The sequence below is a fragment of the Felis catus genome, chromosome D2, assembly GCF_018350175.1.
Source record: "Felis catus isolate Fca126 chromosome D2, F.catus_Fca126_mat1.0, whole genome shotgun sequence".
In the NCBI taxonomy this organism is placed as follows: Eukaryota; Metazoa; Chordata; class Mammalia; order Carnivora; family Felidae; genus Felis; species Felis catus.
In genome coordinates, this window is record NC_058378.1 from 87,693,812 (window position 1) to 87,763,286 (window position 69,475).

The 69,475-nt window shown below is 50.2% G+C and overlaps 4 protein-coding genes and 1 pseudogene across 6 annotated transcripts; 2 read left to right on the forward strand and 3 right to left on the reverse strand.

The window, feature by feature from the left end:
• Window positions 1-5,343: 5,343 nt before the first annotated feature.
• Window positions 5,344-6,580, reverse strand: LOC101090648 (olfactory receptor 6B1-like). Its single transcript, XM_003994551.6, has one exon. It carries the CDS (start codon window positions 6,578-6,580, stop codon window positions 5,384-5,386), a length of 1,197 nt encoding a protein of 398 aa, XP_003994600.4. The 3' UTR covers window positions 5,344-5,383.
• Window positions 6,581-17,557: 10,977 nt separating this feature from the next.
• On the forward strand, window positions 17,558-21,093 carry LOC111556939 (scavenger receptor cysteine-rich domain-containing protein SCART1-like; the record flags this gene model as incomplete). The annotated part of the gene is made up of 2 exons (XM_023240308.2): window positions 17,558-18,534; window positions 20,744-21,093. Coding segments are annotated over exons 1-2 (417 nt in total), but the record flags the coding sequence as incomplete, so codon positions are not given.
• A 688-nt stretch (window positions 21,094-21,781) lies between these two features.
• Window positions 21,782-31,328, forward strand: LOC101090899 (scavenger receptor cysteine-rich domain-containing protein SCART1-like). Of its 3 annotated transcripts, XM_023241174.2 has the most exons (12): window positions 21,782-22,592; window positions 23,483-23,791; window positions 24,178-24,483; window positions 24,599-24,916; window positions 24,985-25,299; window positions 28,239-28,553; window positions 28,701-28,766; window positions 28,842-29,156; window positions 29,414-29,461; window positions 29,958-30,095; window positions 30,488-30,670; window positions 31,140-31,328. In XM_023241174.2, the coding sequence occupies exons 1-12, from the start codon at window positions 22,199-22,201 to the stop codon at window positions 31,208-31,210; spliced, it is 2,778 nt and encodes a 925-aa protein (XP_023096942.2). In that variant the 5' UTR covers window positions 21,782-22,198; the 3' UTR covers window positions 31,211-31,328. The 3 variants fall into 3 exon arrangements, with proteins under 3 accessions (XP_023096942.2, XP_023096941.2, XP_023096943.2); XM_023241173.2 differs by lacking the exon at window positions 31,140-31,328 and having other exon boundaries at window positions 30,488-30,785; XM_023241175.2 differs by lacking the exon at window positions 31,140-31,328 and having other exon boundaries at window positions 29,958-30,099; window positions 30,488-30,664.
• A 5,121-nt stretch (window positions 31,329-36,449) lies between these two features.
• Window positions 36,450-37,540, reverse strand: LOC101091153 (annotated as a pseudogene).
• Window positions 37,541-50,326: 12,786 nt separating this feature from the next.
• On the reverse strand, window positions 50,327-51,238 carry LOC101091405 (olfactory receptor 13G1-like). The gene has a single exon (XM_003994554.4). It carries the CDS (start codon window positions 51,233-51,235, stop codon window positions 50,327-50,329), a length of 909 nt encoding a protein of 302 aa, XP_003994603.1. The 5' UTR covers window positions 51,236-51,238.
• Window positions 51,239-69,475: the final 18,237 nt, after the last annotated feature.

Sequence of the window (69,475 nt, forward strand, 5' to 3'; positions counted from 1 at the left end):
CTTTGGTTTGCTTTTATGTCTAAGAAATTTTTGCCCAACCCAAGGTAAAAAAGATTTCCTCAAATGTTTTCTTCTAGGAGGTTTAGGTTATATTTAGGTCTATGAGTTTATTAGTATATATGGTGTGAGGTATGGATCAAAGCCTGCTTTGGGGAATAAGAGATACCTGAATTTTCCAGTATTATTTGTTGAAAAGACTATTATTTTTCCGCTGAATTGCCTTTGCATCTTTGTCAAAAATAAGTTGTCTTTCTCCCTGTTTTTATATTATTTTTGTTTCCCTTCCCTTATGTTCATCTGTTTTGTCTCTTAAAGTCCTCATATAAGTGAAGTCATATGATTTTTGTCTTTCTCTGACTAATTTTGCTTAGCATAAGACCCTCTAGTTCCATCCACATAGTTGCAAATGGCAAGATTTCATTCTTTTTGATTGCTGAATAATACTCCATTGTATATATAAACCACATCTTCTTTATCCATTTATCCATCAATGGACATTTGGGTTCTTTCCATACTTTGGCTATTGTTGATAGTGTGGCTATAAACATGGCGGGGTGGGGGGACAAAACAGAAGAGACTCATAAATATGGAGAACTAACTGAGGGTTATGGGAGGGGTTGTGGGAGGGGGGATGGGCTAAATGGGTAAGGGACACTAAGGAATCTACTCCCGAAATCATTGTTGCACTCTATGCTAACTAATTTGGATGCAAATTTAAAAAAATAAGAAGTAAAACAAGTTAAAAAAATAAGTTGTCTTTGTATGTGTGGCTCCATTTCTTAGTCTCTCTACTCTGATCTACTGATCCATTTGTCTCTCTTGATGGCAATACTACACCGTCTTACCACTGTAGCTTTATAATAAAACTTGAAATCAGATAGTATTAGTTCTCCAAATCTGTGGCTCTTTTTCAACTTGTTTTGAAAATTCTAGGTCCTTTGCTTCCTATATAAACTTTAGAATCAGTTTGGTAATCTCTAAGAGAAACCTGCTTAGCTTCTGATTGAGAGTGCATTGAATCTATAGATCAATTTGGGGAGGATTGTCACCCTAACATTTTTGAGTGTTTCAACCAGTTAACATCGTTTACATCTCCATTTCTTTAGGTCTTCTTTAATGTTCTAAGCGATATTTTGTAGTTTTGAGAGTACAGTTCTTGCACATTTTTGTAAGATCTACACTTAGCTATTTTATGTTTTTTTGATACTAGTGGAAATGGTATCTGAAAGATATTTTAATTTCCTATTGTTTGTCACTGGTATATAGAAATACAATTGATTTTTGAATAATAAGCTTTATTGTAGATTCCATGAGTTTCCTCTTTGTCCATCATGTCGGCCACGAATAAAGACCACGTCAGAGGTACTGGGTGGTAAACTCGCTGCTCCTGGGCTTTGCACTTGAGTCCTCTCTGCTCTGCCAAGCCCACTCCATGTATCCAGTTTCTGGAGTTTTGTTGCTGCTGTCCTCTCTGTCATTGTCCTTAGTCTATGGGTTCCTTTCTCATCACTCTGGTGGGATTTAAGGCGGGAGGATGTGATGCTCAATCCACTATCTTTAACTGAAAACTGTGTCCTCACTGGGGCTGGGGGAGGAGACAGAGGAGGCCCTGGAGATGGCCTGTGGCGGGGGGAATGGCCGTCAACGGGACCACTGGTGGTGAGGCATTCCAGCCCACAGAGTTCTGTCTCCTCATCTGCTAATGGGTCATCCTGTTTCTTGTGGCTCTGGGGAATGGGGCAGGTCTGGCTCCACACTGCTGCTCAGACAGGAGTAGGGCCTCCTCCTTGTCTGCTGCAATAGCCCCCAAATTCACAGTGAGCAGAGAGAGGGGTAGGAATATCCGTCTTCCAGAGTCTGAGGAAACAGAACAAATGGAGCATCAGATCAGGCAGTTCTGGCCCCGATGAGGAAGGAGCCAGCTGGATGCTCCCAGTGGATGCCAGGGGCCTCTCTCATGGCCTCCAGTCCTACAGCTGCCTTTCTCCTGGTGCTTGGTCCCTGCACCAGGGCACATGTGGACAGAGCGGCTGGGCCTGCAGGATGCTTCTGTCCACCTGAGGGTGGGGTGCCTGGAACACGTGTATATAGTAGATGGACAGACACAGGTGGATACCCGGGGAGCTGGGGAAGTTTAGGGGATGTCTTTCTGTGTGAGCCCCACTTGGAGTCAAGCTTGTGAGAGGGGTCAGGGCAAAGGGGACTGTCCTCCTCAGTGTCCTCAGGTAGGGGCTGGTGAGACCTGGATCACAGGGTCTCAGTAAGGATTTGGGAATTTAACCTGTGGACAACAGGAGTCTGATGGCAGGGTCAAGTGAATGGGTGAGGGGTAGGAGACCAGGGTGGTCCCAGCAGGGGTTCTGCTTGGGAATGGTGTGGAGGGGGACAGAGGCACAGCTCTGCAGGGCTGGCAATGTGGGGTGAGCACAGGTGGATGCCAGTATTACAGTGTGAGGTCTCTCTGTCCCCTTGGAAGGGAAGTCATCTGAATTTGGTGGGAGGGGCCCCTGTGGAGTCGGGGCTGTTGAGAGGCCTGGAGCCCAGGACAGGGTGTGGGGTAGGGGTAGGTGGAGCTTAGGATGAGAATCGTCCCAGACCGGGTATGGCCTGGAGAGCAGGGGCCAGCTCAGAGAAGGGTGCCCTTTGCGGCTCTGGGGAGTCTGGTAGGGAGATTCCTCCTGCAGTCCTCGCTCAGAACGGGGAGAGCTGAGGGCTGGGCTCCCTCCCAGCTGAGGCCCTGGCCTGTTCCTGCCCAGATGGGCTACATCCCTTTGCCTCAACCCCTCCCTCCTCAAGCTCTTCCCATCAGCTTGCTCGGCAACAAGGAACCCCCTCCCCCCAACAGCCGCCTCCTCTAGCAGCCCCCTCCTCCACCAGTGTTCCTTCAATGCCCTTTCTCCAGCTGACCCGGCAGGTGTGCCCCTTCCAGCACCCCCTCTCCCTCTCCCACCTGACGAGCCACCTGCTGATAAACCCAGTGGAACAGGTCTGTCCTCACTTGGTGCCTTACGGGGACCTCCCCCCTGGCCACCTCTCCCGCCTCAGGGCTTCCTTGCTGAGGGTGCTTCTCTGCTTCATCCCCGGCTGGTGACCTTCTCGTACTCCTGACGGCGCACCCTCTGTAAGCTGACGACTCTCCAAGTTCTGTTTCTGGTCACTTTTCCCTGGAGCTCCAGAGCCAGGAACCGGGCAACCTCTTGGGCTTTCCAGGGTCCTCCTTCTCAGACCTGCCTGTCTGGGTGGATGGACAGCTGACCACCCAGCCTCAGGTGGCCCAGAGCTCAGGCTCCTCCCTTGGGCGGCTCTGTAGCCTCACAGTCCTGCCCACGGCACCCGTGCCCCCCCGGACCAGGTCCTGCCCATGGCACCTGTGCCCCCCCCCGGACCAGGTCCTGCCCACGGCACCTGTGCCCCTCCCAGACCAGGTCCTGCCCACAGCACCTGTGCCCCCCCCAGACCAGGTCCTGCCCACGGAACGCGTGCCCCCCCTGGACCAGGTCCTGCCCATGGCACCTGTGCCCCCCCGGACCAGGTCCTGCCCACAGCACCTGTGCCCCCCCCCCGACCAGGTCCTGCCCACAGCACCAATGCCCGGCCTGGACCAGTTCCTGTGTCTCTGGCGCCTTGGAGGCCCTGCTGTGTGCTGGGCCCGGACCCGAGCGGTGTCTGTTGCTTCCGGGTGTCTAAGCCAGGCTGTGAATTCCCTGACCCATCTGGTCTCTGCAGGGCCACACAGCACCCAGTGAGAGGCTGGCACTCAATGCTTGCTTTATGAATTGACAAACCAGTGAGCACAATAGTATTTTCACCCCATGTTTTAAAGCAATCATTTTACAGTAGTTTGATTTGGAAGCACATCCACATGAAAGAGGGAGGTGCCTGAAATTGTGGACTTATAGGCACCTTGCATGGGACATTCGCTAACCCTAGTGGCCGCCACGGCAGTGGGGTCTGTGCCAAGACCCTTGGAAAGGACTCAGCGACGGGTTGGTCAGTGCTGGTCTGTCCAGCAGCAGCTCCCTGCTCAGCTCCGCCCATAGCCCTGGCCCCCGCTCCTTGCAGTGTCCTCCCTGGGACAACAGAGAGCCCCTCGCCGCCTAGCACCACCTCCTAACGCAATGACGGTCCGCTGCTACCTCGCTGCCCTGCGCTCCGTGAGCCCTTGCCCTCGGTAACACTGTGCTCGAGGTGGGGCCTGGTCTCACAGGCTTCGGGTCACGTTCAGCACAAGGCCCATCACACCCATTGAGCCCAGTGTGTGCTGAATGAGTGGTCTGAACCCTCAGTCTGTAGTGTGTTTCTGGGGTGGCCCTGAGAGTGAAGCTCAAAGCCCCCATCGTCCATTGCACAAGACGAACATTCTAGGTTTCCCAACCTTGCCAGCACAGTTGACAGCTATTACCTGAAATCCTGCACAGGCACCACGAGATTTCTGACCAACTCTCAGGCGGCACAGGCTGGGGCCAGGCCTTGTGACTCTAGAAGCCGCCGTGGAAAGTTCACGGCACCATCACAGTCATCCGCTGGCTCGGATAGAGCGCCTTTTGAAGCCAGGCGCCAAGGAGAGCAGGAGAGCAGGTGAGGGCTCCTCTGGGGAGACCCAGGTCCTGCCCTCCCGGGTCAGCCAGGCGTGCAGCGGGCGTGGACGCCACCCTATTGCCCCTTGGTGACAATGCGTGTGTGGGGGCTGTGGCTGGGGCAGGCATCAGGGCCCACATACACTTTCAAGCCTGGCCTCGCTTACTCTACCTACTCCCAACAGAGAGGGAGGCTGGTCACAGGGACACTGGTCAGGGGACGCTGGTTTCAGTGGCCGGTTCTGGTTTTCATTTGGGAATATCCACCACTCAGAGTCTTATTTGCTCTGCTGGGTTGTCAACACACCTGCCCTGGGCATCACCCTGCACGGCCCAAGACCTCCCATAACTGCAGGGGGTCGTGGTGCTGCGGCTGACCGGGTCTCCAGGGGCCTGGTTAGAGGAGGGAGCGCCCAGCTGCCTGGGGCCTCAGCAAGGACGTGGGGCCAGCCTGCAACCTGGCCCCCCACTCTTGCATGATGTGGGGGACGGGGGTGTCCCCACCTGGAGCGGGGGTAACTGGTACTCTGCAGCAGTTGTAAAGTGTCCCAGGATGATACCTTGTGTGGCACCCGGAGAGGGTCAGGGTTGGGGGCTCCACACGAGGCATCTGTTCCAGGCATTGGGAAGGGGTGAGCCAGGTTGGGGTGGTCACCAAACCTGTGTCCTGGGCAGGCACCACTCAGATGAGGGACAGGAAGGACTCTGCCTTCAGCCCCTCACCCCACCGGAGCCACTCAGGAGATAAACCGGAGACACAGAGGTCTGGAGCAGGTCTGAGGGTGCACGAGGTCCCAGGGAGGCCCCTAGGATGGGGCACCCAGGGCCTGGGCCACCCTCTGCACTGCCTTGCGTAGGGCCTCCTTGACCTCCTGGTTCCGCAGGCAGTAGATGATGGGGTTGAGCAGGGGCGTGAGCACCGTGTAGACCACGGACACCACCTTGTTGAAGTCAAAGGAGTAGATGGCGCGTGGCCGGGCGTAGATGAAGAGGGAGGCGGAGTAGAAGATGACCACCACGGCCAGGTGCGAGGCACAGGTGGAGAAGGCCTTGCGCCGGCCGGCGGCGGACGGGATGCGCAGCACGGTGCCGAGGATGGCGGCGTACGAGAAGATGGTGAGCTGCAGCGGCCCCAGCAGGATGAGCAGAGCCAGGAGGAAGTCGACCAGCTCCGCCACGGACACGTCGGAGCACGCGAGGCTCAGCAGGGGGGACACGTCGCAGAAGAAGTGGTTCATGACGTTGGGGCCACAGTAGCCCAGGCGCGAGATGAAGAAGACCTTTCCCAAGGAGACGGTGAAGCCCGAGAGCCAGGAGCTGGCGGCCAGGAAGCTGCAGAGGCTGGGGCTCATGATGGCCGGGTAGCGCAGGGGGCTGCAGATGGCCACGTAGCGGTCGTAGGCCATGACGCCCAGGAGCGTGCACTCGGTGCAGGCCAGCGCCAGGAAGAAATACAGCTGCGTCATGCAGCCCGTGAAGGAGATGTGTCGGAACTGGGGCTCCGCCAGGCTGAGCAGCATCTTGGGCACGGTGACGGAGACGTACCACACCTCCAGGAAGGACAGGTTGCTGAGGAAGACATACATGGGCTTGTGCAGCTGGGGGCTGACCCGGATCACGGCGACGACGACCACGTTCTCTGTGACGGTCAGCATGTAGGCCAGCGTGAACAGCACCACCAGGCACACTTGGAGGCCCAGCGAGCCCGAGAAGCCCACCAGGATGAACTCTGTCACCTCCGAGCGATTGTCCCCGAAGGGCATGGTGTGCACCTGGTGGCAGAGACAATGGGTCAGATGCTGGCTGGTGGGTGGGGTGCTGGAGGCCACGGCCCCCGCTCTGCTGCCCACGGGTGGGCCTCCCCTCAGGCACTGGGTGGGATCTGGGCAGATGTGGGCTCTGCCCTGGGGCCACCGGCCCTGCCTGGCCGCAGACTGGATGAAGGCTGTGGTGTGCTGGGTGCCTGAGAACGTCTCAGGGGCCCGGCCTGGGGACCGGCTCATGGGTGTGGATGGGGCCCCACAGGATGGTGGGGGAGGCCTTGGCCAAGGTCACCCAGGTTAGGAGAATGGTTGCTGTGGGGAGGGGGCAAGGGGTTGGCCTGGGGTGGACAGGGACCTCCTGGGCTCCCGCCGTCTTCTTGGGTCGGGCGGGGGGGAGGGTATCTGCGGCCATGAGATGGGGCTTCCTCATCTGTACGCACGATGACAGCCAGAACTTGCCCTGCAGGTTGGATGCAGACCTATCGCACCTCCAGGGGGGTGGGATGCTGAGGAGGACGTCCGTGGGCTTGTGCCACAGGGGCTGATGGGGAACACGGCCACTCCTGGGGTGCCAGTTCCCTAGGAGAATTCAGGGTCCCAGGGAATTGGGAGGATGCAGGAGGCCGAGTTTCCCACCCTGGGCCCCCTTGTCGCCCTGTCCTGGCCAGGTGAGCCGTGCTCCCTGCCATGGGCCCTGGGGATCCAGCCCTCCACCGCCCGACTCCATGTGTGGCTCGCCTGGTTCTGTCCAAGCCGCACTGGTATGGCCACAGGTGTGCAGGGGGCCCTCAGGGCCATGACTTCCTGTGCCCCCCGATTCCAGCCCCTGCAGGGATGGCTAGGGGATCAAAGGGGCAGGACTGGCAGGTGGCTTCCTTGCCTCCACAAGGACCTGTTTCACAACAGTGAAAGGGCCAGACCCTAAAAACAGAAGTCAGCTTCCTTCACCCCGGGCGTTCCCCTCCTGCCCGCCCACGGGTTTCCTGGCTCAGGAGCCCCCTGAAATGCTCCCCTGCACCCCACCCCCCATCAGCCAGGGCCTCTGTCCTAGGAACATCCCTGCAGGCCACAGGCGTGCTTCCTGACCTCCAAAACCTGTGTCGGGACCAATCCTGTCATTTGTAGAACGGTTGGGGTTTTGGCTTCTTACCTGTACCCTGAGTGCATCCGTACACTTGACGTGGAAGTGAGTTTGCTAAAACAAGCTGGCTGATACGGAGAATGGGCTTGGAGGACAAAAACCAGCCTCCTTTCTGCATCTTGCTGCCTTGAACCCTCAAGTTTAGTATATGTGCTGCCGAAGTGAGTGCTGCTGTGAGCCCTCAGAGGGCATCTCCCACACCAGGCCTTACCCACGGGGGCCTCAGACCTGAGCTTGGGGCCGAGCGGGGTGTGGAGGGCGGTCCTCCTGCCCTGATGGAGTAGATGCCCCTTCTGGGGAGGCCCTTGAGCCCAGCACCTGGTAGGGTGGGCTGCCCCCAGCCCAGGTGTCAGCTCTTCTCGGCTTCCTGCCTCTTCCCGGAACCCCAGAACTCCCCAGGGCTCCTCCTGGCCTGTGCCCTTGAGTGACCACAGGCCCTTTGCCTCTCTCCCCTGCATGCTGCCCCAGATCCCAGGCAGCAGATCCCAGAGCTCTAAGGTGTGGCTCTGGGATGGGTGGCTCCAGTTTAAACCCCACCCTCCCGGAGACACCTGTGCCTAGGATGGGATAGCCACCCTCTCTACCTCGGTTGTCCCATGGGGTCAGAGCAAGACCCTTGCTGGGCTGTTCTGGCCCCAGAACGCCACGAGGGGGTGGGGATACACCAGCTCTGAGGACCACAGAAAGCCTGCACATCTGCTGCGTTCACTCGGGTGGGCTTGGTGGCCCAGGTGGGCAGCGATGCCTATGCAGCAGGAGGCGGCCTGGCCAGATCTCAGTGGGCCTGGTCAGCTCCCCCGTGCTGGGGGTCTATCTCTCCCCCACTGTGGCCCCTGGTGACTCCAGGAGTGTCTGCTCAGACCTGCCACTGATCAGCTGTTGGACTTGGAATCAATGTCTCTCTCATCCAGAGCCTGTTTGTCTGTGTGAAAGAGGGAGCAAAGCCATCAGCTTAGCCGACGGGATGGGAGACTGGTGCTTCATTAGGGGCCCCAAGTTCTCATCACACAGACAGGAGAGGACACACGGTGAGTCCCCGGGCTCCGCCGTGATGCTCCATGTGTGCTCCCCAAACTTCACATGGGTGCGGAATCACACATGTCCTCCCCCAAACAGATTCGCTCAGGCACCCAGCCTCCCTGAGTCAAAGTCCTGCACGCCCCACGAGAGGTCCCTGACGCAGGTGTTCATGGAGACACCAGGGTCCTGCCAGCTGGACCCCCTGCAGACGCCCCCCAGCAGATCCAGATCCGGCACACAGACCTCGGTGCCCATGCCTTAGACACACAGATGCCCCTATAGACCCGGTCCTGCCCAGGAGACAGGTGCTGGCCCCCACCCCCCACGGCCTAAGCCTCAGGAGCCATACGCTGTGCCACAGAAACACACACGGACACAGGGATAAACCCCCAGACCACAGACACCTGGGCCTCAGAGACACTGGTTCGAGACAGACTGCTCAGCTTGTTGCCTTCATCGCATGCCTGGGCACACACAAACTCACGAGCAGGGGCTCACACAGGAGCACACACAGACACAGGTGCACATGCCTGTGCACATTCAGGGATGCACTGCACACAGACATGTGCACCTTTCAGCTCTCACCTGTGTGGAGACTGCTGGTTTTAGGTGGGAGATCGGGTCTGGAATCCCAGCCCCGCCCGCCCTCTGCTCTCAACCCCCAGCCCCAGCTCCTCACGGGTGGAGGGGAGGGTCTCTCAGTTCTCTGGCTTTCCTCAGGACTCGGTGCTGTTCCAGCCAGGGACTCAGCAAAAGCAGGTCCCTACCTGGTCCTTGAGTGCTGAGAGGGGGCTCGGCATGAGAGGTGACAGAGGGCTCTGACAGGGCCGTGTCCTGCTCTCAGCTGAATGTGGCACTGGGTGCCGGCCCCATGCGTCTCCCCCTCCCAGGGATGTCACATACCCCGTGAGCATGTAGGTCCAGGAGAGAGCTTGGAAGACACGAAACGAGATGAGCCGCTGCAAAGACCCCTCCTCACAATGAAAAAGACAAAGAGACCTCAAGTGCGAGGCGGCCACTGGTGCCTCCCCTGCTGTCTGCATTTCACAGGACCGAGAGTCAGGTGTGGGGGGAAAGTATGGGGGACCCCCGGTTCGTGGCCGTTGGGAACATCCCCTCTGCATGGGGAGAGGCTGGGCAGCCCAGGAGCCGAGCACCCCCAGGCCCCCCAGACCACGAACGAGTGTGTTTCTAAAGCCTAACCGAGCGGCAGACGGAAAGCTTACCTCAGCCCTCGCTCACCATCTGCTCCCCGGAGAAGGTCTCACAGGAGAGACAGGCAGAGCAGGCACTGGGCAGAGTGGCAAGGCTCCGTCCCTCCCCGCCGTCCCAGGGGCTGGTGCCCAAGACACCAACGGCTCCTCTTGGGAAACCCTTGAGCCTCTGCTCAGGGACCCACACCCCCTGGGAGCAGCTTTGTCAGCCAAAGTGGCCAGAATCAGAGGCCAGATGGCCTCCCTGCTTTCCTTGTGGGCACAGGGCAGCTGTGACCTGATGGGGGTGGGGTGTGGGTATGGGGGTCACTCTCGTCCGACCAGCAACAGCTCAGTGCGGCAGAGGGGCCCGGAAGTCTCTGCCCCCACCCCGCCGGAACTGTGGGTGACGAGCAGGCCCAGGCTGGTCCCGGACCCCGCTCCCCTGAATGGGCTCCATGCTGCCTCTTGGTCACCCACCTCCCTGCCCTCCAGCTGGTCACTGTGAGGGTCACATGATGTGGTCAGAGATGCCCCTTTGTCAGCTGTGACACAGCTGTGGGGCCGAGGTGTGTCCTTCTCTCCCACAGAGGTGGAGGTGAGAGGAAGGTGTCCAGGTCCCCGCACTGGGCTACAGCCCTTCCCTGCCACATGGGGTCCAAGGTCTGCCCACACTGTCCTGTCAGTCTCTGTACTCAGTCAGAGAAGGGTCCCCACAGGCCACAGGGGACGGCAGACCGGCCCCTTAGAGGTGGGCAAGGGACCTGCTGTCTGCTAGGTCTGGGGTCCGTGCCTCAGTGGAACCCAGATCTCTGGAGCTGCCTCTCTGGTGGCCCAGGGCGGCATGGGTTGGCCTTGTGTCCCTGGGCCCCTAAGTCATTTTAAAGAAGTCACGTGTTCTCAGCAAAGTCTGCCGGCTCCTACAGCGTCTCAGCCGGGCCCTGGACTCCAGATACGACACTGAGCAGACAAGCTCCTGTGTGTGGCGCTCTGGTGCTGCAGGGAACCCACAAGCGGGATTGGGGAAGAGCGCTCCCGCCAGCGGGGTCACAGACGAGGTCTGGGGTGCAGTTATAGCTTGTCCAGAATGCTGCGGACCGCGGGGGTGGCGTGGGCTGCCGGGTGGGGAATGGGGTGATTTCTGTGTGCTGGGTGTGGCGGGACAAGCCTGGACTCAGAGCTGGGGAGGGCTCGGCGGCCCAGCTCCCCGGTGGGTGCGGCCTGGCGGCGCCCCGGAGACGGGCCAGGTTCTGGGCAGAGCAGGGCTGCCGGGGAGGGGGGGCAGACTGGCGGGGTCCAGATGGGGTGCAGGCTGCAGTCCGAGCTCGCGATCACCGTGGTGGCGCAGGGCGTCGCTGGGTTTGCTGATGGATCCGGCATGGGGTGCAGGAGCGAGGGCCCAAGGATGTGGGATCGGTGGCTTTTGGAGTCTTCGGGGGGGGGGGGGGGCGGGAGGAAGTTTTCCGCGTGTAGATTTAGGATGAGGGGAAGTTAGGTGGGGCGTGGACATGTGAGTCCGGAACCTCGCGGAACCTCCTGGAGGTGGGCGCTTGGGGTCCACCAGGGTGCCGGCGGAGGGCCAAGGAGGGTGCGGGAGCAGGGCTGGCTGGCTGCTCTTCCGTTGCTGTAGGCTAACTCTCACTCGCGCTGGACGAGGCTCTTCAGGTGCAGTGTGATGCGACAAGAGCGTGGCCAGCGCGAGTGGCCAAGAGAGGACGCTCGGATACTGGTCCACGTGTCCACACTCTCGGCCCCTATGCCATCTTCCCTGCTGGGCCTTGAGGCAGGGCTGACCATGGCGCCCTGGGCTCCACCTGTGCCAACCAGGCAGCTTTGCAGAGAGGTGGCTGGAGCCTTCCAGAGCAGGAAGCTCTGTGACCCGTGTGAGTGTCCTCGCCCTCGCCCTGGCCTGCTTGGGGCTTCCTGCCCTGGTGCAAATCCCAGCACCCCTGCACCCTCCCGGGAGCCTGGCCTGTCTCCGGCAGTGGGGTCGGGGGTCTCTCCGCGGGTGTGTCCTGGGCTGTAGGGCTGCTGGCTTCTTGCTGGTTTGTTGCAGACTCTGGTGGCTGGGTGGAGTTTTCTTCTGAGGACCCCAGCATCCACAGACAGCCCTCCCCACTCACAGCTCCCGGCCTCCTGTTTCCCTGTGCCCGCTCAGCCCCTTCCCACAGACACCCCTGGCTTCCCATGGCCCAGAACCTCACCTCTGGATCTGAGCCGTGTAGATGAAGGTCCTGCCTGTTTCTCACATCACTGCCCCAGCACCTTAGTCCCACCTCGGGCCCACCACCCCCTCCCCAAACTCAGTGCTCACCCCTGCCCCCTGCAGCAAGATCTCTGGCAGCCTCCCCCCCGCCCCCCCCCCCCGCCCCCCCCGTCCCTGCCTTCCCCAAGCAGGTGTCCTAAACTCTGGCCCCCACCCCACCCCTTCTCAGAAAACAAGCCAAGGGGCAGGGACTCTGACATCCTGCTTCAGACACCTTATCTTTACGCACACACATCCTGGGGGCTTTCCTGCTCCTGGCTGTGCTGAGCTCTGCACCTGGCCCCCAACCCCTAAAGGCCCTCCCCTGGCTTTTGCTGCTGGGTCTGCCTTCTAACGTCAGCATGGACACAGGCTCCAGCCTCCTGTCTGAGAAGCGAAAGGGAAGGAAGCCCCAGCCCTCAGACTACACCCTCTGCCCCTTGGTAGCAGCACCCGCCTGTCCTCATCTACCTTCTCCTCGGCTCTAGTGTCCCTGTCAGCTGGGCAGCAGGCCGCCCCTCCTGTCACTGGCCTTCAAGAAGCAGAGAATCCCCTCCTAACCCTGCTGTCTGCTTCCGTCCACACTGGCTGGGCAACAAGCATTGGAGACCCCACAACTGCGTTACTGCTAATCCAAACGGGGCTGCACAATTCTGCTGCTGGTGGGTTTGACAGCTATGCCCGCCCATTCGGGATTCCATGTCAATTCTAGAATCATTTTGTTAGGTCCAGGATCCCTCCTTCAGCAGTTAATTTGGGGGATTTTTTTTTCTGTCTTTGCAAGATTGAGTCTTCTGGGCGCCTGGGTGGTTCAGTTGGTTAAGCTTCTGACTCTTGGTTTCGGCTCAGGTCATGATCTTGGCTCATGGGATCGAGTCTCATGAAGGGCTCTGTGATGATAGTGTGGAGTCTGCTTGGGATTCTCTCTCTCTGTCTCTGCCCTTCCCCTGCTCATTCTCTCTCTCTCTCTCTCTCTCTCTCTCTCTCTCTCTCTCTCTCTCAAAATAAAGAAATAAACATTAAATATGAAGATAAACTTTTCTGACTCATAAACTTGGCGTATTTCCATTCTTACTTAAACTTTGCTGTGATGTCTCAGTTGTCTGTGTAAAGGTTTTCCACATCTTTCATTAGAGTAATTCCTAGATATTTAATATTTTTGTTGCTTTTATAAGTGGTAGCTACTTAAAAGAATTCATTTTCTGTTTGCTGCTTTTATGTAGAAAGATAACGGCTTTTTGTTTATGAACTGTGTCCAGTGAGCTTGCTAAGTAACCTTTGTCACGGATTCTAACTTCTCTGCAGATTCTTCTGGATTCCCTCTATTCCCGGTGGCATTGTATGTGGGTAAGAGGGCTTCACCCTCCCATCCTGTCTTACAACTTCCTTCTCCTAACTGACTGCACCGTGAGAGCCCCCAGGGCAGAGCAGAGGCGGACAAGGTGGGGAGGGACAAGATGGGGAGGGCTGTCCTGTGGTGTCTCCGGCCTCAGAGAGCCGGACACTTGCTGTGGCGTGTTTCCATGATCCTTGTTATCAGATTAAGGGAGTTCCGTGCTATTTCTAGTTTGCAAAGTATTTATTTATTGTAGTAAATGTTTTTTTTAATATAAAACTTTTTGCCTCTTTTAAGATGATAATATGATTTTTCTCCCTTAGTATTTCAGTGTGACAAGTGACAGTGATGGATTTCCTAATGCCAGACCGACTTGGCACTCCTGGAAGAAGGCCATCGTGGGCACCGCTGCTATGCTTTGTACGCATCGCTGATTTTATTGGTTCTGGGCCCAGGGTTTTCTTTGTGGGAGGATAATCTTTCCTTGAGAACAGGACTATTGAGGGACAATTGACATACATTAAATAGCACATATTTGAAGTGAATAATTTGATTAGCTTCGACATATACATATCTATATCTCCATGAAACCATTCCCACAACCAACAGAATGTGCATTTTCATCACCCCCAAAACTTTCCCCCTTCCTGCCCCTCCCCGTACCTACCTCTCCAGGCGACCACTGACCTGCTTTCTGTCACCGCAGGTTAGTTTGCATTTCCTGGAAATTTATGTAGTGCAGAGGATGTGGAGGACCTGAAGCCCCAAAGAGCACAACCACTTTGGAAACAGTTCCGGCCTTTCATGGTGACTTACACACGTTCCTGCCGTCCGACCCCCCACTGTGCTCCTCAGTATTTACTTAAGAGAAATCAGAATATACATCCACCAAAAGGCTTGTACAAGAATGTTCTTAACCGTTTTATTTATAATAGTCCCAAACTGTACACAATCCAGGAAATACACTTGGGAACAATCCAGGGAGCTTTCTCAAGTTTTGCCGGTTGTGCATGTGCTCATTCGTGCGTCCGTGGAACTCACAATTTTGCCACACGTGTAGCTTCAGGTGACCGCCACAGCAATGACGTGAACTCCCTGGGGCTGCCGCCTTACATTCACACCCCTCCACCCTGACATACCTAACCCTGCTAACCTGTTCTTCGTGTCTACTGTTATTTCAGAAATATCGTATACGTGGGATCATGCGATATGCGTCCCTTTCAGATTGCTGTTTTCATTCAGCATAATTTCCTTCAGGTTCACCCGAGTCGTCGTGTGTATCAATACCTTGGTCCTTCTCACTGCCGAGCAATGTTCCATGTATGAATGCACCACGATTTGTTAACCGTTGAGCCACGGAAAGGCACCTAAGGAATTTCCAGTTTCTGGCTACCATGAATAAAGCCACTGTAAGCGCCAGAGTAAACGTTTCTGCACGGAGGGAAGTTTTCACTGCTCTGGGGTCAATGCCCAACTGTGCGGTCGCTGAGTCGTGCGGGCAAGTCTAGTCTGAGGGTTAAAAAGAACTGCTGAATTATTCCACAGGGCGGCCGTGGCTGCACTGTTCACATCCCCACCAGCGATGCATGAGTGATTTAGTTTCTTGACTTCTTGCCAGCATTTGGTATTATCACTAATTTTTTAAAAAGCCTTTCTGGTAGTTCTGTAGTGATACCTTATTGTGCTTTTTTGTCTGCAGTCACCTGATGGCTAATGGAGGTGAGCATCCTTTCATGTCCTCGTATGACACATCTGTGTGTCCTCTTTGCTGAAATGCCTGCACACACCCATTTTCTTTTCTTTTCTTTAAAAATTTTTTTAAAACATTTTTATTTATTTTTGAGAGACAGAGAGAGACAGAGCGTGAGCAGTGGAGGGGCAGAGAAAGAGTGAGAGAGAGAGAGAGGGAGAGAGAGAATCTCGAGCAGGCTCCACATTGTCAGCACAGAGCCTGGCATTGGGCTCAATCTCATGAATGGTAAGATCACGACCTGAGCCAAAGTCAAGAGTCAGATGCTCGACCGACTGAGCTACCCAGGCACCCTGGGTTATCACCTTTTCTATTCCAGGTATTGATTTGGGTCTTTTTTGGTCTTTGTCAAACTTGTTAGAAGTGTGTTAATTTTATTTTTATTTTTTTCAAAAACCCAGCTTTTTGTTTCACTAATGTTTTGCTATTATTTTCCTCTTTTTAACTTCATTGATTTCTGGTTTTATCTTTATTGTTTCCCTCCTTACTCCTTCCTTTATTCCTTTCCTTCCTTTCACTTTTTCTCTAGATTTTTGAGATAGCAATTTAGATGATGGATTTGAGATCTTTCCTCTCACGTATCAAACACTATAAATTTCCCTCTCACCATTACTTTAGCAGCATCCCATGAATTCTGATATGTTATTTTCATTTTTTATTCACTTTTTAGTATTTTCAAAATTTCATTTGAGACTTCATCATTAAGCCATGGCTTTTTTAGAAGTGTGTTTAATTTTCAAGTGTTTGCAGATTTTTTCATTGTCTCTCTGTTATTGAGTTCTTGTTTTTTTCTATTAGGATACAGTCAGTTTTGGTGAATGTACCATGTGTGCATGAAACAAATGTGTATTCGACTTTGTTGTAGGAAGTGCTCTGTGATCCTGTTGGTTGCTGTTCCATTCTTCCAGACCTTGTTGAGTTTCTGTTGATTGCTGTGAATGGCATCTTGAAGTGCCCAAGAATTGTGGATTTGTCTTTTTTCATTATGTAATGTCCCCCATTCTTCCTAGTAATTTCCTTTTATCTGAAAATTTTGTCTGATATCAATATAGCCACTTCTGCTTTTTTTTGGTTTAATGTTCACATGAAATGCTTTTTTCTTGAATCAGCACACATTTGGATAATTTTTAAAAATTCACTCTGCCAACATCTGTCTTTTAATTTGTGTGGTTAGAACCTTTACATTTAAATTATTACTGATGTGTCGGGGCTTATATCTGCCACTTGCTTTTTATTTTCTATTTGTTCCCTTGTTTCTCATGTACATGTTTCTTTTTCTCTTGTCTCCTTGTGAGTTAGGTGAACATTTTTTAGACTTCTATTTTGATGTATTTATAATATTTTTGTATTTTGTATAATTTTATTATTGGTTGCCTTGTACGGGACTTATAACAGCCTCCTGGTGTTGACATTTTACCACTTCAGGTGAAATATGGAAACCTTACTTAAATTTTGGTTTTTACCCTCTCAATTTAAACACATAATTGAGCTAAGTATTTCCTCTGTATTCCCTGAGCACTACTTCTGGTAGTGTCATAACGTAAAATGTGATTGAAGAAACTCACAAAGTGAAGGACAGTCTATTATAGTCACTTCTACTTTTATCCATTTCATTGTTCTTCTTTCCTTTCTGAAAGCCCCATCTTTTTGTTATCATTTTCTTTCTGTTTGGAGAGTTTTCTTTAACTATCATGTAATAATATGTCTGCTAGCAAGAAGTTCTTTTAGTTTTCCTTCACTTGAGCATGACTTTACTTCCTCTTAATTTCTGCAGGATAGTTTCACACACGTAGAATTCAGGCTTGACACATCCTCTGTTTCAGCACTTAAAAACTGGTCCACTCCCTACTGGTCTCCATTTCAGAGGAGAAATTTGCTGTCATTCTAATTGGTTTTTCTCTGTAGATGATGTATCATTTTTCTTTGGCTGGTTTTAGGATTGTTTTAATCTTTAGTTTTCAAAATGTTAATTATGATGTGTTTTGGTGTGAATTTCTTTGGATTTATCCTGTTTGGAGTTTAGTCAGCTTCCTGAATCTGTAAGTTTATGTGTTGGGAAGTTTTCAGCCATTGTTTCTTCATATTCTTTCCTCTCTCCCCTACTTCTCAGATCTCCATTGATAGAAATAATGGATCTTTTGTTATTGTCCCAGAGGTCTCTGAGGCTGTATTATTGTTGTCTGTTTTCTCTCTTTTGTTTACGTTAGGTAAATTCTATTTGTCTTCAGGTTGACTGATGCTGTCCTCTGTCATTTCCATTCTACTCTTGCGATCATTTGGTGATTTTTTAAAGCAACTTCAGTTACTGTATTTTCAGTTCTATAATCTCCACTTGGTTCTTTAAAAAGTAACAACTTTAGGGGTGCCTGGGTGGCTAAGTCAGTTGAGAGTTCAACTTTGGCTCAGGTCATGATTTCACGGTTCGTGAGTTCGAGCCCTGCATCAGGCTCTGTGTTGACAGCTTGGAGCCTGGAGCCTGCTTCAGATTCTGTGTCTCCCTCTCTCTCTGCCCCTACCCTTTACTCTGTCATTCTCTCTCTCTCTCTCAAAAATAAATAAGCATTACAAAATTTTAGAAATAAGTGTATAATCCAGTAGTTTCTAGCATACTCAGAATTATACAGCAATCACCACTAGTTGATTTCAGAGCATCTTCATCTCCCCCAAGGAAACCCCATATATACATCAGCAGTCATTTCCATTTTCTCCTCCTTCCAGCCCCTGGCAGCCACCCAGCCACTGTCTCTGTCTGTGGATTTGCCTCGTCAGGACGTTTCATATCACTGGAGTCATACAGGTGGTGTTTGTGTCTGACAACTTTCACTGAGTGTGATGTTTTCAAATGATGAGTGATTTTCACTTGTGTTTTGGACAATTTTGGTTGTGATGTTAGGAGACTTTTCCAGGTTGGCAGGTAGCCACCTGTTTGAGCTCAGGGTGTAGGTTCTGGCCTTTTGTGGCTTTGGTTCCAATGACAGTTCAGTTTTTAGGGGCTTTGTGAGGCTATCCTGGCCTGTCTCATTCTCCTGGTGCTGTGGGGCTCCCACTCAGTCCTTGCTGGTCCCCAGAAGTTGGTTGTCACTGTGTCACTATCTGTGGTGGGGAGCCAGAGCCACTGGGCTTGGGTGGAAGGCAGAGGCACACAGAGCTTTGTGGCTGCAGTTGTGGGCAGATTGGACTACCTGCTTGACTTTGGGTCTGAGTGAACCTGGTCTGTCAGCAGTTATCAGGGTGAGAGGAAACCCGCAGCCTGGGGCCCTTGCTCATGTGCTCAGGGCTTCTGAGGCCCCTGATATGCTCTGGAAAGGCCCTTGCTGTCTCCACTGGTTCCTGGAGGCCATTGGTGACTCCTATTTCTGCATATTTCACTCTGGACTGAAATCTCTGCTCTTGTCCTAGTTGAACAGCAGGAACTGGTTGAGCCCTGGGGGGTTACAGTGCCATGAAGGCAGCTCTCTGGGCCTTGGGACTGGGGACCCTTCTCCTCACTCTCAGTGCAGTCCCTGTTGGTAAGTTTCTCCTTCCTTCATCTATGGAGGCTTCTGGAGGTGGTGGTTCTGTAGAAGCTGAGACCCTGGGGTATGGGGATCTCCTGCTGTGACCAGATGTCTTTCTGGCTCTTGCTCAGCCTGGACGTGGATGGGTCATCCACAGGAGGGCAGGAGGGCATGTGGGCTCCAAAGTGTGTACCCCCAGAGACTCTTGTTCCAACACTGACTGAGCCTAACTCCAGGGTGAACCCAGGGTGCGGAGCTGGGTCAGAGCCTGGATGGAATGAAGGGGCATGGCTAGCGTCTGGTCCCAGTGACCCCGATGGACATGAGGTGCTGATAGGTCCAGCAGAGGGGCTGCTCCACTCCTGTCCCTGGGGCTGGGGTGCTGGTGGGGGAGTGTGAAAGCTGGCTGCATCTGGCATTGAGGGTGATCCCCAGCTCACTCACTGTTCCAGGGAGTGGCAACAACCTGGGGAGGGGGCCCAGGGGTGTGAGGGCTGCCGGGTCTAGAAGACAAGAGGCAGAATCATGGGCAGGAGCCTGTAGAGAGGGGTTCTGTCAGGTGGAACAGCATAGAGAGGCTGGACGTGACAGAATGACCCCTGGGGGTACTGCATACAGTAACACAGAGCCTCTGGGTGAGTGTGTGATAGTACGTGTCAGAGAGGGTGTGAGAGCATGCGTGTGTGTGTTTGTGTGTGTGTGTGTGTGTGTGGTAGGGAGTGTGTGAGAGCGTGCATGTGTGTGATAGCGATAGTATCATAGAGTGTGTGATAGCATGCATGTGTGTGTGAGTGTCAGAGTGAGTGCATGCATGCATATGTGTGATAGTGTGTCAGAGAGTATATGAGAGCATGCACATGTGTGAGTGCATGCATGCGTGTGTGATAGTATCAGAGTGTGTGAGTGTGCATGTGTGTGATAGTGATAGTGTCAGAGAGTGTGTGAGTGCGTGCATGCGTATGTGATAGTGTCAGAGAGTGTGAGAGTGTGCATGTGTGTGTGAGTACGTGCACGCATGTGAGTTGGGCAGAGAGACAGGAGAGGGTAGCAGTCGGTGTCCAGTGCTCTGGAAGCTGATGGAAGAACACTCTGTTGGGCAGGCCGGTCCAAGGTCCAGCAAGGGGGTGACCTCAGGGCTGGACAGTAGGGCCTTCCCGGGTGCTGGTGGCAGGAATCTGTGGGCAGTGATGCTGGCTGGCGGGAGCGGTGTGGGAACCCTGGAGGGGATCCCGTTTTGTGTTAAAGATGCAGATATGTGTGCACGTTTACGTCTGCAGAAGAACAGGCCGGCAGGGTGTGAGGAAGCTGTGGGGGAGGATGCCAGCGGTGAATGACGACCATCAGGGGGCGGTGAGAGGGGCAGTGAGAGGGGCATGCCTTTCTCTGGACCTATATGTGGGAGTCTGCGCTCGGTCCCCTCCTCACATGGGTTCAGGGTGGGCACTGGAGGTGGTCTGGGGTGGCCCAGGCTGGGACCGTGTGCAAGACTTCTTCATGGCTGCTGTTGTGTTTCTTCTGCACCAGCTGTGGATGGGATTGTGAGGACCGAGGGGCTGTGATGGGGAGAGGCTGTGCAGAGAGAACCAGGGCACAGGGCCTAGAAGGGGCATGGTTGAGGAAGTGCATCTGTGGCCCTGGTGGGGAGGTCCTGTTGGTCCAAGTTCAGGTCCAGGGAGCTGCCGAGACCCTGAGACCTGAGGAGGCCGGCCTAGAGATTGTAACTGGAAGGGCAGGTGGCCGGCCGGTGAGTCAGGAAACAGAGAGTCAGGGGCCCCGGTGCCTCTACTGCACTGGAGAAACGATTGGGGGTGGGGAAGGGTGGCCTGGCAGAGCCACCCCGCTTCCAGGCAGCGGAACACAGGGGCACTTCCTTGCCAAGAGGGTGAGGGTCACCCACATCGTGGGGGCCTCAGAGGGCTTGGGAGGGGAGCAGAGGCCGTGGTCCTGGCGGGAGGGAAGGGGGTCTGTGGAGGTGAGGATGCAGGGCTGCGTGGGGGCAGTGGGAGGGTTTCCATGTGACTCCACCCCATCACCTTTCTGGACTGTGAGTATTGGGGGTGGGGGTAGGGGGACCTGGCTTTGTGCTGAGGCCTCGCAGCAAGGCCTTGGAAGTGGCCCCAGGCAAACGTAGGAGTCTTCCTACCTCCCAGCGGGTGCTGGCTCACCCTCCACCCCGCGAACTGGTTCCGGGCCCCTCTGAGGCTGGCCTGTTCTTCTGTAGGTGGACCAAGAGACCTGAGGCTGGCGTACAGACACAGTCCCTGCGACGGAGTCGTGCTAGTCCTACACGATGGGCAGTGGGGACACGTGTGCAACCAGGAGTGGACGTTGGCAGAGGCATCCGTGGTCTGCAGGCAGCTGGGCTGTGGACATGCTGTGGGAGCCCCCAAGTACGTCCCACTGCCCGGGGAGATGGTGCGGCCCTGGCTCCACAACGTGTCCTGCAGGGGTGACGAGCCCTCCCTCTGGGAGTGCAGCCTCGGGGCCTGGACACAGACCGAGTGTCCCCATGAGTGGGTGGTGGTCGCTCTGTGTGCGAGTAAGTCTGAACAGGAGGGGGAAGAGGAGGAGGAGGGTGAGTCTGGGGGAGGAGGGGGAGGAGGGCTTGGTGGAGAGGGGGAGAGAGGGTCTAGTGCAGGGGGAGGAGGAGCCGGGTCTGGGGGAAGAGGGGGAGAAGCAGGAGGTGGGCGGCCCTGGGGGAGGGGCAGAGAGAGGGTCTAATGCAGGGGGAGGAGGAGCACAGGTCTGGGGGGGAGGGGGAGGAGGAGGAGGTTGGTAGGCCTGGGGGAGGGGCAGAGAGAGGGTCTGGTGCAGGGGGACGAGGAGCGCGGGTCTGGGGGAGGAGGGGGAGGAGGAGGAGGTGGGCGGGCCTGGGGGAGGGGTGGAGAGAGGGTCTGGCGGCTCTGTGGCGGAGGTGGGGGGCTCCTCCCAGGGCACCGGACCATGCTGACCTGTCATGGTTCCAGTCTCTCATGAGTCGGTCACTCCTGTAAGGGGCCCTTCGTCTTTCACCCAACAGATGCTTATTCGCAAGGCTCTATTCTAGGTGCTTGGCCATATGCAGCTGTGAATAAACCAGACAAAAGTCCTGCTGCATGGAGCCTGTACTGTCCCGGGAGAAACAGTGAACAACTAAGTAAAACAGCAATGCGGGAACGTGGAGACGCAGAAAACAGACGGGGGTGGGGGGGAGGTCAGAGACACCTTGTCTTCTAGATGCCTGAGGGCCTGACACCCCTGTCCCTGCCCCACCCCCACCCCCCACCGTAGGTATTTAACATTAGGTATCTCAACATGATTTCAAAAGTGACCAGGAGGCAAACGCTTTCCCTGTGAGGTCTGTCGTGAGGGTCTTCTGCTGTCTCTGGGCACTTATGTGACAGGGAGCTCCTGAGGCCCCCTTACAGCATCCTGTCTCTGAAGCTGACCCATGACATGGTTTATGGGCCCAGGATGAAGGGAAAATGCAGGGATCCTCGTTCAACAACAAGATTTTCAAGACAATGACGGCAGAATGTTAAACCAGGCATAGATCCCTCTGAGCGAGGGGTCCTCTGTGACCTCCCACCCAGAAAGGGCCCTCTCAGCCAGCGATGACCCTCTTGAAGGAGAAGGGTTGGTCTCAGGCTGTAACCCAGGCCCAGGGCGGAGGCCCAGGTAGGGGCTGCTTGCCCAGATGGCAACGTCTGGTCGCTGGGGCAGGCCATGGGTTCCAAGGGACCACGGGGCCCGCGGAGTCCGCGCCTTCGGTAATGTGGGCCTGTGCTTCTCAGATGGCACTTTTCGGGAGATCCGGTTGGTAAAGGGCCGCAGCCCCTGCTCCGGACTCCCCGAGATCAGGAATGTGAACGGGGTGGATCGCCTCTGTGGCCTCCATGAAGAGGAGGCCACGGTGTTCTGCCGGGAGCTGGGGTGTGGGCCTGCACTTCAGGCTCCCCGCCAGGATGTGGGCGTCGTTGGGAAGTATATGACTTGCCGAGGCACCGAGCCGACCATCCGGAACTGTAGACTCAACAACCGCCTGCGCAGGGGCTGTGACTTCCAGCACGATGCCGAGGTGGTCTGCTCAGGTGAGGCCCGCCGGGCACAGCCAGGCTTGGGGGGGGGGCGGTGCAGACCCTTGGGGGATGCTCTGTCCTCACATCTCACAGTGTGTCCCCCTCTTGATGCCTGTGCAGCCTGCTGTTCCAGAGGGACTAAGAGCGGGCTGGGCAGGCGAGGGAAGGCAGGGAGGAAGGCACTGTGCTGGGAAGATCCTATGCTCTCTAGCTCAGGGTTGTTGCAGACAGAGGCCTAGAGGAGAGGGCACAGGAAGTGCTGGTGGATGGTTTGCCGGTGGGTGTGTGGTGGGCTCGGGTCTGTGCCTACGTCCCAGCAGAGGTGTGCTGGCTCAGAAACCCGGGCCTGGGGGTGGGGGTGGGGGTGGGGTCCTGGCTGTCCTGCAGCATCTGTGCTCTGATTATTGTGTGTCCAGTAGAAGTCAAGGTGGCTGGTGGTCACCCACTCCCAGTCCTGTCTCAAAGGGGCAAGCGAATTGACCCTCAGATTCTGGCTGTGTTCTGGGAATTAGGGCAGGCTAACGTGAGATGGACAGGCCAGCCTCCTTGGTGCCCCTAAGAAGGCAGCGTTCTGTGGCCAGAGAGGTGCCTTGACCTGGCCTCCAAGACTATACAGGACCTTGATGCCACTGCCTTGGGCAGGCAGAGGCTATGTCACACATGTGGGCACCTGTAGGAGGTGACTCTGACCTCTGACCTCAGGGAAGTGACCAGGGACCCCTTCTCTGTTCTGGGTGCAGGGTGTATGGGTCTCTGGCTATCAGTTTCTGCCCAGGACTTGCAGACCCACTGCCTGGTCCTGGATGGTCTACCCTAGCCAGAGTCTCCTGTGGTCCAGGGAGGTGGCTGAACTGCTCACCTGAGAACACTTATCCCTAACTGAGAGTTTGTGTCTCCCCCAGGACACATGGAAGCCCGGCTGGAGGGCGGTGAGCACCCCTGTGCTGGGCGTCTGGAAGTGAGGCACGGCCTGACCTGGGGCACTGTCTGTGATGCTGACCTGGACCGGGCGACGGCCCATGTGGTGTGCCGGGAGCTGCATTGTGGTTCTGCTGTGTCCACTCCTGGGGGCGCCCACTTCGGCCAGGGCTCTGGGCTCGTGTGGACAGAGGCCTTCCATTGTGCAGGCAATGAGTCTCTGCTGTTCCACTGCCCTCGGGGGCCTGGGCGCCAGTGTGGGCACCACCAGGACGCCGGGCTCAGGTGCTCAGGTGAGGCTGGGAGGGTGGGATCTGAGGCTCAGCCTTGCCCCCTTCCCTGCCAGCCTCCCTCAATGACTCCGCCTGGGGGCTCTAAGCTAGGCTCATGAAGGCCCCTCTGGCCAGTTGGGGGTGTGCGTGTCCTTGGCTAGGAAGTGTTGCTTCTGGGGGTTGAGGGGGGAGGGAAGAGAGGACTGTGTTCCCCGCTAAGGCTGTACCACAGACTGTAGGCCCATCTGCAGAGACGCATGATCTGGATGCGGGGGGCTGAGGTGGGTAGGGGGCTGGTGAGGCAAGGGCCTGGCTCTGTGGTCACCACACTGGGTGCAACCGGAAGAAACTGCCCCAAGCTGGGTCTGCTGGTGAGGGAGGCGCTGACCCCTAGCCCCCCTCTTTAGAGTTCCAGCTGGTTAACGGCAGCAGCAGCTGTGAGGGACGCGTGGAGCTCCAGGTGCAGGGGGCCTGGGCACCCCTCTGTGCTGCCCACTGGGACTTAGCGGATGCCACCGTCCTCTGCCACCAGCTCAACTGTGGCAGCGCGGTGGCCACACCCCGAGGAGGCCACTTTGGGGTCGGGGACGCTCCCATCTGGCCTGATGTGTTCCACTGTGTGGGGACAGAGCCCTACTTATGGAATTGCCCAGTAACCACCCTGGGGGCCCGGGCCTGTGCCCCGGGAAACGCAGCCACCGCCGTCTGCTCAGGTGGGTGCTGGAGGCTGGGAGTGGGAGGGGTCCTGCGGGGAGGGGTGGTCCTCTCCCCTTTGCAGGCGCAGGGCCCCTCCCCCCCGACACCCTGTCTCGTCGCCGGTCTCCCCAGGTCTCCCCCACGCCCTGAGGCTGAGGGACGGACAGAGCCGCTGCGATGGCCGCGTGGAGGTCTCCCTGGACGGGGTGTGGGGCCGCGTCCTGGACGACGCGTGGGACCTGCGTGGCTCCCGCGTGGTGTGCAGGCAGCTGGGGTGCGGACAGGCCGATCGGGCGTACGACGCTCCGGCGCCCGGGAGCAGGGCGCTCCCCGTGGGGCTGAGCCGCGCGCGCTGTCTGGGCACTGAGACCCGCCTGACCCAGTGCAACGTGTCCGCGTCCCCGCTGGTGCCCGCGGGGGCCTCGCGGGACGCGGGCGTCGTGTGTTCGGGTGAGTGAGGCCCGGGCCGCCCGCCCCTCGGACCCTGGGCCCGCCGCCCTGACGCGGTGTCTCCGCAGGGAGCCGGCGGGTGCGACTGGCCGCGGGGCCCCACCGCTGCGCGGGGCGCGTGGAGGTGCTGCACGGGGGCGACTGGGGCACCGTGTGTGACGACGGCTGGGACCTGCGGGACGCCCAGGTGGTCTGCCGGCAGCTGGGCTGCGGCCGCGCCCTCCGCGCCCTGGGCGCCGCGCCCTTCGGTGCCGGGGCGGGGCGCATCTGGATGGCCGAGCTGGGCTGCAGGGGCCACGAGTCTGCGCTGTGGCGGTGCCCGTCAGGGGGCCAGGGCCCGCGGGACTGCGGGCACAAGGAGGACGCCGGTGTCGTCTGCTCAGGTCGGTGAGGGTAGTTGGGCGTCTTCTCGGGGCGGCTGGGTATCGAGTGGTGCACTGTCTGTGCGCCCAGGCCTTCCGTGGGCTTCCACGGGACTTCCGCGGGGCTTCCCTGGGCCTTCCGCAGACCCCACTGACCCCTTCCCGAATGGGGCCCCCACCGTGTACTGCACCGTCCTCTTGCTGCCACGCTGCTGCGGGCCGGGCCGGGCACAGCCGGGTCTCTCCCCGCTGCTCACAGGCTCGTCTCACATTTGTGCGGGAGGGTTCTCCCCCCAGCTCCTGGCCCGTGTTTCCGTGAGCTGCAGGAAAGGTGGTGTTTGGAGGGTCTTTGCTTTTCAGCTTGTGCATATCCGAGGTTCCTTACGTTGGTCTTGTCTGGGTGTGACCATTCTTGAGGGACAGGGTTCTGTGGTCACTGGGGAGCCTGGGAAGGGTGTGTACAGGGCAGCTTCTGGGGCGTCTTCAGGCTCCCCTCCAGGGCGGGGGTGAGCATTCAGGTGTGGTTTCTTAGTGATTTCAGCCGTTCCCTCAACTGTGTCTCAGATGATTGCATTCATTTCAATCGTCCTGTTTCTTTTAAAGTAACACTTGGGCTCATCCTTTTACCTCTTCCCCTTTTTATTCATTATTTTTTGGGGAGTCTGCTCTTTCTCATGAATTCTGGGAGAGTTTCCAGGTACTGTGCACATCACTGATTGGCTTAGCGTCTACACTGGTCCTACGTGCTCGGATGTACATTCCAAGTGGCCTTTGTGCCTGCAGTTCTCCACCTTGTCTCATGGGCTCCCTCAGGCTGCTGGTCACTTGCCGACTGATAGGACTCTGCTGCTGGGGACTGGCTGCGGGCAGGGGTGGGGGACGCTCTGTTTCTGTCACAATTCAACATGGAAGCAGTGTTCCCAAATCGAGAGCAGAAGCAGACGAGGTGCATGGGAAGCCCAGGCCTGGAAGGAGTGAGGGTCGCTCTTACACCATGTGGTCAGTCGGCTGAAGTCCCAGGGCAGCCCAGAGTCAGGGGGGTGGGGACACAGACTCCTTTCTAGGGCTGTGGGTATAGGCAGGAGACCTTTGTGGCCATGTTGGTAATCTGTCATGGATGTACTTCCTTCAAGTGTTTTTGTTTTTTAAAGGTTATTTAAATTTTAATTGGTTATGACTCTGTCACATGCAATTCATCTTACTGTCTCCATTTATCCTGTGGAGGTATTTTTGACGTATCAGACATTCAAAACATAATTTTAAAGGGCTATCAAATACTTTATTATTGGTGATATTATAGTCTCCTTGCTTCGTCACACTGTTGTGGAGATTACTCTGCTTGAGGGCTTGGGCTCTGACCAGCTGGGGCTGCTGCTGTCTCCAAACATGGAACTCTGCACTCGTTACTTTTTTTTTTTTTTTTGCTTTTATTTTATTTATTTTTTATTTTTTAAAATTTGCATCCAATTAGTTAGCATAGAGTGCAACAATGATTTCCAGAGGAGATTCCTTAGTGGCCCTTACCCATGTAGCCCATCCCCCTCCCACAACCCCTCCCGTAACCCTCAGTTTGTTCTCCATATTTATGAGTCTCTTACGTTTTGTCCCCCTCCCTGTTTTTATATTACTTTTGTTTCCCTTCCTTTACGTTCATCGGTTTTGTCTCTTAAAGTCCTCATATGAGTGAAGTCATATGATTTTTGTCTTTCTCTAATTTCACTTAGCATAATACCCTCCAGTTCCACCCACGTAGTTGCAAATGGCAAGATTTCATTCTTTTTGATTGCCGAGGAATACTCCATTGTATATGTATACACCACACCTTTTTTTAAATGTTTATTTATTTTTGAGACAGAGACAGAGTGTGAACAGGGGAGGGGCGGAGAGAGAGGGAGATACAGAATCTGAAACAGGCTCCAGTCTCTGAGCTGTCAGCACAGAGCCCGACGTGGGGCTCGAACTCACGGACCGTAAGATCATGACCTGAGCTGAAGTTGGGACGCTTAACCGACTGAGCCACCCAGGCACCCCTAAACCACATCTTCTTTATCTGTTCATCCATTGATGGACATTTGGGCTCTTTCCATACTTTGGCTATTGTTAATAGCACTGCTATAAACATGGGGGTGCATGTGTCCCTTCAAACAGCACACCTGTATCCCGTGGATAAATGCCTCGTTAGTGCAATTGCTGGGTGGTAGCATAGTTCTATTTTTAGTTTTTTGAGGAACCTCCATACTGTTTTCCAGAGTGGCTGCAACAGCTTGCATTGCCACCAACAATGCAAAAGAGATCCTCTTTGTCCGCATCCTCGCCAACACGTGTTGTTGCCTGAGATGTTAGTCATTCTGACAGCTGTGAGGTGGTATCTCATTGTGGTTTTAATTTGTATTTCCCTGATGACGGGTGACGTTGAACATTTTTTCATGTGTCAGTTGGCCATCTGGATGTCTTCTTTGGAGAAGTGTCTATTCATGTCTTTTGCCCATTTCTTCACTGGATTACTTGTTTTTTGGGTGTTGAGTTTGATAAGTTCTTTATAGATTTTGGATACTAACCCTTTATCCGATATGTCATTTGCAAATATCTTCTCCCATCTGTCAGCTGCCTTTTAGTTTTGCTGATTTTTAAAAAAACTTTTTATAATCACTGCTAAATTGATCATCTCGTGCAAAAGATTATTCTTTTTTGAATGATTTCCAAGGGTGGATTTCTGGACAGTCAGGTGACACCTGCTAAGATGTTACAGCTGGCAGTTAAATCTGATCACCTGAGATTAACCGCTACCTGCATCCTTGGGGTGGGAGGTTGCCACGGGGACACATGACTGATTTAAGGTTCTTGCTAGGGGCTCACTGGGTTCGATGCCCCTGAGCAGCATTGATCTTAGTGCTGGGACCCTCTCATTTTGGGGTCCTCCTTTGGAGATTTCTCCTGGCCCGACTGCTTTTGTCTTCCAGGGTCAGTGGCCCTGAGGCTGCGAGGTGGCACCCACCAGTGTGCTGGGTGGCTAGATGTGTTCTACAATGGGACATGGGGCGCCGTGTGCAGTAATGCCCTGAAAGACATCTCCTTGTCCATCATCTGCAAGCAGCTGGGCTGTGGGGAGCAGGGCTGGCTAGAGAACAGGCCTGTCCACACTGGCTTGGGCACCTCCTGGGTGGACAACATCGAGTGTCGCAAGCTGAGAAACTCCACACTGTGGCAATGCCCCTCGGCACCATGGCACCCACGCTCCTGTGCCCACGGAGAGGAGGCTTGGGTCACCTGTGCAGGTGGGTCTCTTGGCGGTTTCTGACAAGTCACCTGCAAGGCTGCCATTGATCCGTGACTTAGGGCCTGGAGGTCACTCAGACTCCACACACTTCATTCTGAAGCTTTCAGGGCGTTTACAGAGGGATGGTCGCTGTTTAATCCCATAGGATTGTCAGAGAAAATGACGCAGGATTCTGGGGAGACCAACTGCTCATCCGCCCACAGCTGCCCAGGTACCCTTCTGTCCGCCTCCCTGTGCACTCTTCACCTCGGTCCTGCCCTGCAGTGACCACAGCCCCCTCTTCCAGGGGAGGGCATGCTGCGTGTGCGTGGAGGCAAGGACAGCTGCTCGGGCCGCGTGGAGCTCTGGCACGCTGGCTCCTGGGGCACCGTGTGTGACGATTCCTGGGACCTGGCAGACGCGGAGGTGGTATGCCGCCAGCTGGGCTGTGGCCCAGCTGTGGGTGCCCTTGCCGGGGCCGCCTTTGGCCCAGGCTCAGGGCCCGTGTGGCTGGACGAGGTGGGGTGCCGGGGCAGCGAGGCGTCTCTGTGGAACTGCCCCGCAGAGCCGTGGGGACTCGGAGACTGCGGGCACAAGGAGGACGCGGGCGTGCGCTGCTCCCGTGAGTGGGAAGGGGAGGGGGCACAGGCGGGTGGGAGGGTTTGCCTGGGGCTGGGGAGGGGGTCTCCCCACCCAGAACATGGCCCTGAGGCCGTCCCTGTGCTGGGTCCCTCTGGCTGCCTCTGAGGCTGTCCCATGCCATGCTGGGCTCAGGCTGAGTGGGGCTGGGACACTTCCTGAGGGTCTGGGTGGAGGGTCTGGGCTGCCCAGGGCTGCGGCTGCCTCTCTTCCTGGGAGTCCTTCCCATTTCTCCTGCAGGTGACAGGGGGACCACGGCTCGGCCACCAGCACTGGGATGGGCATCAGGTAGGTGTGCTCTCCCTCAGGGCTCAGGTCACGCCCTCTTGTCTGGCCCCGACCCAGAGGGGCCCTGCCGTGGGCTCTGCACAGAGAGGCAGTCTCCGGTGGGTGCCAGGGCTGCAGCCAGCCACTCTTTAGGCTGATCAGGCCAGGGTCAGGAGGGTCAGGAGGGTCAGGACTGCCCACTTCTGTCCTCCTGTGCTAGCCTGGGCAGAGAACCATGGGGAGGGACAGCAGGCCCAGCCACTGCTCCGGGGTCTTTCTTTTACCCACTGGAGGCATTTGACCCTGGAACACTGTGGCGTCCCCCCTCCCTCCTGACCCTGGTCCTGTGACCTCAGCCCTGTGACCTCTGGGCCATCTCTGGGGGAGGAGCACCAGGGCCATCTCCTTTGGGTGCCCTCCCCCTCCCTGAAAGGTTCAGGTGGCCCAGGCCCAAGGTCACAATACCCCAGGCAGCACAGACACACAGGGGAGACCCCGCCTCTCACTGTCCTCACAGGCGCCCCCCTCACCCCTCCAACTGCCCTCAAGGCTGGGAACCTGCCCATGACCTTTTGCCTTGTCCTGGGCACCCTCCTGGTCATCGTCTCCCTGGTCCTGGGGATGCAGTGGTTCCGTGGAAGGAGAGTCTGCCAGGGTAGGTGGGTGTGGCCGGGGCGGGTGACACAGGACTGTGGGGGAGGGAGGTTGGGGGCATACTTGGAGACCCCAGCCCATCACAGGCCCTTTCTGCCAGGTCCCACCTGGAACCCTGCTGCATGGCAACTTCTCAGTGACACTCATGGGCCTAGGAGTAGTTGGGTCAGGGGACCCTTGGCCCTGCTCCGCTTCTGAGGCGTGCCTGGGTGTGAGGACAGGGCCCCAGGGGTATCCTGATTCCCCATGTCGTCTGCGTAGTAGGGCTAATTGCCCCGGCTGTCTGGGATGTGGCTCTGGGTGGGCACGCGTGAGACACTCCACGGGGCCAGCAGCGGGTGGGCCCCGACTGTGAGAGCGCCTGTCCTAGAAGCAGTGGCATGCCCTTTGCAGGTTCCAGAATGTTGGGGAGTCTGCCCTCGGAGGGTGTTTATGAGGACATCGGAGTTGTTCCCACGGGGGAGAAAGATGAGGGGCCCAGAGTGTCCCTGAACCTGGCCCTGGAGGAGGAGTATGATGACGCTGGGGAACCGGAACAGGGCCCTGAGGAGGAAGACGCGCCCCTGAACCCCGCCGGTGTGCACCTCTGCGCCTTGGCCCCTGCGCTGCTGTTCCTGCTGTACTCTTATGCCCAGGGCTCTGCTCTGGCCAGCACCTACATTTAAAGGCCCTGAGAGCCACCTCTCCATGAGTCTGTGACCCTCACTCCTGTGTCCAGGCTTGGACATTAGGGGATTCAGCTGTCCCTTCAAAGTTGCTCCTTAGACTGGAATCTTCTCGTGGGTGGACGTGGAGTCCAGGGAGGGTCCTGGAGTTTTATTTGGGTTTCTTTTTGTAGCTGCCCGCAGGGTCCTTCTAGCACCTTGTCTCAGTCGGGTGCAGGGGGCCTGAGCAGAAAGGGTGGGAGGGTGGCCCCGGCTCATGCCGTCCTGTTCTTGTCTGACGTTCTGGCTTCAGGGTGTAGTGACACAGCAGGGCCCAGAGACCGTGGGGGCTCTGAGGGGTTTCCAGAGGGCCCAACGTGCGTCTCTCTCCTTCAACACAGGTGGGGTTCCTTGCAGCCTGGGCCCCCAAGCTCCTGCTGAGACAGAAGATGCGGCGTGCCCTAGGACCTGATGACAGTGTGCTGGCCATGGGACGTCAGCGAGACCAGAGTGGGGAGAGAACCCAGGCCCCAGGGTCTTTCATTATCTTCATTTCTAAGAGAGATGTCATTAAACTCCCTTTGAAGTTCCTCATTCACCCATTAATTCATCTCAGAAGCATCCCTCAGGCCCCGCCACAGCCCGGGTTGTGTTTCCTCCCCGCTTCACCCTGGTCGGATACGGGCCAAGTGTGTCCGACTTCCTCACTTCTGCACGCACCGGGGTGGGGTAGCCAGTGAACCAGCTCCTTGCCACCCCTCCTCACATCTGCAGTGGTGTTCCGGCGTTCCCTTGTGCCAGAGTCCCCAGTACTCCAGGAGGGACCCAGCCCTTTTCAACCACACCCTCCCTACCCCCACCGTCACACCTTCCTCTGACCACACCCTCCCTCCATGACCACACCCTACCCCACCGTCACACCTTCCTCTGACCACACCCTCCCTCCATGACCACACCCCACCCCACCGTCACACCTTCCTCTGACCACACCCGCCACGACCACACCCCGACCACACCCTCCCCACGCTAACCCTCACATCTTCATTCCTGATCGCATCCTCCCCTCTCAACCCTTTCTGACCACATTCACCGTGACCTCACCCTGACCATACCTGCCCTGCCCTCCCCTCCCACCCCACTCACACTGGATATCCTTGGGGCCTGGGGGTTAGGGGAAGATGTGCAGCAGGAGGGCGTCCCTGGGGTCAGGAGGGAGAGAAATGAGCAGGCAGGCAGTGGTGTGGGGGTCTGAGTATGGGACAGGAGACCTGGAAGATATATGGGGAGCAGAGTAAGGATGTCAGCTGAGCAGCCCGAGTAGGTTGGGACTTAGAGGAAGGATGCAGGGCTCCTCCATCTGTGCTGCCCTACCCCAGTGCGGACTGCTCCCTGTCCCTTCCCCAGTGCGGACTGCTCCCCATCCCTTCCCCAGTGCGGACTGCTCCCTGTCCCTTCCCCAGTGCGGACTGCTCCCCATCCTTTCCCCAGTGCGGACTGCTCCCCGTCCCATCCCCAGTGCAGAATGCGCCCCGTCCCTTCCCCAGTGCGGACTGCTCCCTGTCCCTTCCCCAGTGCAGACTGTTCCCCGTCCCTTCCCCAGTGCGGACTGCTCCCCATCCCTTACCCAGTGCGGAATGCTCCCTGTCCCTTCCCCAGTGCAGAGTGCTCCCCGTCCCTTCACCAGTAAGGAGTGCTCCCCGTCCTTCCCCAGTGTGGAGTGCTCCCCATCCTTCCCCAATGCAGAGTGCTCCCTGCCCTTCCCCCGTGCAGAGTGCTCCTTGTCCCTGCCCAGTGCAGAGTGCTCCCCGTCCCTTCCCCAGTGCGGAGTGCTCCCTGTCCCTTCCCCAGTGCGGACTGCTCCCTGTCCCTTCCCCAGTGCGGAGTGCTCCCTGTCCCTTCCCCAGTGCGGACTGCTCCCTGTCCCTTCCCCCGTGCAGAGTGCTCCCTGTCCCTTCCCCAGTGCAGAGTGCTCCCCGTCCCTTCACCAGTAAGGAGTGCTCCCCGTCCTTCCCCAGTGTGGAGTGCTCCCCATCATTCCCCAGTGTGGAGTGCTCCCCGTCCTTCCCCAATGCGGAGTGCTCCCTGCCCTTCCCCCGTGCAGAGTGCTCCCTGTCCCTGCCCAGTGCAGAGGGCTGTGCCTGTTTTTGTAGTTTTTCTGGTAGGAAACTAATAGTTGCTGATCTGTTTGCTGCTTTTAAGGTTACATGTAAGTGCCCTGGGGCTGTCTAGAGTAGTCTTTATTCTGCAGCTAAGTTGGCCTTGCATCTGACCTACAGCCCTTCTGCATCCTCCACGGAGTATGTGAAGTCTCTATGAATCATGACGGTGTGCAAACACATGTCACAGAGGAGGAACAATGAGTGCAGATTACATCAATGACGAAATCAAATTTCACTTTCAGATTGAAAATTTTGGTGAAGAGAAGGGGAAATTAATACATGTGTACATTGTTCATATTTTGTGAACAAATAAAATTTGTCAGTGTTCATAAATATCCCTTCCAAGATTCATCCCCCTTCCCAGACTGTGTTCTGCATAAATACCCAGTGCTCAAATATTTATGAAAATACCAAGTGTAGCATTTTTATAACAAAAATGAAGTAATCAAATTTCCATCAATAAATGCCTGGCTAGGGGTGCCTGGGTGGCTCGGTCGGTTAAGCCTCTGACTCTCGGTTATGGCTCAGGTCATGATCTCACAGTCTCTGAGATCAAGCCCCATGTTGGGCTCTGTGCTGACAGCATAGATCCTGCTTAGAATTCACTCTCTCTCTCTCTGCCTCTCCCCTGTTTGTGCTCTCTCGCTCGCTCGCTCTCTCAAAATAAATAAACATTAAGAAAATTGGGAGATGAATTCTAAGTGACTAAAGTGGCCCGGAGGGGCCGGTTGAAACCGTTTTGATCCTGCTGACTCACAAGCTGCCAGTGCTGTGTAACATTCTGTAGCCGGTTCATTTATCTTTTGGAGTCAGGCAAGCTGAGAATGATAGAAATGCAGATGGCTGGATGGTGGTTGGAAACATTCCTGTGATTTATATTTTGATAGAATTTGGAAGAAATCTTTTCCCTGTAATACTATCTTCAGAGCTCAAGTACTGTGTTACCATCCGAAGCAGTGTGTGGTCCTCTACAGCCTTCCCACAGCGTGACCGTGCTGCCAGTGGTATATCAGGACCTGGTCACAGAGGGACTCATGTGCCGTGTGGTGACCCTCCCACAGCAGTGAAACATAACCTTCATGGAGCCTCTGGGAGCTGCCTGTGGCTGGGCCTTGCAGTGGGGAGATGACCCATGGCCTGCAGGCCATTGAGAGGAAACGGGGTGTTCTGGGGGACACGATGCAGTTGCCAACCAGCTGAGCTGCCTACACTTACTAAGAGGGGTACCTCTGAAACCTCACATTATGAGACTGGCAACTTCTCTTTAAACAAACAGTATATGAGTATTTCTGCTGAGTGAAAATTAAAAATTATCTGCTAAATGGAGGAATTTAGTTGAGGGATTCAGCTTTCTCCGGGTTGAGGGAGAGTATCAGATCCATGACAATACAGGAAAGTCGTGCTTTTACCCTGGATCAGGAGTACTCACACCTTGGTTTACACAGGCATCACCCAGGGAGCCTGTTAAAATGCAGACTCTGATTCATTACGTTTTAATGAGCTTTCCAAGTGATTCCTTTTTTAGTAGTAAAAATTAACAGTAAAATTAAAACTATTTTTAATCATGTGAAATTTCAAATGTATACGTGTAACAAGATGCTGACTTCTTGCCACATTTGCTTTATATCTCTGTGTAAGAAAACATCACAGAGCAACTCAAGTTTCCCATTTAATCTCTCTCTCTCCTTGCACCCCAGATGTGACTGCTATTCTGAAGACTGAACATCATTTCATATGTTTTTGCATATATTTATTTTAGTAAACAATACGATGTATTATTTCAATATTTTTATAAATACGGCAATGCTTGCCACCTGTCTGCCGTCACTTTCTACTTGCTTTCCTTACTTGACATTATGCTTTTGCTGTGTGTCCCTGTGGAAAAGGCACATCCAACATGACAGTCCACGTGTGATGTGTGTTCACATTAATATGTATGGATTTGGGATGATCATCAATGTGTGATGAATCCATGGCTTGCTAATTTATCTTCCCATGGGCGGGTGGTTAGGTAGTTTCCACTTTTTTGCTCCTGCACAAAGTGATGGAATAAACAACTGTGACCCTGTGTTGTACACACAGGAGTGAAATTGTTGTATAGTAGATATGTGCATCTTCACCTTGAATAGATGTGCAAAGTAAGACAGTCCTGTGGATCACGTGTCATTTAGTTATTACCTATTGTGTTCCAGGTCCTGTTTTCTTGCTGAGGATACAATGGTGAGCACAAACTATAGCCCCTCTCTTAATGAAACCCAGTATGAGAGATATTAATTAAATAATCAACTGAATGAGTAGCTCTAAGGGAAATAAGAAGGCACTAGGAGGGCAGATGGTGGAGGGAGCTGACTCAGTCTGGTTAGGGGGAAATCAGGGATTTAACATGCAGCTAGGATGTGAAAAGAGCATAAGCTAACCAGGCAAATAGCATTTCGTGCAGGAATAATGTGTCCACAAGACTCAAGGAGGCATGTTGCCTTGGGTCATGAGGTTCTTATCCTATCCTTGGACCAGAGATTCCAGGGCCATCATTAGATGGGAAGGGAGATGTCTTAGGGTTCTCCAGAGAAACAGAACCAGTGGGAGATATACATACTTCTGGGCTTATGATGATTTATACACACACACACACACACATATAATATGCACATACACACATATGTATAACATAGTATAACTAATGTATGTGTAATTACATGAACGGCATTATACAATATAGTGTGCAATACACATATACATACATATGGAGGCTCATTATTGAATTGGCTCATGCAGTTATGGAAGTCCTCACTACCAGCCATCTGTAAACTGGGGACCTAGAAGAACTGATGGAATAATTCAGTCCAAGTCTGAAGGCCTGTAAGTTGGGGGGCAACATGTAAGTCCGATTCTGGGTCTGAAAGCCAAAGAAGCAAGTATACTCTTCCTTCCCTTTTTTGCTCCATTCTGGCCGTCACTGGACTGAATGACTCCCATCCCCGCTGGTGAGGACAGTCTTCTTTATCCAGTTTTCCCGTTCAAATGTTCATCTCTTCCAGAGACACCCTCACAAGCACACCCAGAAATAATGTTTGACCAGCTGTGTGGTGTGCTGCAGCCCAGTCAGGTTGGCACACAAAAGCAACTATCGTAGGAGAGACATCCTCGGCAGTTCAGGACTGAGACCCACGTGGCCTAAGCAGAACTCTGGGCAGCTATACAGGGGCACTTTTAATGGAACTGAGCCAGCTCCCACTTCCTGAAGGTCAATAAGACATAGGCAGAGACTCTGGGTTGGTGAGAAAACCCAGGGATCTCAGAAGGAACCAATGCATCCGTTGTGTGTTAATGTGTGTCATATTCTGGGAACTGCAAACTTTCAGTAACAGGAGGCTGAAAGCCACATCTCACTAGGATGCTGTGGAGAATCCACAGAGGAATATTTCCTCAACAAAGCTGTTTTGAAGGTGTCAATGGCAACTCACATAGAAAGAGGGTGTTTATAACAGGTAGGACACATAAGAGTCAGGGGTCAGAGAGCAACAAAGAACGCAAACTTTAGAAACTGCCCATTTACAGATTTTTGGCCATGTGCATCAAGACCTTCCTGAGAGCTGCCTTGATATCCTTGTTCCTCAGGCTGTAGATGAGAGGGTTCAAGGTGGGGCTCACAGTGGAGTAAAGCACAGCCACCACCTTGCCTGTCCCTGGGGAGTGGCTGGAGCCAGGGCTCAAGTAGGTGTAGATGATGGTGAAGTAGTACAAGGTGGCTGCAATGAGATGGGAGGAACAGGTGGAGAAGGCCCGCTGCTTCCCCTCGGCTGTTCGAACCCTCAGGATGGCGGACATGATGAACCCGTAGGACACCATGGTGAGCAGGAAGTTCAACATGGCAAAGAAGACGTCAGCTATAATTGCCATGATGTTGTTCACATATGTGGGGGAGCAGGAGAGCGGCAGCAGAGGAGGGATCCCACAGAAGACGTGGCCAATCACGTTGGGCCCACGGAAGGTCCGCCGTGACATCAGGCAGGCATTGACTCCAGCGCCAAGCATGCCGATGCCCACACAGCTCCAGCCCCCGCTGCACACACCCTGGGGGTCATCATGGAGCCGTAACGCAGTGGTTGACAGATGGCCACGTAGCGGTCATAGGCCATGGCAGTGAAGAGCAGCACCTCCCCTGCCACCGCCCACAACCATGCAGGGCCATGCAGCCCCAGTAGGAGATGCTGCTCTTCTCCTCCACCAGGATCCCTTGGGCACCATGGTGCATGTGCAGACAAGATCCAGCACAGACAGGTTGGCCAGGAAGAAGTACATGGGGGTGTGGAGCCTGGAGCTGAGGGTGATGGCCACCACGAGGAGGGAGTTGCCACAGAGTGCCACGGCATAGAGGCAGAGGAAGAGAATGAAGAGGAGAGCCTGGAACGGCAGCACTTCTGAGAAGCCCTGCAGTGGGAATTGTGTCACCAGCATCCGATTACTCATGGGCTTTGGTCTGTCCAGACTCTTTCTGGTCAAGATACCTTCATATGTCAGACTCTCCCGGAATTTACCAAATTTCTTATTTCATTAGACTCAGGCATCACCAGCTAACAAGCTCCTCTCAGGGAAACGGGTAGGAACACTTACCCTTCCACCTCCTGCACTCAGGACTACCTCCCCACCCCCCATGTCCCTACACTCAGGACTACCTCCCCGCCCCCTACACCCCTGTGCTCAGGACTACCCACGCCCCTACCTGGTGCAGTGGTCTCCCGCAGTGATTGTCTGACCTCACCCTGTCCCTGCTAGAACCCTTCAGGAGCATGATGTACAGCGTCCACAGTGGGACTTAAAGTGTCCCCATGTCCCATCCTGGCCAGGGAGTGTCCAGCCTCACCCCTGCTCTTCTCCCCTCTCCCTCAAAGTGTCCTATTCTGCTCCCTCTGCACATCCCCTGATGAGCTGCCCCAGATGGGAGCTTCCACCTAAGTGAACGTCAGACCCCAACATGGAGCCTGGGCTCTGCTTAAGGGACAGGGGCTGCTGCCGGGGGAAGCAGGAGCCCAGGTTCAGGGAAGGGCGGTCTGCAGTCAGGTGGGAGAGTAAGTCACCAATGGGGACAGACACGAGGTCCAGGCTGGTGGGCAGAGTCAAGACCAGAAGAGGAAGGCCAGTGGTGGTTCAGGCAGTCCTGGAAGCAAGGAGGAGGTCCCAGGCTGAGGGGTCCAGGGCAGACACACAAAGAAGGAGCAGATCAAGGGGTTTCCCAGAGCCCAGTGTTGCTGATTCTGCCCTGATGACTGCCCAGTCCTGGGAATGATACACCCAAGGCCAGGTCAGGGCAGCATCAACTGATTCTGTAGGGGTGACCTTGTCCGTAGCCCTTGTCCATGCTGATTCCATGCTGGCCCTTTGGAACTTAGCACAACTGCAGATGTATTTCATATTCCTTAATAACATTTGTTGTATGAAAACAGACACAAGAGATATTTCAAGGATGAGCCTATAAATGACAAGTGCATAAATGTCAGGCTTATGGAGAAGGCTGGACACTTCAGAAAGACACAGTTGCTCCAGTGGATGGGGTCACACAGTGTCCTGTTAACCGGACCCAGTATCAGGACCACACCCCCCACAAGCATACTTCACACGTGCAGACACAGGGGACCTTTTCAGACAAGCAACCCTATTGCAGATCAGATGACAGTATTACCTACTGCTGAGTGGGAGAGTCTCTTTCTTCCATCCCGAGCCCAGACCTGCCTGAACGGAAGGACACTGTGAACCAGTTAAGTCTGTCAGTAAAGCACTTCTTAAAGGGTTTCCTATGACAAACAGGTGACATGTTGTATTGTCACTGTTCTAATGATGACTTTGTCCAGCAAATGTACAAACCTTCCCCAAGTTCACAGGGGCAACCCAGTCTTAAGAAAAATATTTCTGCTTAAAATATCAGGTGTGAATGGGTCCCAGCATCCTCATTTTTACAACCCAAGGGATTTTCATGTTGGAAAGACCAGCAAGCATGGGGTAGCCACTCTATCTTCTGAAGGAAGATACTGCTCCTGCTCTGTGCAGTAATGTGGTATTAATAGGGACATTCTTGGAAGTGTCATTAAATACATCATTCTGGCAACTGGACCTGAAGTCAGACCCTTTCAGGCTTTTCCCATTGCAGAAAAGAGAATAGTGCACAGAATGAGCTATTCATGATCTGCTGCCCTTGGGTTGGGCTGTGCTGTGAACACGAGGGGCCCAAGAAGAGCAGAGGCTGAAGTCTGAGGGTCAGAGGAGAGCAGTGGGAACATAGAAGCACCGTAGGGCAAACCCTCCGCTCTTGTGAAGACACAGAAAACTCCCACCCTGCTCTCCTTTCCGGCCACGGAAGAACTGACCCTGGACAGTGTGTGGTCAGTTGTTGGTTTATGAAATTGCAACTTATCATAACAACATATTCCCTCAAAAAGCAGAAGCTGGTAGCTTTCAAACTCTCCCTAATGTCCAGGACAGACTTGCACACGACCCCCTCCCAGGGCACAGCCAGGGTACGTGACCCAGACAGACAGAAATGGCAGAACTTAAGAGCACTGGGCTCTGGGGGGCAGCAGGCCACCACGGACGTGACCACACGCAAACCCAGGACAGAAGGTGCATCAGCCAGAGGGAGATGGGAGCAACTGGGGGCCTGTCTCACTTCCTTGGGGTCAGGAGAGGTGACAAGTGTGGCAGCACCCACCTCAGAGGAGAGCCGTGCTGTCCTCTGCCTTCCTGGCAGGTATTTGGAGGCGTCTGCTGGTGGTCCAGAGAGGACGGGGCACATCTCTGCCCTTGCACCTGCCCTGAGCTGCAGAACTCATGTACGTGGACTTCAGCCACAGAGTCCTAGCCCCTACTCCCTTCCCTACCCTGCTCTCTCTGTGAACACTGGAGCTGATTAAACCCCTTAAAATTCAAAACTGCTCAATAACTTTTGACCTAGCAAATAAAAAACTTTCATGATCTAAGTCATTGTATTCCACTAATTTTGTAAAGTGAATCTCTCCAACTATAGCAAGAGATTCACAATCAAGAATAAATACATAGTACCACTTAAACAATTTTTTTGGCAGATTGAAGCTTCTTCTCAAGTCCTGGAAACATTGCAGATGGTCCTTAAACTGCCGAGGGAGTCCCCTCAGGACTGATTCAGAAGAAACAAACCACATCCCCTTGTGCAGGCACAGTCTGGGTCCTCCTGTGCTCAGGATGGGGGACAGTAGCTGGAGCCGAGGGTGGCCTGGTTTTAAAGAGCCAGGCTGCTGTGTGACGCAGCGAGTGAGGGCGTAAACCCACTGGGACCCAGCTCCAGATCCTGTCACTTAGAGGAACTCAGAAGTCCTGGGGGCCTCTGAACCTGAGGGCGGTGGCCGCAGCACAGAGTGGGTAGCACTATGGACAGAGACAAGAGGTGTTGACGTTAGCTGTCCCTCCTCGAGGTTCAGCAGACAAGAACTTACTTCCCTACGGGGCTGTGGTGGGGAATGTCTGCCAGACAATGAAATGCCAAGTGCACACTCCGAGTGCTGGTTCCTTGTGGAAACACAGCACTGGAAGTCTCCTTAGAGGTGATGGTGCTGACCCTCATGTACTGAGGAGAAAGCAGGTGCAGCGAGGGGGGGATCGCCCCACATCATGGGCCTGTGGATGGCAGAGCAGAGCTGGACTTGGCCCCACGCATAGCCTCCAGGCTGGGAAGGTTGTCCCAGCAGTGATTCTGGGCCTCCAGCTTGGAGCCTGCTTCGGATTCTGGGTCTCCTTCTCTCTCTGCCCTTCCCCGCTGGTGCTCTGTCTCTCTTTCCCAAAAATAAATAAACATTAAAAAATTAAAACAAAAACAGAACAAAGAATTTGCAAATAAAAGTTGTATCTATTCAAGGGTATGTGACTTAATATTCTCCCACAGCATTTCTACGTTTCCTTATTGTGGTAAAATACCCATAACATAAAGTTTACTATTTTAACCATTTTACATTTTTTTTAAAGTAGGATTCTTCCCCAGCACAGATCCCGGTGTGGGGCTTGAACTCAAGACCCTGAGATCAAGACCTGAGCTGAGATCTAGAGTCAGATGCTTAACCAACTGAGCCACCCACATGTCCCTATTTTAACCATTTTATTTTATTTTTATTTTGTAAAAAGTTTTTTAATGTTTATTTATTTTTGAGAGAGACAGAGCGCAAGCAGAGGAGGGCAGAGAAAGGGACACACAGAATCTGAAGCAGGCCCCAGGCTCTGAGCTGTCAGCACAGAGCCTGACATGGGGCTTGAACCCACAAACTGAGAGATCGTGACCTGGGCTGAAGTCAGATGCTTAACCAACTGAGTCACCCAGGTGCCCCTTAACCGTTTAAAGTGAACAATTCAGTGGCACCGAGGACGTTCTTGATGTCATGTGACCATTACCACTGTCTAGGTGCAGAACTTTCTTGGCGCCCAAACGGAGACACTGTAGCTCTCAAGTGGTCACTCCACATCCGTGCTGTCGGCCCCGGCAACCATGTCTGCGGCCCGGCACGTGGTGTTGCCTGTGGTGGACGTTCCCTGTCCTCACTGTAGCCTGAACCACAGCAACAATGAGGCATGCCTTGAAGACCACCGTTTGGGTCACGGCCAAGCTATGGCGCCTCTCACCAGGGCAGCGCATCAGGTAGGATGAAGGTCTCCAAGTCACCGTCTTCCAGAGACTGAAAATGGCAAGTTATAGAACAAGAAGCATATCTTGCTGCTAACAAGAAAATTATGAGGCAGGGGCTATAATTCTCTGTATAAACACAGGCACGTGAATACACAGGCAGCAGTTTCTGTGGACACACAACACACGACCATGGTGCTGGGGGTGGTCGAGGGCCTTCAGCTCTGGCTCTTGATGTTTGGGTTTCCAAGGGGAATGTGTTCGCCTGTGAGTGTGTCATTATAGTGAATTAAATTGAGAGAAAAGAGGAAAAGTGGAAGAGAGGGAACAGTGGACGGAGGGAAAGGCCAGAAGGGAGGCCCACAGAGGCATTCTCTCTGGAGCGAGGTGTGGGGTGCTTTGTTTTAGTTTAATTGTTTTCAACACCACAAGTGGGCTCCTGAATACCCATCACTCTCCACCCCCACCCACCTCCCCTTTGGTGACCAGCAGTGTGTTCCTTGTAGTTGAGTCTGTTTCTTGGTTTGTCTCTCTGTCTCTTTTTCCCTTTGCCCATTTGTTTTCTTTCTTAAATTCCACACATGAGTGAAATCATAGGATATTTGTCTTCCTCTGACTGACTTGCTTTGCTTAGCACAGCACTCTCCAGTTCCATCTGCGTTGTTGCAAATGGCAAGATTTTATTCTTTTTCATGGCTGAGTAATATTCCACGTGCCTGCACCCTCTTCAGCATGAGGTGTTTGGCAGGGGTTGTCCCACTGGGAGACGAGCTGGATGCTGGTGATTCTGGGCCAGTCCCAGGGTTGCAAAGCCCAGAGGCCAGTTCAGGGTGAAGCCGCTCCTTTGGCGGTGAAGTCTTGCTCTGTAAGCAGTGTTTGGATTTTAGAGAAAATTCTCCAAGCTAATCAAGTTGTTCTTCTCGTGTTGCCGATTCTCAAGCAAGCGTATGGGACGGGCGCTAAACCCACCCCAGCGTGGGGCTCAGTGCTCTGGGGGGCTGCCATCCGCCGCCCTGGGGCCTTGCTACTGTCCCACCTTCTCTCCTGCCACTGCCCTCACGCTGAGACCTAGGGACATGTCCACCCAGAATCATGGTGGTCTGTTCGCCAATGGACAGTGTCTCCAACCCCGACTGGGCACAAACCCCACAGACAAAATGGCCGTGTTGTCCTGCCTGCTGGATGGACACAGGATTGTGGCTCTCTTGGAGATAGAGGCACATGGAGGTCCAGTCCAGAAGAGGCCAGCAGAGCTCAGCTGGGGGAGTGGAGGTTAGGGTATGGGTGACCTGGTCAGAGTGGGGACAGCATCTGTTACTGTGGATGTGGACACGGCAGTCACCACTTATGAGACATAAGCACCTGCCTTGCAGAGACTCTGGCCACTGGCCTGCCTGGTGCCCAGGGGTCCTCACACACTAGCTGACCTCGGGGGAAGACACTTGGCAGTAGATGAGCAACCTGCCAGATCTAATGGGCATCGTGGTCAACAGATTGTGGAACATCGTGTGTCTTCAGCTAAAGTGCAACTTGGTTACAGTGCTGCCAATAGAACCAGTGACACATTGAGGGGCCTGGCAAGGTTCCTGGACACACAGCTGACGGAGCTCCCTTCCTCCTGCCTCCCTCTTTCCATCCACGGGGAGCTAAGGGCCTGAGCAAGGAGCTCGGGGCCTCACGAGAGGGATGAGAATTGCAGCAAGGGCATGGCGGCCTGTGGCTTTGCAGAAGACCCTCCCGAGGCCAGCGTGGGACGTAAATCGAGGCCGGGCTGCAGGGAAGGCAACCAGTGAACAGTTTTGTAGGAATCAAGGAAGAAATTGTAGAGGCAGTGGAGCTGGGCCACATCTCGAGACGTTTGAGGAGGTTGGCAGGTGCCCCCGGGTGTGGTGGCAGAGGAGGAGCCAGGACGGCTGTGCAGTTGGCACACGGGTCCTTGAGAAGCGAACAGAGAAGCGCTGTTCTCATCACCCCCTCCACTGCGGTCTGGGGAGACTGCACAGCAGTGGGGGCTTTCTGCCTTCACGCCAGAGACAAAACAGACGCCGGGGAGCTTGACGAGAGTGGACAGGAGGGAGAAACCATGGCAAGTGACTTAGCGGATGGGTGCCTGAAGTTTTTCATTCATAGAGTGTGGATAAACTACCTCGAAGAGCTGTTATGAAGATTAATTTGGAGACGCAGTGGAGGCTTGCCACCAGTTCTGACTCAGTGTTTGAGAAGTAGTGGGCACATGGTTTGGGAGGTGAGAATGTAAAGTGGTAAGAGCACAAGATTTGGGGAGACAGAGGGCGTGCCTAGTCCCCACTGCATTTCAACCCAGGCTTCCTGCAGCCACCACTCTGCTGGGACGTACACACAGGGGCTTAGGGGCCCACTCAGCCTACCCCTTGTGCTGGGCCTTGCCCACCAGGTGTCTGGCAGAGTTGCTCACCCTCTGACCTCGGCTTCTCCACCGTCCTGGCCTGGGCTCTGCTCTGCATTGGGTGTCCCCCCTCCCACCCCTCAGAGGCCTCCTCCTCTGCTCTGCCCTCTCTCCTGCGTAGTGAACTTTCCCTCCTGGCTGCCTCCTTTCCTCACTGGTCACATATTAAATCAAAGAAGCAAAAAGCAGAACAATCTTGCCTGCAAGTCACGTCCCCTCTCACAGCTCAAGGTTTGAAGGGTCATCTTGCGCAAACATTCACTCTCTGCAGACGTCCTTCACCTTGTTCTCGCATGCCCTTGGCTGCATGGAAGTGTCTCCTGGAAGGTCCTCCGACTCTTCCCCATCTACTCCTGTCCCCTGTCTCCCGTCACTGTGCTCTGGCTGGCTGGTCTCAGACACATGCTGCTCACTCCCAACTGGCCCTCTTGCAGTCTCCTGTCACATGCCCTGCTTCTGTGAGGGCGCCTCATCCCAGCCGCCTCCTTGAAGCCTACCCTTCTTGCTTCGCCAAGAATATGTTATTCTGGCCCTTTGCTTTCTTTTTTTTTTTTTTAATTTAATGTTATTTATTTTTGAGAGACAGAGAGAGAGAGAGAGAGAGCAGGGGAGAGGCAGAGAGAGAGGGAGACACAGAATCCGAAGCAGGCTCCAGGCTCCGAGCTGTCAGCACAGAGCCCGATGCGGGGCTTGAGCCCACGAACCGTGAGATCATGACCTGAGACAAAGTCGGACGCCTAACTGACTGAGCCCCCCAGGTGCCCCAGGCCACTTGCCTCTGACATCGCACTTCCCCACCCATAGCACTACATGAGAGGTTAGAGTCCCTGACGGGTGCCCCTGGAATCTAGGTATTTTATATCAAACACTTACAGAGCTGCAAGGACATCACTTTTCTTGTTTTTTATTTTTGTTGTTTTTTTTTTTTTGTTTGTGTAAAGGTGGCCCCCTGCCCTGGACAGTAAAATCCCTGAGGTGGGGGCTCTGCACAGAGTGTCTAATCATCCTCCTTCAGAGTGTGGTGCTGATCAGACAGCAGTGCACGTCTGAGGTCAGTGGTGGTGGGGCCGTGAATGGAAGATGAGCACCATCTGGTAAAGGACCTGAAGACACAATACGTACTCATACAAGCTCAAGGGAAGTTGGGGAAATATGGGTTGTCTTGTAGCAGCATGATGTTTGACGTGGGGAGGAACACGCGATTGCTGGTGCTGTTGTTGAGTTTGCTGTGACGCTCCTGACGGAAAACACCCTGCTCAGCTTCTCGGCCCATAAACCGCGTTGCCCCCAAATGCTCTGACCCTCCCCCATCTTAGACCTCACTGCCCCCAGGGCCTCGCCCTCCCCCTCCTAGGTGAAGATCACTGGCTTGAAGATGGCATTTTTAGGTTGAATTTCTACATTATTGCTGTTTTATTGCTTTTTAAAAATCTCATTTAATATATTTTATTGAAGACTAGAAAGGCTAAGACACCACAGTTGTACCTGATTTTCTCAGAGGAACACACACTTCATGTGTCACTGAGCCACAAGCATGCTCACGTGCTCCTGGGTGACCCTCTTAACAGAGGCCCCACCAGGTCCAGCTGCTAGTTCCCTCACACTCAATCCTGGCCCCTCAGAATGGGGCCTGGTGCTATCTGGAGACTCAGTGCATGCTAGGGGAATTGATTGTATGGGATGGAAATTGAAAACCGAGGTGCATAGAAATGGAATGCCATGGACACCAAAGCCAGACAGGAGTCCGTCTCTCTCACTAAGAGACTGAGACCTGATCGTAGGACTGCAGAAGGCTTTTCCTGCCTCCGCATCATGACCACATTCTTAAGACCTACTTACACTAGTCCCTTCACCCGTTCTATCATAGCTGCCTCTGAAAAAGGGATTACTGGAATATCAAAAGGCAAAAAGTACAAATTGAAGACACAGAACAAACATCAGAACCAGACATGACGGGGATGTTGGAATGATCAGACCAAGAATTTAAAACAATTCTAATTAATAGGTGGGCAATGTAAGCAGAGAGGTAGAATCCCAAGAAAGAACAAAAGTGAAATTCTAGATATACAAATCATTATAACAGAAATGAAGAATGTCTTTTATGGGCACATTAGTAGACTGGACATGGTGGAAAAAACAATATCTGAGCTACAGGATAAATCAGTGGAATTTTCAACAATTGCAAAGCAGAGAGGAAAAAGATTGAAACAAAAAAGCAGAATATCCTCAGGCTGTGGGGCAAGTGCAGAAGGTGAAACACACGTGTAATGGTAAGAATAGAAGGAGAAAAAGGAGAGAGAGGAAGGGAGAAAATCTTTGAAGCAACCATGACATAGGAAATAGCTACTTTAGAGTAATTGTCTGCTAACTCCAACATCTGGGTCATCACAAGGTCTAATTGTATCAACTGTGTTTTCTGTCTGTCTTTGGTCACACGCCTTCTTTATTGTATGTGTAACATTGGACTACTAGACCTTGTAAATGAAACTTCACAAAGACTCTGATTATGTTACCTTCATGTGAAGACTGATGACTTTTTCTTCTAGTGGAGTTAAATTACTGGGGGATCTTATGGAGGCTTAGTTTTGTTTGTTAGAGGTTACTTTTTATTTTGTCAGGATAGTTCTGTTTTGGTTTTGACCTCAGTTTTTCCCTCATTATCTTAAATTTATTTTTTCTGGATTTATTGAGATATAACTGACATAAAACATTTATAAGTTAAGGTGTACAGCCTCTTGATTTTATACATTTGTATATTGAAAAGTTTGTGTATTGTAAAATATTACCATCAGAGCATTAGCTAATACCTCCATCATGTCAAATAATTACCATTTCTTTTTTGTGGTAAGAACATTTAAGATCTACTCTCTTAGTAACATTCAAGTATGTAAATAGTATTATTAGCTATAATAACCATGATGTACATTAGATCCCCAGAACTTGTTAATCTTATAACTGGAAGTTTGTACCCTTTGACCAATATCTCCAATTTCCTACCCCACACCCTCTAGCCCCTGCTAATCCTCACCTTACAGTCTGTTTCTCTTGTTTTTTTTTTTTTTTAGATTCCACACATAAGAGATATCATACAGTATGTATCTTTCTCTGTCCACATACCTCAGTTGGCACAATGTCCTCAAGGTACATACAAGTTTTATAAATGGCAGATCTCCTTCTTTCTCATGGGTGAATAGTATTCTACTGTATATGAGCCATATATTTATCCATTCATCCACCAACAGATGCTTAGGTTGTTTCTACATCTTGCCTATTGTGAGCAATGTTGTGATGGACATGGGAGTGCAGGTGTCTCTACAAGATTCTGATTCAATCCCTTTGGATATGTCCCCAGAAGTACAACTGTTGCATGATGAGGTAGTTGTATGTTAATTTTTGAGGAACCTCCGTGGTGTTTTCCACACTGGCTGCACCAGTTTGCATCCTTACCAATAGTGCAAGAGAGTTCCTTTTTCTCCACATTCCTGCTAACACATATTATCTCTTGTCTTTTTGATGTGAGCCATTCTGACAGGTGTGAGGTGACACATCATTATGGTTTTGATTTGTATTTGAGTGATCTTAGTCTTAAGGTAAACCTTTGGTCCTGTGACATAGTCTTTATTCCTTAGGTGTGGCCCTTCTTGGGTTTTAATGGAGATGTTGAGGTGTTTACCAAGCCCCTCTAATGTGGGAGGACTTGAATTTCAAACTCCATCTGTCCCATTATGAGAAGTAGCTCATGTATCAGCCACTAGAGCCTGCCAGATATTGTCTCCTTTCAGGGCCCCCTTTTCATGCACAGTTCAAGTATCAGCTAATGGCTGGAAGACCTTTCCCCACCCCCAGAAGCTCTTGACTTTTTCTGAGACATTTATCCTCAATTTCCATCTGCCTGGAAGCCACAATCTCTGTCCTCTGAGACCTTGGACCAACAGGTCTATGGCCTGGTGATGAGTCATAAGTGCTCTGAATTCATTAGCAGTTGAGCTTAGATACAGGAGATCTTTACAGTGACTCCATTCGTTCGAGGTTTATTCCTACCCAGATTTTCCTGGTTTAGGTCAGTCTCAGGTGCTAGAAAGAGTTGTGACATTTAAAAAATATTTATTCAGGAGATTGTAATTGGTATCTATGTGAGGGCTACTGACACAGTCTAGAAACAGCCCACTGTATCTTTTTTAATTCAAATTTTTCCAAAAATCCTTAAATATGCATACATTTTATTCTGAAGTAAGAAAAGAACAAAAGACTTGCTGATAATTTGAATACATTTTATTCTGAAGTAAGAAAAGAACAAAAGACTTGCTGATAATTTGAATACAGGGGCTTGAGAAGAGGGAGAAGGCCAACATTTCTAGCACATGTGTCTGAGGCACTGGTGAGCCTCTGAACCTGTGTATACACGCTGGCAACTAAAGTGAACACTTCCAATGTGAACTAATTTGGGAGAACCTGGAATGAGAAGGAAAGGATTACACAGTGTTTTTTAAACTGAAAGGAACAGTTTATAAAATAATAAGTATAAAGTTATTCTATATTTATTAAAGTCTGTGTATATGTGCAAACATAGACAAAAAATTGTTCACACCAGCCTTTGGATGAAATTAAAAGGCTTTGCTTTTTTACTTTCTCCTTTTAAATGTCTTTGTTTTCCAATTTTATTAGCATGAAATACACATTTGGAAAGATAAGAAACCCCATGGATCTTTTTCAGAGAATCCCTACCACACAGAGCAACAGAAAACCTAGGAGCAGATACGAGTTAAGGGTGTGAGTCATGCTGGGGATCCCTGGGCCTGGGGTCCTCCATGGTGGCTCCAGACCCTCCCCTCTGCAGAATGCCTCCCTCAACCTGAGGGTGGGAACTGGCACCTCTCCTGCAGAGTTCTGGCCCCAGAGTTTATCCCTGGGAGCATTTCTGGCAACCGTCTCCCACTGTGGTCCGAGCAGCAAGGCAGGCTAAGCCACCTCTGTGGCTGCAGCCAGTCCCAACATGGCTGTGCTGACCAGCCACCCTCCTGTGTCCTGTGCAAAGCTTGGAGGCTCCAGGACCATGTTGCAAACTCTGCCCCTGGCCGCCATCCTGATAGCTCTGCCCAGGTTCCACAGGTTCTGTAAACCTCACAAACGTGAAGTTTATTTCCAATTAGGGAAAAATAAAGAGAATGGTCACTGTCCCCCTGACTAACCATGTCACAAAAATGCTTCTGTGCAGCCTTTCCAAAACTACTTCTAATTGGTAGAAATCATCCCTGGATGATTGGTCCATTCTGTCAGCTGGTATTTACTGGGTTCCTGCCATGTGCCTGGTGCACAATGTTTGCAAGTGAATTGATTTAGACAAACAGCCCTGGTGCAGGAGTAAGAAGGTGAACAGGACATTGTCCTTGTCCTCAAAGAGTTTAAAGTCTGTAGAGGGAGATAGACAAGGCGACGTGGAGGAGGGCGGGCCTGGAAACATGGTGACAGAGCATGTGGGGGTCACAGCCCTGTTCCATCAAAGGACCATTTCTGTCCACGAGCTTCCAAACTACACATGTTCTTGCACCCCGTCCCAGCCCTGCACAGTTAGATCTCAAGGGGGAACGGAGTGTTTGGGCCACGAGGAGCTTCGCTTCCCTCAGGCCTCCCCTGGTGCCCAAATTCTCTGGAACCCAAACCTCCTCAGGTCTAGGGTCGACAGGTTCCTGGTTTGTGACGGAAGAGGGCAGGGCACAGCCACCCTGGTTCACCTCCCACACTGATGACCATCTCCATATTCCAGACTTGAAAAAGCCTTGTCAGAATATCACCCTAAAAAGTGCTAACATTTTTTTTAAAGATAACTCTTGGAGACTCTGTTTCCAGGCAGAACCTCTTCTCCTAAAAACAAATCCTCCCCCAAGCTTCCACCCTCACTGGCTCTGCCTCGGGACAGCCTCGAAAGTGTGGGGGTGGGGGTGGCGGCCACGGGCCCCACTTAAAGCCCGTGCCTTGAGCCCCTGCCTTGAGCACAGGCATGTTGGAGAGAAAATTGGTAGCCAGGGCTGGGGACAGGGCCATGTCCACACTGATGACTTCTTTAATCTATTTAGTGCCTTTCAGTTCACAGAGCTGCCACACAGGTCTCCTTGACCCTACAGGGCAGGACACCCAGCGTCTGGGAGGATAAGGGGCTTCCTGGGGCCCCAGGGTGCAGTGGTGTCACAGCTGGGCCCCATGGATGCTGCACAGCACATTGAGATGTGCGTTCAGGGAGCAGGATGGGGGCTTCCGGACACTAGGACACATCTCACTTTAGGGAAACCTGCACCCTGGATCACTGCCTGTTGCCAAACCCTTCGGGGGAGGTGGCGGGGCCTGGGCATTGGGCACACAGACCTTAGCTCAGGAGAACAGCCTCCGGAGGGCAGCTTTGACCTCCGTGTTCCTCAGGGAGTAGATAAGGGGGTTCAGGGAGGGCGCCACCGAAGTGTAGATCACAGACACCACCTTGTCCTTGTGCAATGAGTATCTGGATGCTGGGCGGATGTAGGTGTAGATGACAGTGCAGTAGTACAGGGAGACCACCAGGAGGTGGGAGGAGCAGGTGGAGAAGGCCCGTCGCTTGCCTGAGGCCGAGCGGATGCGCAGGATGCTGGCGATGATGCAGCCGTAGGAGAGCATGATCACAGAGAAGTTCCCCAAGGCCAGGATCACGTCTGCAGTGAAGGCCATGGCCTCGTTCAGGCGTGTCGGGGCACAGGAGAGCTTCAGCAGAGGGGGGATCTCACAGAAGAAGTGCTCGACCACGTTGGAATGGCAGAAGGGCAGGTGCAGCAGGAGGCCGGTGTTCACACTAGTGTTGGCCAGGCTGATGGTCCACACGGCCACGGCCAAGAGCCTGCAAACCCGGGAGTCCATGAGGGTGCTGTAGCGCAGGGGCCAGCAGATGGCCACGTAGCGGTCATAGGCCATGGCGGAAAACAGCAGCAGCTCAGCTCCCAGAGACCACGTGAAGGAGAAAAGCTGCACTATGCAACCCCCGTAGGAGATGGTCCTGTCAGCCACCATGCTGCCCAGGAGCTTGGGCAGGATCGTGGAGGTGCAGAGGATGTCCACCACGGCCAGGTTTACCAGGAAGAAGTACATGGGGGTGTGCAAGGCAGGGCAGGAGCCAATGGCCACCATGATGAGCAGGTTTCCAGAGAGGGCCACCATGTAGAGGAGGAGGAAGACAGGAAAGAGGAGCATTTGCAGCTGAGGTGTTTCTGAGAATCCCAGAATGAGGAACTCGGTGACCAGTGTCTGGTTCATCACAGCCACTGGGGGTGAGGCTCTGACCCTGCTGTGAAGGAAAGACGTTCTCACTGTTTCAACTTGTTCTGAGCATCCCGCAAATATGTGTGTGACCCGCTTTGCAAGAGAACTTCAAATACTATTTTGGTAATAAAAATGGAGATTTGTGTCCTGGAAAACTTTGGGGGGCAGGGACATCACAGAAGAAGCAGTTGCCCCTAATGTGCAGAGAAGTCCCAGTCCTCACCCCTCCCCTCCCTGGTGCAGGACTGAGACCCCACTCACAAGATCACTGGACCTGGGGCCCTGGTCGGCAAGGGCTGGTCTCCCCACCACACAGAGCACTGAGCATGCATGGTGTTGGGGGGCTTATGGAGAACTGGGGGACCTGATTGTGTTTACAGCCCACTCACCCACTCAGACAGGGTCTGGGGACAGAGAAGGGGTGGGAGGGAGGGGGAGAAGGGAGAACTGCTTCTGAAGTCCGCTGTCTTCTTCCCAGACTGACCACACCCAGGCAGCACTGGCTGAGAGGGACCCAGGGTCCCTCTGGGACCTGTGCACACACATGCACTGGGCACGAGGGGCAGGCCTGTCTTTAGGGTGCAGAATGGCCCACAACAGCACCCCCCCGATCAAAGACAAATCACCACCAAACTCTTCAGCTGAATCAAAAGTTCCTCCAAGATAAACCTGGGATAGCACAGACCCAGGTTCATCCATGCAGCTTCTGTAAGTGGGGGTGGCATGACTCCTTCTAGATTATTGTGTCCTGTGGGGCCACTGTGTTGATTTTAAAACAGTGCATCTTGGAAATGTTTCACTGCTTAGATCATAGCCCTTTAACGAGAAAAGAAGAGTTTCAGACATCCGCATAAAGTCAGGGGCTTGGCAACCTACTTGCTGGCATTGCTGTTGGGGTGTTGGCTTTCACTAAACATTACAAGGACATGTTGTTATGAGGGGTGGTCTGAGAATGAGGAATCAGATCACCCACTGGAATGTGCCCACTGGTGTGGAAAATGTTGACACATTTCAACCAAAAATCTGATACTTTAAAAAAGAGAAAGATGAGAGATGGGGGAGAGAGAAAGGGAGAGAGTGTTAGAAAGAGGGGAGAGAGGAGAGAGGGAGAGAGAGAGTGTTAGAGGGAGAGAGAAGGGGAGAGAGAGAGTGTTATAGGGAGAGAGAGGGGGTGAGAGAAAGGGAGAGAGTGTTAGAGAGAGGGGAGACAGAGGGGAGAGAGAGGGAGAGAGAGAGTGTTAGAGGGAGAGACCGAGAGAGAGAGAGAGAGAGAGAGAGAGAGAGAGAGAGAGGGAGAGAGAGAGAGGGAGAGAGGTGGATCTTATACTACATACTTGCCATGTTGTTCTGTTTACTTTTTAAAAATATGATTAGAGAATTATCATCCTCAAACATAACAGCCAAAGGGATATCATGATTCTTAGTCACAGAGTAAAATGTAATTGTCCACATGATCAAAGCGCTGTTTATATTTAAAACATACACGATACACAGAATCAACATTCAATGATAGTAGGTGCTTACAAAAATATGATAAAAGGCTTCTGGAATCCCTGGTATCCTCTCAAGAAACTTCCTTCTTGGTCCCAAGGAAAAATCTTTAGAGAATCAGAAATTATTAGGAAATAGAGTTGGTTTTAAAAAGAAAAACTACAGTGAGTGACACTTGCAGCCAAGAGCAGGGTCAGTTGGAGATTTGTAACCAGGGCTGGAGAAGCCCTATACCATCTGGAGTAGGTAGACACGGCTCACAGGTAGTGCTTGGTGCACCCTGAGGGACCAATTAGCACAGAACCTGCTCACCCATGGATTCAGGACTCTCTGGAGAAGCTGACCAGCACCTGGGGGACCCATCTAATCACCACCAAGTAAGAACAGAACATATTCTTGGCACCTGATGGCGTGGTCCAGACTCAAACAGGGGCTGGTGCTCAGCAGTAACCAGGGGTTGGCTGCCCAATGGGCATCAGGAGGAGGCAATGGGCATGTCAGGCAGTGAGACTGTCATGGTATTGAGCCAATGAACACACTGACCCACCATTTCTGCCTCGGGCAGACCTTGTCCTTTCTTCCCAGATAGAAGTGTGCAAATATTGGGAAGCCTGGGTGGCTCAGATGGCTAAGTGACTGACTCTTGATTTTGGCTCAGGTCATGATCACAGGATCATGAAATTGAGCCCCTTGTCAGGCTCTGTGCTGAGTGTCAAGTCTGCTTAAGATTCTCTCTCTCTCTCTCTCTCTCTCTCTCTCTCTGTCCCACCCCCCACCCCCCCATCTCTCTCTCAAAAAGAAAAATCAAGGTCAACTCCCATTGGCTTAGAGCTGTTGCTGGACATTACCAGGTCCCAGAACCTTGGAGTAGCTAATGGCCAGTTATCAGTGGCCACTGGACATTGTCCTCAGCTTTCTGTGCCCCCTGCTTCACACACAGAGCTAGTGCAGATGCCATCCAGTCAGGCAGCACTCCTCTCCTTACTCCACAAACCTGGGAGAATGGATAGTTGCCCTGGGGAAACCACACTAACCCAGGCCAGTGGTGTCAGGCTGCCTCGTTCCTGGAAAGGGTGTGTCTTACAGCTGGTAGCTTTTCATGCCTCCAGGACATTTACTCCAGGACAGTATGTGGAAGCAGTGACTGGCTGGTCACCAGGTCTTCTCAGACTTGTCCAAACTGGTGATCTGGGCTGGACATTTTCAGTTCAAGGTCAGGGCACTTGTCAGCTTGAGTCTCATCTCGGGTTCACCTTAACCCTCAACTGCTTGGTTTCAGAGAAAGGGTCACCCTGTCACTTGGGATGTTTCCCGTAGTTTTATTTAGGTATGGATGACAAATAAAAGTTGTATGTACTTTGTGTTAACAGCATAAGTTTTTTTTGAAATATACAATATGATGATTTGATAGATGTGTACATTGTGAAGTGATTGCCACAACCAAGTTAAATAACATATCTATCATCTTGCAGAGTTACTTTTTTGTTGTTGTTGAGAAAGCTTAATATGTATGGTCGGAGCAAATGTCAGGTATACAGTACGGTGTATTGTCACCAGGCGGCACGCTCACTCCTCAAACCCACTCATCTTGTAACTGAAGGCTTGAACCTTTGTTCAGAATCTCTCTATTCCCCACATCCTTGGCTCCTGGCAGGCACTATTCTACTCTCTGTTTCTATGTGATCACCTTTTTTCAGATTCCACATAGAAAGAGTACCATACACTGATGATCATTTTTGTGTGGTGGATTTCACTGAACATTATGTTCTCTAGGCTCATCCATGTTATTGCAAATGTCAGGAGATGTTTCTGGCAATGTTCAGTATTCTCTATATACAAGATCATGTTATCTGCAGGCAAGTTACTTCCTTCTTTCCAATTTGGATGGCCTTTATCTCTTTTTTTGACTTATTTATTATTTATCTATTTTTTTCCAAATTTTTATTTTGTTTTTGTCTCTTTAAAATTTATTTAAATTTTAGTTAACATGCAGTGCAATATGGGTTTCAGTAGTAGAACTCAGTGATTTATCACTTAAATACAACACCCAGTGCTCATCCCAACAAGTGCCTTCCTTAATGCCCATCACCCATTTAGCCCATCCCCTCACCCACTTCCTTCCATCAACCCTCAATTTGTTCTCTATTGTTCAGTGTCTCTTATGGTTCCCCTTTTCCTCCCCTGCCCTCCTCAATATGTTAATCTGTTTTGTTTCCCAAACTCCACATATGAGTGAAATCATATGAAATTTGTCTTTCTCTGAATGACTTATTTTGCTTAGCATGATACAAACGGCAAGATTTGTAGCAAATGGCAAGATTTCATTCTTTTTGATGGATGAGTAATATTCCATTGTGTGTATATATATCACATCTTCTTTATCCATTCATCAGTCAATGGACATTTAAGCTCTTTCCTTAATTTGGCAATTTCTGGTAGCACTGCTAAAAACATTGGGACATATGTACCCTTTCAAATCAACATTTTTGTATCATGTGGATAAATACCTGGTAGTGCAATTCCTGGATCATAGGATAGTTCTATTTTTATTTTTTTTCAGGAACCGCCATACTGTTTTCCAGAGTGGCTGTACCAGTTTGCATTCCCACTAACAGTGGAAGAGGGTTTCCCCTTTCTCCACATCTTTGCCCACACCTGTTGTTTCCTGAGTTGTTAATTTTAGCTGTTATGACAGGTGTGAAGTGGTATCTCATTGTGATTTTGATTTGTATTTCTCTGATGATGAACGATGTTGAGAATCTTTTCATGTGTCTGTTAGCCATCTGGAGGTCTTTTTTGGAAAAGTGTCTATTCATGTATTCTACCTATTTCTTCAATGGATTATTTTTGTTGGCGGGGCATGTTGAGTTTGAAAAGTTCTTTATACATTTTGGATACTAACCCTTTATCTGATATGTCATTTCCAAATATCTTTTCCCATTCTTTCAGTTGCCTTTTAGTTTTATTGATTGCTTCCTTCACTGTTCAGAAGTTTTAATCTTGATGAAGTCCCAAAAGTTAACGTTTGCTTCTGTTTCCCTTGCCTTCAGTGATGTGTCTAGTAAGAAGTTGCTATGGCTGTGGTCAAATAGATTGCTGCCTGTGTTCTCCTCTAAGATTTTAATGGTTTCCTAGGGGCGCCTGGGTGGCTCAGTTGGTTAAGCTCCAACTTCGGCTCAGGTTATGATGTTGTGGTTCGTGGGTTCGAGCCCCACATCGGGCTCTGTGCTGACAGCTCAGAGCCTGGAGCCTGCTTCTGATTCTGTGTCTCCCTTTCTCTCTGCCCCTCCCCCGCTCAGGTTCTGTCTCTTTCTGTCTCTCAAAACTAAATAAACATTAAAAAAAGATTTTAATGGTTTCCTGTCTCACATTTAGGTCTTTCATCCATTTTGAATTTATTTTTGTGCATGGTATAAGAAAGTGGTCAAGTTTCATTCTTCTACACATTGTCGTCCAGTTTTCCCAACACCATTTGTTGAAGAGACTGTCTTTTTTTTTTCAGTTGGATATTCTTTCCTGCTTCATTGAAGATTAGTTGACCATAGAGTTGTGGGTCCATTTCTGTGTTTTCTTTTCTGTTCCATTGATCTATGTGTCTGTTTTTGTCCCAGTACCATACTGTCTTGATGACCAAACCTTTTTAATATAGCTTGAAATCTGGAATCATGATGCCTCCAGTTTTCTTTTTTAGGATTGCTTTGGCTCTTGGGGGCCTTTTGGGGTTCCAGACAAATTTTAAGATTGTTTGTTCTAGCTCTGTGAAAAATACTGGTATTATTTTGATAGGGATTGCATTAAATGTGTAGATTGTTTTGTGTAGACATTTTAACAATATTTGTTTCTCTAATCCATGAACATGGAATATTTTTCCATTTCTTTGTGTTCTCTTCAATTTCTTTCATAAGTTTTTTATAGTTTTCACGGTACAGATCTTTTACCTCTTTAATTAGTTTTATTCCTAAGTATCTTATTGTTCTGGTGCAATTGCAAATGGGATTGATTCCTTGATTCCTTTTTTTTCCCAAGATGTATTTTATTATTTTTAAATTGAATTGAATTAAATTAAATTAAATTAAATTATTAAAATTTACATCCAAGTTAGTTAGGATATAGTGCAACAATGACTTGAGGGGTAGATTACTTAAGGCCCCTTACCCATTTAGACCATCCCCCCTCCCACAGCCCCTCCAGAAACCCTCAGTTCTCCATATTTAAGAGTCTCTTATGTTTTGCCCCCCTCCCTGTTTTTATATTATTTTTGCTTCCCTTCCCTTATGGTCATCCGTTCTGTGTCTTAAAGTCTTCATATGAGTGAAGTCATATGGTATTTCTCTTTCTCTGACTAATTTCACTTAGCATAATACCCTCTAGTTCCATCCATGTGGCTGCAAATGGCAAGATTTCATTCTTTTTTGATTGCTGAGTAATACTCCATTGTATATATATACCACATCTTCTTTATCCATTCATCCATCGATGGACATTTGGGCTCTTTCCATACTTTGGCTATTGTTGATAGTGCTGCTATCAACATGGGGGTGCATGTGCTCCTTTGAAACAGCCTACCTCTATCCCTTGGATAAATACCTAGTAGTGCAATTGCTGGGTTGTAGGGTAGTTCTATTTTTCATTTTTTGAGTAACCTCCATAGTGTTTTGCAGAGTGGCTACACCAGTTTGCATTCCCACCAGCAGTGCAAAAGAGATCCTTTTTCTCCACATCCTCAACAGCATGTGTTGTTGCCTGAGTTGTTAATGTGAGCCATTCTGACAGGTGTGAGGTGGTATCTCCTTGTGGTTTTGATTTGTATTTCCCTGATGATGAGTGATGTTGAGCATGTTTTCATGTGTCAGTTGGCCATCTGGATGTCTTCTTTGGAGAAGTGTCTATTCATGTCTGTTGCCCATTTCTTCATTGGATTATTTGTTTTTGGGTGTTGAGTTTGATAAGTTCTTTATAGATTTTGGATACTAACCCTTTATCTGATATGTCGTTTGCAAATATCTTCTCCCATTCCGTCAGCTGCCTTTTAGTTTTGCTGATTGTTTCCCTCACTGTGCAGAAGCTTTTTATTTTGATGAGGTCCTAATAGTTCATTTTTGCTTTGGTGTCCCTTCCCTCTGGGGACATGTTGAGTAAGAAGTTGCTGTGGCCAAGATCAAAGAGGTTTTTGCCTGCTTTCTCCTCAAGGATTCTGATGGCTTCCTGTCTTAAATTTAGGTCTTTCATCCATTTTGAGTTTTTTTTTGTGTGTGTGTGTGTATGGTGTAAGAAAGTGGTCCAGGTTCATTCTGCATGTTGCTGTCCAGTTTTCCCAGCACGACTTGTTGAAAAGACTGTCTTGATCCCACTGGATATTCTTTCCTGCTTTGTCAAAGATTAGTTGGCCATACGTTTGTGGGTCCATTTCTGGGTTCTCTATTTTGTTCCATTGATCCGAGTACCTGTTCTTGTGCCAGTACCATACAGTCTTGATGATTACAGCTTTGTAATACAGTTTGAAGTCTGGGATTGTGATGCCTCCTGCTTTGGTTTTCTTTTTCAGGATTTCTTTGGCTATTTGGGGTCTTTTCTTGTTCCATACAAATTTTAGGATTGTTTGTTCTAGCTCTGTGAAGAATGCTGGTGTTATTTTGATAGGGATTGCATTGAATATGTAGATTGCTTTGGGTAGTAGTGACATTTTAATAATATTTGTTCTTCCTATCCAGGAGCATGGAATATTTTTCCTTTCTTTGTGTGTCTTCTTCAATTTCTTTCATAAAGTTTCTATAGTTTTCAGTGTGTAGATTTTTGACCTCTTTGGTTAGATTTATTCCTAGGTATTCTATGTTTTTTGGTGCGATTGTAAATGGGATTGTTTCCTTGATTTCCCTTTCTGTTGCTTCATTGCTGGTGTATAGGTAAGCAACCGATTTCTGGGCATTGATTTTATATCCTGCCACTTTGCTGAATTCATGAACCAATTCTAGCAGTTTTTTGGTGGAATCTTTTGGGTTTTCCGTATAGAGTATCATGTCATCTGCAAAGAGTGAAAGTTTGACTTCCTCCTGGCTGATTTGGATGCCTTTTATTTCTTTTTGTTGTCTGATTGCTTAGGCTAAGACTTCCAATACTATGTTGAATAACAGTGGTGAGAGTGGATATCCCTGTCATTTTCCTGACCTTAGGGGGAAAGTTCTCAGTTCCTCCCCATTGAGGATGATATTAGTATTGCATCTTTCATGTATGGATTTTATGATCTCGAGGTATGATCTTTCTATCCCTACTTTCTTGAGGGTTTTTATCAAGAAAGGATGCTGTATTTTGTCAAATGCTTTCTCTGCATCTATTGAGAGCATCATGTGGTTCTTGTCCTTTCTTTTATTGATGTGATGAATCACCTTGATTGTTTTGTGGATATTGAACCAGCCCTGCATCCCAGGTATAAATCCCACTTGGTTGTGGTGAATAATTTTTTAAATGTACTGTTGGATCCGGTTCTCTAATATCTTGATGAGGATTTTTGCATCTATGCTCATCAGGGATGTTGGTCTATAGTTCTCCTTTTTAGTGGGGTCTTTGTCTGGTTTTGGAATCAAGGTAACGCTGGCTTCATAGAAAGTGTTTGGAAGTTTTCCTTCCATTTCTATTTTTTGGAACAGCTTCAAGAGAATAGGTGTTAACTTTTCCTTAGATGTTTGGTAGAATTCCCCTGGAAAGCAATCTGGCCCTGGAGTCTTGTTTTTTTGGGGGGAGATTTTTGGTTACTAACTAAATTTCTTTACTGGTTATGGGTCTGTTCAAAATTTCTATTTCTTCCTGTTTCAGTTTTGGTAGTTCATATGTTTCTAGGAATTTTTCCATTTCTTCCAGATTGCCCACCTTATTGGCGTATAATTGCTCACAATATTCTCTTATTACTGTTTTTATTTCTGCTGTGTTGGCTGTGATCTGTCCTCTTTAATTCTTGATTTCAGTTATTTGGGTCCTTTCCTCTTTCTTTTTGATTAAACTGGCTAGTGGTTTATCAATTTTGTTTATTCTTGCAAAGAACCAGCTTCTGGTTTCATTGACTTGTTCTACTGTTTGTTTGTTTGTTTGTTTTGAAAGCATTAATTTCTGCTCTAATCTTTATTATTTCCCATCTTCTGCTCGTTTTGGGTTTTGCTTGCTGTTTTCTTCCAGCTCTTTAAGGTGTAAGGTTGGGTTGTGTATCTGAGACCTTTCTTCCTACTTAGAAATGCCTGGATTGCTATATACTTTCCTGTTATGACCGCCTTTTCTGCATCCCAGAGGTTTGGGGCTGTGGTGTTATTTTCATTGGCTTCCATGTACTTTTTAATTTCTTCTTTAACTTCTTGGTTAGCCCATTCATTCCTTAGTAGGATATTCTTTAGTCTCTAAGTATTTGTTACCTTTCCAAATTTTTTCTTGTGGTTGATTTTGAGTTTCACAGTGTTATGGTCTGAAAATATGCATGATATGATCTCGATCTTTTTGTACTTGTTGAGGGATGATTTGTGTCCCAGTATGTGGTCTATTCTGGAGAACATTCCATGTGCACTGGAGAAGAATGGATATTCCGCTCTTTTAGGATGAAATGTTCTGAATATATCTGTTAAGTCCATCTGGTCCAGTGTGTCATTCAAAGCCACTGTTTCCTGCTTTATTTTCTGATTAGGTGATCTGTCCATTGTTGTAAGTGGGGTGTTGAAGTCCCCTACTATTATGGTATTGTTATCAATGAGTTTCTTTATGTTTGTGATTAATTGATTTATATATTTGGGTGTTCTCACATTTGGAGCATAAATGTTTACAATTGTTAGGTCTTGGTGGATAGACCCCTTAATTATGATATAATGCCTTCATTCGTGTTTTGTTACAGTCTTTATTTTAAAGTCTAGGTTGTCTGATATAAGTATGGCTACTCCGGCTACTCCATCTCATCATTAGCATGATAGATGGTTCTCCATCCACTTACGTTCAATCTAAAGGTGTCTTTAGGTCTAAAGTGGGTCTCTTGTAAACAGCATGTAGATGGACCTTGTTTTCTTATCCATTCTGTTACCCTATGTCTTTTGATTGGAGCACTTAGTCCATTGACATTTAGAGTGGGTACTGAAAGATATGAATTTATTGCCATTATGTTGCTTGTAGAGTTAGAGTTTCTGGTAGCATTCTCTGGTCCTTTCTAGTCTTTGTTGCTTTTGGTATTTATTTATTTATTTATTTAGTCTTTTCTCCACTCAGAGAGTCCCCCTTAAAATTTCTTGCAGGGCTGGTTTAGTGGTCACGAACTCCTTTAATTTTTGTTTGTCTGGAAAACTTTAAATCTCTCCTTCTGTTTTGAATGACAGCCTTGCTCGATAAAGAATTCTTGGCTGCATATTCTTCCCATTTATCACATTGAATATATCCTTCCACTCCTTTCTGGCCTGCCAAGTTTCTGTGGATAGGTCTGCTGCAAACCTGATATGTCTTCCCTTGTAGGTTAAGGACTTTTTTCCCTTGATGGTTTCATAATTCTCTCCTTGCCCGAGTATTTTGTGAATTTGACTATGATATGCCTTGTTGATGGTCAGTTTTTGTTGAATCTGATGGGGGTACTCTGTGCTTCTTGGATTTTGATGTCTGTGTCTTTACCCAGGTTAGGAAAGTTTTCTGCTATGATTTGCTCACATAACCCTTCTACCCTTATTTCTCTCTCTTCCTCTTCTGGGACCCCTATGATTCTGATGTTGTTCCTTTTTAATGAGTCACTGATTTCTCTAATTCTTAAATCGTGCTCTTTTGTCTTAGTTTCCTTTTTTTTTTTCTGCTTCAGTATTCTCCATAAGTTTGTCCTCTGTATCACTGATTCTCTGTTCTGCCTCATCCATCCTTGCTGCTGTGGCATCCATTCGAGATTGCACCTCAGTTATGGCGTTTTTTATTTCATCCTGACTAGATTTTACTTCTTTTATTTCTGCAGAGAGGGATTCTAATCTATTTTTGACTCCAGCTATTATTCTTGTTATCAAGATTCTAAATTATGGTTCAGACATCTTGCTTGTATTTCTTTTAGTCATGTTGAAGGAAGAAAAGGAATTAATGAGGTAAAAAAATTAAAATAAAAAAGTTGAAAACAACACACACACACACAAATCAAATAAATGATGCTAGATCCTAGGTGTGTTTTTGTCTGGGTGTTGAAAGGGGCTTGATAGATTAGAGAAAAAAGGGGAAAGGAAAAAAAGGGAAATAGGTTGAAAATTTGAAAAATGAATACACTGAAATAGAATAAAATGAAATGATGGAAGTAAAATAGAATTAGAAAAATTTACAAAAAAGTAAAAAATATAGTTGAAAAAATTAAAAAATAGTTTAATAAAAAGTGAGAAGAAAAATAGATTTTTTCTCTTTCTGTATTCAAGAAAAAGAAAAACGTAAAAGAGAGAAAAAAAGAAAATTGAATAGATGGGCCAGCGAACAGATGGAAATACGATTGGAATTACTTTGTTTTCCCCTAGAAGTCAACTATGAATCACTTTATAGTCTGTAAACTAAGCAGGTGGTAAGACTTGTGTTCTTGAAGAGTGAGGTTGGCCCAATTGCGGGGGGCTTAGTGTAACTGCTCCGTTCTCCACTAGATAGCGCTGCTTAGCTTACCGGGGGATTGTTGTGGTGCTTGTAGCTGTGTATGTGCATGCGCGGGAGTGGTGAAAATGGCGTCACCCAGCTACCAAGTCTCTAGCATCGGAACTCTGTTCTCACCGATCAGCAGTGGTGCACCCATCCTTTGTCTCCGGCTTCCGTCCACTCCCCACTTGTACACTGTCCGTGACCAAGCCCCAGGCAGCACCTCCCTCCTGAGTTTTATCTCAGATGTGGCTGTTTTTCTCAACCCCTTATTTCTGAGGGACTGTGGCTTTGACCCGTTCTGCCCCTCTGTGGATGGTCTCACCGAGCAATGGCCAGGTGCCAGCTGTACCCAGGAAAATTCCCAGGACTGTGCTGCTGCTGATGCCCAGAGACTGTGGCCGGGTGCCAGCCTTCCTCAGAAAAAGCTCGTGAGACAGTGTAGCAGCAGCGTTTCAGGGATTATGGAAGTGACAACACATATCTGGCACGAGGCTTCACCCCCAACAACCTTGTTCCAGCACCAGTGAATGTGGTTGTTCTCCCAGGTCCACTGGGATCCCTGCCTGTGGGGGGCCACAAAGCCTCTACCAGATGTCCTGCCAGCAGGGGAACCGCCTTTCCCGTGTGGCCTGAAAAACCCCGGACTTCACTCTGCTCTTGGGGACTTGCCCTTCCCACTAGAGCACCGCCAGGTATAGAGCTGCAGAGTTTCAGACTCTGCACTCCCCCTTTTTATAGAGTCTTAATGGAATTTAAACCCTCTCCTTTCTCCTTTCTCTTTTATCCCTTTTTAGTTCAGTCCCTGTGGCTGTTTTCACCTTTCCGCTTTCTCTCCAGCTGCTTTTGGGGGGGTGTTTTTACTGTATTCTCCCCCCCCATTCTCCATCCTCTCTCCACATGCAAAAACAGCTCCCTGCCCTCCGAGGCTTCTCTCTCCCCCAGTTCACCTCTCCATGCCATGTACCTGCTGAGTTCTATAGTTTAGGTTGTGAAAATTGTTGTGTTAATCCTCAAATCAGTTTTCTAGGTGTGCAGGATGGTTTAGTGTCGATCTGGCTGTATTTCATGGATGCGAGACACAAAAAAAACTTCCATGTTGTTCTGCCATCTTGGCCTCTCCCCCTCCTTGATTTCTTTTTCTGTGCTTTGTTATTGATGTATAGAAATACAACAGATTTCTGCACATTGATTTTCAATCCTGCAACTTTGTTGAATTCATGTACTAGTTCTAGAAATTTTTTGGTGGAGTCTTTTGGGTTTTGGACATGGAGTATCATGTTGTCTGCAAATAGTAAAGTTTAACTTCTTCCTTGTTGATTTGGAGGCCTTTTATTTCTTTCTGTTGTCTGATTGCTGAGGTTAAGACTCCCAGTACTATGTTAGATAGTAATGGTGAGAGTGGACATCCTTGTCTTGTTCTTGATTGTAGATGAAAGGCTCAGTATTTCCCCATTGAGGATGGTATTAGCTGTTCATATATGGCCTTTATGATGTTGAGGTATGTTCTATCTATCTCTCCTTTGTTGAGGGTTTTTATCAAGAAAGGATGCTTATTTTGTCAAATGCTTTTTCTGCATCTATTGACAGGATCATATGGTTCTTATCCCTTCTCTTACGAATGTGGTGTATCATGTTGATTGATTTGCAAATATTGAACCATCCCTGCAGCCCAGGAATAAATACCAGTTGATCTTGGTGAATAATTCTTTTAATTTACTGTTGGGGTTGACTTGCTGGTAACTTTTTGAGAACTTTTGCATCCATTTTTATCAGGGATATTGGCATGCAATTCACCTTTCTAGTGGGGTTTTTGTCTGGTTTTGGAATCAAGGTAATGCTGGCTTTGTAGAATGAGTTTGAATGGATGGAAAGCTTTCTTTTCATTTTTATTTTTTGGAACAGTTTGAGAAGAATAGGTATTGACTCTTCTTTAAATGTCTGGTAGAATTCCTGTGGGAAGACATCTGACTCTGGATTTTAAAAAAAGGTTTATTTATTTATTTTGAGAGGGAGAGAGAGAGAGAGAGCGCGCGCGAGCATGATTGGGGTAGGGGTAGAGAGAGAATCCTAAGAAGGCACCACACTGTCAGTGTAGAACCCTATGCACAGCTCGATCCCATGAACCATGAGATCATAATCTGAGCCAAAATCAAGAGCTGGACTCTTAGCTGACTGAGCCACCCAACTACCCCAGGACTTTTATTTGTTAGGAGATTTTTTGATTACTGATTCAATTTATTTACTGGTTATGGATCTGTTCAAATTTTCTATTTCTTCCTGTTTCAGTTTTGGTGGTTTGTATGTTTCTGGGTATTTATCCATTTCTTCCAGATTGCCCAATTTGTTGGCATATAATTGCTCATAATATTCTCCTGTGATTGTATTTCTGAGGTATTGATTGTGGTCTCTTCCCTTTAATTTGTGATTTTTTGGATCCTTTTTATTTTTGATAAGTATGGCTAGTGGTTTATCACCTCTTTAGAAGAACCAGCTCTTAGTTTCATTGATCTGTTCTACTGTTTTTTTTTTTTTTTTTGCTTTGCTTTGTTTCTATATTGTTTGTTTCTGCTCTAGTCTTTATTAATGCCCTTCTTCTGCTGGCTTTTGACTTTATTTGCTGTTCTTTTTCTAGCTTCTTTAGGTGTAAGGTTAGGTTGTGTATTTGAGACCTTTCTTGCTTCTTGAGATAGGCTTGTATTGCAATATACTTTCCTCTTAGGACTGCCTTTGCTGCTTCCCAAAGATTTTGGAGTGTTGTGTTTTCATTTTCATTTCCTTCCATGTACTTTTAAAATTTCTTCTTTAATTTCCTGGTTAACTCATTCATTCTTTTAAAAAAATTTTTTTTAACGTTTATTTATTTTTGGGACAGAGAGAGACAGAGCATGAACGGGGGAGGGGCAGAGAGAGAGGGAGACACAGAATCGGAAACAGGCTCCAGGCTCCGAGCCATCAGCTCAGAGCCCGATGCGGGGCTCGAACTCACAGACCGCGAGATCGTGACCTGGCTGAAGTCGGACGCTTAACCGACGGCGCCCCTCATTCATTCTTTAGTAAGATGTTTTTTAACCTCCGTGTATCTGTGGTCTTTCCAAATTTTTCTTGAGGTTAACTTCAAATTTTATAGCATGTGGTCTGAAAATATGCTTGGTATGATCCTGATTTTTTGTACTTGTTGAGAGCTGATTTGTGACCCAGTATGTGATCTATTCTGGAGAATGTGCCATGTCCACTCAAAAAGAATGTGTATTCTGCTGCTTTAGAATGGAATATATTCTATATATACAGATCTGAATACATCTGTTAAGTCCATCTAGCCAAGTGTGTCATTCAAAGCCATTGTTTCCTTTTTGATTTTCTGCTTAGATGATCCGTCCATTACTGTAAGTGGGGTGTTAAAGTCCTCTACAATTATTGTATTATTATCAATGAGTTTCTTCATGTTTGTTAGTAATTGATTTACATATTTTGGTTCTATCAAGTTTGGGGCATAAATATTTACAATTGTTAGCTCTTCTTGATGAATAGACCCCCCCCTTAATTATGATATACTGCCTTCTTCATTCTTGTTACAGTTTTTGTCTTAAAATCTAGTTTGTCTGATATAAGTCAGTTTATATAAATCTAGTTTGGCTACTCTGGCTTTCTTTTGACATTTATTAGCATGAAAGATGGTTCTCTATCCCCTCACTTTCAATCTGCAGATGCTATTAGGTCTAATATGAGTCTTTTGTAGGCAGCATATAGATTAAAAAATCTTTATGATACCCTATGTTTATTTTTATTGGCGCATTTAGCCCATTTATATTCAGGGTGATTATTGAAAGATATGAATTTAGTGCTTTTGTGTTACCTGTAAATCTGGTGTTTCTGGTGATGTTCTCTGTTACTTTTTAGTCTTTCTTTCCTTGGCCTTTTATTCATTCACTCAAAGAGTCCCTCTTAAAATTTCTTATAGGGCTGGCTTAGGGTCACAAACTCCTCAGTTTTTGTTTGTCTGGGAAACTTTTTTTTTTGAGAGAGAGAGAGGGCACAAGTGAGCAAGGGCCAGGGAGAGAGAGAGAGACAAAGAAGTGGGGCTCACTTGAATTAGGGCTCCTGTTTTTACCCAAAGCAGGGCTCAAGCTCACCCCAAGTGGGGCTCGAGCTCACCCAATGTGGGACTTGAACTCATGAACCTTGAGATCATGACCTGTGTCAGATGCTTAATGACTAAGCTACCCAGGTGTCCTGTTTGGGAAACTCTTTATCTCTCCTTCTATTCTAAGTGACAGTCTTGTTGGATAAAGTATTCTTGATTGCATATCTTTTCCTCATTCAGCACATTGAATATATCATGACACTCCTTTCTGGCCTGCCAAGTTTCTGTGTACAGATCTGCTGTGAACCTGATGGGTCTCTGCTTGTAGGTTAAAGACTTTTCTCCTTTGCTACTTTCAAGATTTTCTCCTTGTCTGTGTATTTTGTAAATTTAACTATGATATGCCTTGGTGATGACTTGATTTGTTGAATTTAATGTGAGTTCACACTGCTTCTTGGATTTTGATGTCTGCATCTTTCCCCAGATTGGGAATTTTTCAGCTATAATTTGCTTCAATAAACCTTCTGTCCCCTTTTCTCTCTCTTCATCTTCTGGGACTCCTATGATATGAATGTTATTACATTTTCATAAGTTGCTGAGTTCCCTAAATCTACCTTCATGAGCCATTACCTTTGTTTTCCTCTTCTTTTCAGCTTCACTATTTTCCATAATTTTATCTTCTATATTATGAATTCATTTCTCTGTTTTGTCCATTCTCATTGTTATGACAACCATTCAAGTTTGCATCTTGGTCATAGCATTTTAAATTTTGGGCTGTATAGATTTTAGCTCTTTTGACTGTGCAGTATGGGATTCTTTAGAGTCTTCTATGCTTTTTTTTTTCAAACCCCACTAGAATTCTTACAATTGTTGTTTTAAATTCTAGTTCAGATATTTTACTTATTATCTATATTGATTAAATCCCTGTCAGTCATTTCCTCCTGTTCTTTCTTTTGGGGTGAATTCCTCCATCTTGTAATTTTGGAGGGAAAAAATTAATAATGAAATAAAATTAAAATTAAAAAAATAAACACATAATAAAAAGGAAGTTATATCTGAGGTTTGTTTTGACCTGCTTGTGAAGCAAAACTTGATAGAAAAAAGAAAAAAGATAAGACATAACAAATAAAAAAATAAAAAAATAAAAAATGAAAATAAATACTTGCTCTTTCTGTATCCAAGAAAAAAAAAGAAACAAAAGCAAAACCAGAAAGAAAACAAGGAAATAACCCAAATGGAGCTAGATCCAGTTTCTGCTACAGTTGAAGCTTTGTAGCACTCCATGATCAGTAGACTTAGCACATGCAAGGGACTTGTGCTGGTTTTCTGGGGGAGGGGCCTGCTGCTCTGATTCTCAGCTGGAGAATGCCCTGGTGGAGATGTTCCTGGAATGCACAGGGGGTGGGGCATGATGTAACAGTTCTGTTCTCCACTTGGTGATGCTGTTTGGTTCACTGGGATCCCTCAGTACTGGTGGGCTAGAGGTGAAGTTGGTTTTACCCTGCTCTCTAGTCTCTGGATTGGGAAGTTCACACCCTCATGGATGTGCAATAAATCACACCTCATGTGTCCTTGGCTTCTGTCAGTTCCCTGCCTTCACCCTGTGTTTGAGCTGGCCACTTGCAAGGTAACACTGCCCTCCTGGGTTTTATCTTAGGTTCAGCTGTGTTTTAAAAAACCAGACTTCAGAGACCCCCCCACCCCCAGTACTCAGAACCATGCTGATCATCTGAAGGAGGGTCTCACCATGCTGTAGCTGGTACTGGCTTGCTTGTCTCAGGAAATGGCTCAGGTTTATGGTAAATCCCAACACATAGCTGGCGCCAGGGTTTTTCTACCCTCAGTGGGGCCTTTGTTTCTATACTGGTAAATGGGGCAGCTCTCTGGAGCCTGCTGGGTCTTTTGCCTGCAGAGAGACCATATCTACCAAATGCACTCCAAGCAGAGGAACTGTTTCTCCCCATGTGACCCAGGGATCTTCAGACTGTGATGTCTGTTCTTGGGGCTCCATCCTGTTTCCTCGCCAGAGCATAGCCAGACATTGAGCTCTAAAACTTCAGACTGCACTCTGCTGCTTATAAAAAAACTATTGGTATTGGAACCTTCTCCTTTTCCTCCATCACTGGTTTTGAAGAACAATTTTCTTATGCAATCCCCTGTGTGTGTTTTCACTCTTTTTGTCTTCACTCCTAGTTCACCTTTCTGTGATCAAGCCTCCCTCCTCACTGTAGTGCCCATAGCTCTTTTATCCTGTATTGACTCTGCAGTTCATACCTTCCATGAATTTTTTCTTCTGTTTGCGGATGTCAGCTTTATTCTCTAAGTCTTATTGATTGCTTGGGTGCTCAGAATTATTTGATATTTATCTAGCTGTTGGAGGGAAGGAGGCAAGTTTAGGGTCACCCTATTCCTCAGCCGTATTAATCCTGGATCTGTCTTTTATTTCTTTTTATTGCCCATTTGCTCTGGCTAGGACTCTTACTTCTCTGCTGAATGATAGTGTGGGAGTGGGCATCTCTGTCTCATTCCTGATCTTCAAGGAAAAGCTGTTGGATTTCTACCATCACATGTGATGTTAGCTGGGGGCTTGTGTATGACTCACATTTATTGTGTTAACGTACCTTTTTTCTATACCTAATGGTTGAGAGATTGTTATTATGAAAGGATGTTGAATTTTGTCTAATGCTGTTCTTGCATCTGTCCAGATGATCATATGGTTTCATCCTCATTCTGTTAATGTGGTCATCACGTTGATTGATTTGAATATGTTGAGGCATGCCCACATCAGGGATAATCCCACCTGATCTTTTAATGTGCTGCTGAATTCTGTTTGCTAGTATTGTGTTGAGATTTTCTCATCTGTGTTCACCAGAGATATTTACCTATAGTTTCTTTTCTTGTGTCCTTGTGTGGCTTCGGTAACAGGGTAGTGCTGGCCTGGTGAAATGACCTCCAGTTCATATTCAAAAGAGTTTGAAGGATAGGTGTTAATCTTTAAATGTTTTGTGGAATTCACACATGAAGCCATCCAGTCCTGGACTTGTCTTTGCTGGGAGGTT

Bases quoted from the DNA above. Each gene is read 5' to 3' on its own strand.
- LOC101090648 (XM_003994551.6), bottom strand. From the start codon at position 6,580: ATGAGCCGGTCCCCAGGCCGGGCCCCTGAGACGTTCTCAGGCACCCAG.
- LOC101090899 (XM_023241173.2), top strand. From the start codon at position 22,199: ATGGCAACGTCTGGTCGCTGGGGCAGGCCATGGGTTCCAAGGGACCAC. The intron at 22,593-23,482 runs GTGAGGCCCGCC...TGTCTCCCCCAG, and splicing joins TGCCGAGGTGGTCTGCTCAG to GACACATGGAAGCCCGGCTG. The intron at 29,157-29,413 runs GTGAGTGGGAAG...TTTCTCCTGCAG, and splicing joins CGCGGGCGTGCGCTGCTCCC to GTGACAGGGGGACCACGGCT.
- LOC101091405 (XM_003994554.4), bottom strand. From the start codon at position 51,235: ATGAACCAGACACTGGTCACCGAGTTCCTCATTCTGGGATTCTCAGAA.